General features: G+C 36.1%; 2 protein-coding genes and 2 long non-coding RNA genes across 5 annotated transcripts; 2 read left to right on the plus strand and 2 right to left on the minus strand.

The window, feature by feature from the left end:
• Nucleotides 1–7,118: 7,118 nt before the first annotated feature.
• LOC109151224 lies at nucleotides 7,119–17,885 on the minus strand. The gene is made up of 3 exons (XR_002049268.1): nucleotides 17,875–17,885; nucleotides 17,071–17,073; nucleotides 7,119–7,223 (listed from the first exon to the last, which is right to left on the minus strand). It is a non-coding gene; the product is annotated as an uncharacterized LOC109151224 (long non-coding RNA).
• A 3,607-nt stretch (nucleotides 17,886–21,492) lies between these two features.
• LOC109151206 (basic leucine zipper 23-like) lies at nucleotides 21,493–22,637 on the plus strand. 2 transcript variants are annotated; one of them, XM_019299139.1, is made up of 3 exons: nucleotides 21,493–21,563; nucleotides 21,914–22,419; nucleotides 22,459–22,637. In XM_019299139.1, exons 2-3 carry the CDS (start codon nucleotides 21,924–21,926, stop codon nucleotides 22,533–22,535), a joined length of 573 nt encoding a protein of 190 aa, XP_019154684.1. In that variant the 5' UTR covers nucleotides 21,493–21,563; nucleotides 21,914–21,923; the 3' UTR covers nucleotides 22,536–22,637. The 2 variants fall into 2 exon arrangements, with proteins under 2 accessions (XP_019154684.1, XP_019154676.1); XM_019299131.1 differs by lacking the exon at nucleotides 21,493–21,563 and having other exon boundaries at nucleotides 21,752–22,419.
• A 4,729-nt stretch (nucleotides 22,638–27,366) lies between these two features.
• On the minus strand, nucleotides 27,367–29,741 carry LOC109151199 (cytokinin dehydrogenase 6-like). Its single transcript, XM_019299119.1, has 5 exons — nucleotides 29,061–29,741; nucleotides 28,655–28,782; nucleotides 28,319–28,579; nucleotides 27,956–28,218; nucleotides 27,367–27,864 (listed from the first exon to the last, which is right to left on the minus strand). The coding sequence occupies exons 1-5, from the start codon at nucleotides 29,671–29,673 to the stop codon at nucleotides 27,543–27,545; spliced, it is 1,587 nt and encodes a 528-aa protein (XP_019154664.1). The 5' UTR covers nucleotides 29,674–29,741; the 3' UTR covers nucleotides 27,367–27,542.
• Nucleotides 29,742–30,180: 439 nt separating this feature from the next.
• LOC109151220 lies at nucleotides 30,181–30,908 on the plus strand. Its single transcript, XR_002049267.1, has 2 exons — nucleotides 30,181–30,548; nucleotides 30,665–30,908. It is a non-coding gene; the product is annotated as an uncharacterized LOC109151220 (long non-coding RNA).
• The last annotated feature ends 33,007 nt before the right edge of the window (nucleotides 30,909–63,915 follow it).

Consider the following 63,915-nt stretch of genomic DNA (forward strand, 5'->3'; position numbering starts at 1 on the left):
AATATCTCCAAACTTTTAAAGTTCATAAAAGTCTTTAAAACTCTATGAAAGTCATGATTGAATACACCCCCTTATTTCGTTCTTAAACTCGGATATTTCGAAATTCATTTAGGCATAATGGGTTTTAATGGTTTGATTGTTTGAATAAGTGTTTTAGGCATATGAATTGTTAAAACACGGAACTAGCTCTGGACACTAGATGAGTAGTTTAATTAATGAAAGAATAAACATTTAATTGGTTGGTATTTTAGACTTGAAATGCAGAATTAGTAATGAATGAAAGAATAAACTTTTAATTGGTTGGTAATATTTGACTTGAAATGCACAATTAGTAATGGTTTCTGATTATGTTTCTAGATTATAATTTGATTGTTAATTTGATATTTTCATTTTTGTTAATTTTTCTATTTACTTTTCTTGAGTTTTGATTTAATTATTTTGCATTTAAGTTGATCTTTATTAGCATTCAAAAAAAAAAGTTGATCTTTATTATTGTTATTTGTTTTTAGCATTTTAAATTGTTAATTTAATTGTTTTAATCAAGTTTGTAAATTGCATTATATCAATTCCATGTGTGTTCGACTATTGCTTTTGCACACTATTACTACAGTGATTCGTGCACTTGCGAGGATAATTAAATTGTCCATCATTTTTTGCAAGTGCACGAGTCAATTGTAGTTTCGAACCTACAGGGAATTGATACAATGCAATTTAGGATTTGAAATTAAAACAATTAACTTAACAATTTAAAGTGCTAGAAACAAATATCAATGCAAAATAATTGAATCAAAATTCAGGAAAGTAAACAGAGAAATTATCAAGAACTAGAATATCAAATTAACAATTAAATTGTAAAAGCCTAGGAACATAAATTAATTCTGTAGATTATTTTAACTTGCCAACCAAATTAAGGGTTCATTCTTACTGTTATATGACTACTCTATAAGGCATTCAGAGCAAGTCACATGTTTTAAGACATTTAACGATTAAAACTCATTAAAAAATTTAGAAGAACTTAGGGAATATTCGAGTTTAAGAATCAAATAAAAAATATAATAAGATAATCAAATTATCACTCATTTATTTTTTATTCAGAGCCATGAAATTAATAAGCATGATTTATTCTCTAAAAAATTTCTCAAATTAGTTTAATTATGTTAAAGTTGGCCACCTATCAACAAAATCAAACTAAATGATAAAAATAAATAATAAATATTAACTCGAATGATAACATAAAACATAAATTAATAGGAAATTTTCACGGTAAATTCATCATATTTCCATAATACAATATTTAGCCGAACATAGAGAGATAAGTAGCAATTAATTTAGAAGGTGCATTCAATCATGACTTTCATAGAGTTTTAATGACTTTATAAACTTTAAAAGTTTAGAGGTATTCAATTCAAACTTTTAGAGAATAGTCAGGCGATATTCAATCAAGATTTTTAAAGAGTTTTTAAAAGTCGTGTGGTATTCGATCAATATTTTTAAAGACTTTTTAAAAGTCATGGGGTATTCATTACTTTTCCTTCTCAAATATAAATGGTTGAAATCCTACCATCAACTCTAAGGAGGATGTATTCAATCATGACTTTTGTAGAGTTCTAAAAACTTTTAAAATAATAGATTTTAATAAACTTTGATTGACTTTCATAGAGTCGTTCAAAACTTTTTAAAATTTTATAAGTCTATATAAAAAACATTACTTTTATCAACTTTTTATTTTAAAAAGTCTACAAAAGTCATTGAAATTCTAAATTGAATACATCCTTACAAGCTTTCAATGATTTTGATTCTTATCATTTATAATTTCCTTACAAAACATTTATAATATATCATAAAATTCTTCTTATTATATAGTTCTTCCCCCACATCAATATTCTCAACATTATTATTTTTATCCATAGTATGTTGAGACTTATATGAGAAAATTTCAATTTTGGTCCACTGACTATTGAAGTTGTGTTAATTGCAACACTTGACTTTCAAAAATGTTAATTTAGTACTTTGACTATGTAATTTCTATCAATTTTGGTCACACCGGCCAAATTGCCGGTCAAACCTCATCAGAAAATTTTAATAGGTAAAATTATGAGGATAATTTAGTCATTTTATCTTTCTTCCTTTTCTTCTCCGACGAGCTACCATTTTCTGGCCAAATCTTTTCATTTCCTTCATCTAAATCTCAAGCAGAGCAGTGAATTGGGATTAAAATTGCTATGGCGTATTACATCATCAACTACTTTAAGCTCCATATCTGGGAGGTATGACTAACCATCAAAGACATAAATTGGGATTAAAATTTGATTTTTGAATGCAATTTGTGGAGTATAGCAAGATGATATACTTGGATGGGGATATCCAGGTGTTTGACAACATTGAACTTTTGAAAACCCTTCACCCATCCCACTCCTTTTGCCGAGCAAGTCTGTATCTCTGTCCCCATAAAGATCAACCTCTCCCATTCGAAATCGGCGTCGTGGATGCGGCAACTTAACCCAGCTCGTAATCCCCAAATTTGGGCATCGGAAAGTATGTGCGCCGCGAACCAAAGCTTTCACATCGGGCTGCAATTATAGGTACTCGAGAGAAGAAATCGTGCCGGAAATGGAGAGATCATCGGAGAAGAAAGAACAGATGAGTAAAATGACTAAAATATCCTCATTATTTGACCTATTAAATTTTTTTGGTGAGATTTGGCCGGCGTGACCAAAATTGAAAGAAATTGCAATAGTCAAAGTACTAAATTAACATTTTTTAAAGTCAAGTGTTATAATTAACACAACCTCAATAGTCAGTGGACTAAAATTGAAATGTTCTCTTACTTATATATATTATTAATAAACATCAACAAAAAAAAAAAATCATTTCGTTAGAAATTCATAACAATATTGAACAATAAAATTTATAATAAAAGAATTGATTAAATAAAATATTTAAAAATATAATTACAAGTTGCATAAAAAATAATAAAAATATAATATTAATAATATATATATATATATATATATATATATATATATATATATATATATATATATATATAATTATACTTGATATATTGCTAGGCATCACGCAAAGAATTATTATTTGCAATAGCAATTTGAGACTGCGAACAACAACAAGGTGCTACTGTTTACAACTCTAAATTGTTGTATACAAACAGTAGTTCGCCATTCGTAGTAACCTATTGTTAAAAAAAAAAGGAAAAATATATATTACGAATATAAACATAAAAAGAATAAAAATTTGCTTTGTTCATGTATTTAGGGAGAACTAAAGAAAGTTAGCTATAAAAAATTCATAGAAAAAATAAAAATCAATATAAACAAGCAATAATGAAGTAAAAATAATATTATTTTGAATTTTTATAGGAAGATTGTAACGTTTAGGAGAGAGAGAAAAATTGGTAGACGGGTAGGTATGAGGAAAATATAGAATAATAATATTTTTTTTATTAAATTTAGATAGGTTTATAAAGTTTAAATAGGGAGAAAAAAATAGAGTTTAAATAGAGAGATAAAATATTCAAAGTTTTTAGAAATAAAATTTTGAAATCTTAGGATTGATGGTTGGATTTCAACTATTTATATTTGACAAGGAAAAGTCTACAAAAGTTCTAAAATTAAAAAGTTTACAAAAATTCATAACTTTTTGAATACCACATGACGTTTAAAGACTATTTAAAAGTCTTACCACACAACTTTTAAAGACTCTTTAAAAATCTTGATTGAATACCGCTTGACTTTTAAAGACTATCTAAAAGTTTGAATTGAATACGTGCAAACTTTTAAAATTCATAAAAGTCTAAAACTCTATCAAAGTCATGATTGAATACACCCCCCTAAAATTTCAAAATTTTCTTTTTAACCACTTTGAATATTTTCTCTCTCTATTTAAACTATATTTTTTTCTCAATTTAAACTTTATAAACCTATCTAAATTCAATAAAATTATTTTTTTCTTCATTGTCCTATATTTTTCTCATACCTAAACTCTACCAATTTTTCTCTCTCTCCTAAACTTTATAATCTTCATCTAAAAATTTGAAATAATATTATTTTTACTTTATTGTGTGTTTATATCGTCAAATTTTAGTATATGTTTTATAATATTCATATAAATACTTATATATTTTGATTTTTATTCTTTTTATGTTTATAATCGTAATATATATATATATATATATATATATATATATATATATATATATATATATATATATATATATATATATATATATATATATATATTACCCCCAAAAAATCAAACTCTGCCTTACGTAAAGTTGTCAGAGTACGATTAACCTCTGGATTTGAAATCACTGCTTATATACCCGGCATCAGCCATAATTTACAAGAACATTCTGTAGTCTTAGTAAGAGGGGGAAGGGTTAAGGATTTATCCGGTGTGAGATATCACATTGTTCGAGGAACCCTAGATGCTTTCGGAGTAAAGGATTGTCAACAAGGGCGTTCTAGTGCGTTGTAGATTCTTATCCAAGACTTGTATCATTTGATGATGCCATGTGAATCGCTAGAAACATGTGAAGTGTATGGCTAACCCAATAACGAAAGTTTCGTAAGGGGACTAGAGCAGGCTACCATGACACAATATATATATATATAACCAAATGAAGAAATTACCCCATCGAATTTGATGTACCATTGACGGGAGGTTTGTTTTAAACCGTATATGGATTTCTTAAGCTTACATACTAAATGCTCACCACCCCTAGAAGAGAAACCTTCAGGTTGTTTCATATAAACCTCCTCTTCTAGATCACCATTTAGGAAAGCGGTTTTCACATCCATTTGTTGCAACTCAAGATTAAAATGTGCAACTAATGCCAGAATGATCCAAAGTGAATCTTTCTTTGATACAGGAGAAAATGTCTCCTTGTAATCGATTCCTTCTTTTTGAGTATATATATATATATATATATATATATATATATATATATATATATATATATATATATATATATATATATATATATATATATATATATATATATATATATATATAAAGTAATTAGCATATAAGTCGCAACATACTATAGATAAAAGTAATATTGTTGAGAATGTTGATGTGAGTGAAGAACTATATAATAAGAAGAATTTTATGATATATTATAAATGTTTTGTAAGAAAATTATAAATGATAAGAATCAAAATCATTGAAAGTTTGTAAGGATGTATTCAATTTAGAATTTCAATGACTTTTGTAGACTTTTATTTATGATAAAAGTCTATGAATATTTTTTATATAGACTTTATAATTATAGAGTCTTCTAAAGTTTTAAAAAGTCTTGAACGACTCTATTAATCCCCTTAGGCAACATCATCCTCCAAATATTAATCACAAAATAATTAGCATTCATATTAATTAAAGCATTTTCTTCAAAGCTCACACCAAATAACGTGGACATTAACATTAACAAGAGGGAAGGAAAAGCCACTGCCGAACTGTTCTTCCAGTTATGCTCAAGACCGTGGTCGGGGAGAACTTAGTCTGGGAGTACGGTAAGTGGGCCTTCATGACTGAGAAACGGAAGAAGTACACCGAGGTCAAAGCTAGAGGCAATTCATCAAACGTTGAGTGTCGTTAACATCTCATATTTGTCTTTTTTCAAAGGTGAACCATGGTTGATCAATCCCTTGAGTCTAGATTAGGTAATCACTTTTTAATTGAAACTAAATAATGTTGATCAACATCATCCAAGTAGAGACTAGAGATTATAACGGTCCAATTCAAACTGAAGAATGCACTGTTGGAACCGAAATTGTATGGACGGTTCCAACTCCGATTCCATAATATTTGGAATCGAAAAAAAATAAAAATAAACAAATAAATTTTAATTATTATTATTTAATTAAAGTTTAACAATTATTTGATTAAAGTTTAAATTTTAAATAACATTTTAAAGTTTAACTATAACAATTATTATTTTTTATATAGGTCAACTTTGAAGTTTAAATATTTCATATAATTATTTTTAAAATATTTTAGAATGGAAAATTTCCAATATTTCATATAACCGTCAGTTCCGAAATCGTATGTGGAATATTTATACAAGGTTCTAGTTTTAGTTCTGGTTCTGGTTCAGCCAATTCTAAAATCGGGAACTGTCGATTCTGAACTGAAACCGAACTATAGGTATGACTACATCCAAGTCAAGTCTCATCTCTCCTATTCAACCAATTCAAGTCTCATCTCCATACACCTAATCTACATTCATATCTCCCTTCAAAGATGACTATTCAAACATGGTCATGATAGAAATAACAATAAATTCAAGATCTAAAGAAGCAATCCATAACAAACACAAGATAATAATTCAAAGTAAACCATCACAAAGGTAAGATTGCAATAAAGGAAATTGGAATTGACTTATCTATTGAAATGGATGGTAAAATATTGAAAACCAATAGTAGACCTTCAATACAAGCTTCAATTATGTTAAAGAACCTAAATCTACACCTAATTAATCTAACCCTAAAATATGAAAGGAAAGAGTAGAAAATAGCTAGGGCTTGTCTAGGGGTTAAAACTGAGTAGAAATGACTAAAAACGAGCTTAAATGATGAACATGTGATAGCCCCACAGACTAATCCATGCCCGTGCGGCAAACAATAAAAAAATCACTTCGGATAGTAGTGGTACACGGGCTACTCCACGCCCTTGGAAGACTAACTTCCTTGTCGTTTTTTTATTTGACAATTTTAACGTCAGAATTAGGATTGATGGTCTTCACAAAAGTTGTAGCCCTTTGATTTTTCTTTGCAATGAAACAAGAATCACTTGATTGGAATACCTTGATCTTTTGCTCCACTTTTACCTTGATTTGCCCAAATGATCAAAACCATTGATCTGAAAGCATCATTCTTTGGCTCTCTTAGAAATATTTTATCCATTTTCTTAGCTTCATATTAGCTCCCATCATCTTTGTCCACTTTGCATACAAATTTGCCATTGGATTGCTCTTTTTTTTTTTTTTTTTTTTTTTTTTTCATACAAAGCTTTCCAACTCCTTACTTCTTGTGGACGAGTGTTCCTAAGATAAAAATAACAAAAAATAGTCATTATCCACATGAAGTTTAATTTGGAATGATTCACGAATAAAATAATTTAAATAAGAGGTGAAAATGTGGACAATAAAACACTTATCCCCCTCTCCACAACTGTTGCGCCACCCATAAGCTGATTATTGGCCAATTCTTGGACCAATGGGTGGACACTAGGCATAGCTCTCATAGGGTTAGGGTTAATTCTAATTGTGCGACATTTACTCCGAAAACTTATGTGTCAGTTGGATCTCTCATTTATCCCAATCGAGAAACTGACCCGAGAATAGGACTATGATGAAAAATTTTAAATTATTCATGTAAGTGCACGAATTAATTGTAATATAGCATGCGACAAGTAAGGGTGAAGTCACAAGGAATTAATGCAATGAAATAAATAAATTTGAAAATAATTAATTCAATAATTTAAAGTGTTGAAAACCAAATATCAATCCAAATGAATTTAAACAAAAGAAATTGCAGGAAGAAAACAAAGGTATAGTAGGAGGTTAATAAATTCACCATGAAACAAGACAACAACGTAACTAACAATGGAATAAAGAATACGAACATGAATTTAATAATAAAAACAAAGCATTCCGATATATTTCGTAAGTGAACTAAAATAACAAGGGCATGAAGTTGGCCGGTTGGGTTGATTATAGGAACACATACTTTTCGTTGCAATTTCCACAAAATGACGCCAATGATGATTTTTAATAAATTGATCCCACCATAAAACTAGGTTGATATTAGGAACTTGGGTTGAAAAATAATACTTCATCAGTCACATTTTACCTATTCTATTACTATTTATTGATCATTGGTCAAACCAATTCTTTCTTCATTGCTTATTTTCTTTAATAATTTTAATTATTTTTAATTTTTAAAATTTATTTTTGTATTTAATAATAATTTTAATGTAGTTTTTTATTATATAAATTTTATACACTAATACTGAACTAAATATTGTGAAAAATTAAACTAAAAAATTTTAGTCAAACCTCGTTAATTGAACCAGTTGGAAGTGACCACCCCCCCTCCCCTCGCCACCATCTTTTATACTATTAGAGCATTCCCAAAAGGAGATTGTTCTTGGATTTTCAAACAGTAAAAAAACTAGGTGAAGAGGTTCTTAACAAATGTGGAGGAGAGATTTTGGAGAGTTTCTTCCTCCTGCAAGAATGGAGGTTTTGTCAAAAAAAAGTTAATAATAAAATTGTGAGACGCGTGTTTCACTGTCTGGGAGGTTGGGACGATCAATTGAAATTCATTTTATTATTCTTTTTTCTTTTTGCTTTTAAAAGCTGGCCAACGGCCAGTTTTTTTTTTTTTTTTTTTTTAAATTATTTATTTAGTTTTTCATGTTGAATTTTATTATTAAATTTCCATGTGATAAAATTATAATTTAAAAAAAATTCTAAATATTTATAATTTTAAATTTATTTTAATTTTGATATGTATAATTTAAATATAATAAAAATATTAATTTTTATAATGATAATAAATAAAAAAATAATTAAAATATAGTAGTGGTAAAATGATGGGTCCACAAAATGTTGAGAAAAAACTTAAAATTAATGGGAAGAAGAGTTTTTGTGATTGAGTGAGATAGTGGATGATGAGGTGAATGTTGAGCCCCATCAAAATCTGAGAAAAAATCTCTAACTACTGAGGATGTTCTTATGGAGAGCCGTGATCACGGGAGACCAATAGACCATGGTAGTCAACAAACCACAACCACACACATACCCCATCAATCGTCAATTTCACTGCCAACCTGCCATGTAGCTTAGGAATCCAAAAATCCACCCCTCCCCCGTTCTGGTTTGATCGAGACTCAAGAGGTCCGAGGGACCAAGACAGACCAATCGAATGACTGAAGGGGGCGAGATCCAAATGACGCTAAGTCGTTGTGACCAAAACTAGTTGCTAGCGGTCTGCCACCCCTGGTCGCACTAGCAATTGAGGTCATGGGTGCATGCCAGATATCAAACCACCCCCCTCCTCTTTGTGTTTTTTTTTTTCCCTCTTATGTTGCATTTTTGCAGGGCTAATAACGCCCTTTCCAGTTTTTACACTTTGATATCCTATAGTTCTATACTTTATGCTCTTCTTCACTTTAGACTCCATCTCTTCAATATTTACATTCTAACCCCTCTCAACTCTATTTCTTAATCCAATTTAGACCCAAAAAAATGACAAATTATTGTGTGGACCACGAATATCATGTACATTTTTAATATATTAAAAGTACGCAAATTATATCATGCACCAAGGTGCACAATGCATTGTGCGCCTTAAAATTTATGTATATTATGTTAAAAGTTTATGTGTATTATGTTAAGAGTTTATATATATTATGTTAAGAGTTCATGTGTATTATGTATATATGTTAGATTATATGTATTATGTTAGGAGATTACGTATATTTTACTATACATTTATGTACATACGAAACGTGGGGATTTTAGGGCTGGTAGGGAATATCCCGACCGACATAGCTTCACCACGACCGAGGAGCCTTTTGTCCTTTTCTCTGTCTTTGCAGGTAACAGGTCGGGCTCCTTGAGAAGAACCTGGTCGGGAACCGACCGGGAGTCGCCCGAGCAATGGTGTCAACCCCGAGCGGTAGTCCTTCGGCGAGAGAGCTGACTAAAGACACGTGGCGGCTCTCTACGACGACAGACAGGGCACCCGGGAGGAGGACACGTGGAGGCTACGTGGAGAGCATGCCGAACGGCTGGAATCTTGTCTCCGGCACAGCGGCTATAAATACCCACAGTAGCTACAGTGTAGGGGACTTTTGGACGATCGATAGGTTGTAACTAGAGATTCCCGACCGCAGTCAGTCGGTACTCAGAGCAACCAAGTAGATTGTACTTAGGGCCTCTACCTTGATCAATAAAGACTTACTTGCTTTACTTGGTCTTGTGTTCTTTATATTGCTTACGTAGAATTAGCAGTATCATTTTGGCGCCGTCTGTGGGGAACCCGTGCAAGAAAGCTACGTTTCGACGAGCACCCGGTCTCTTCACCAATCATGTATCCGTGGGCACGCAACAACTTTGCTGATGACCAGGCGGATGCGGCGAGCTCATCCGATCACCATGCTACCCAACAGCAAGGTCAAACGGTCGACCTCAACCTCAACCTCTCGCCACCGCATCCATCGAATGCATACCCGGCTGCCCACCAGCCGGTGCAGTACATCCAACCAGGGTACCAGCAGCCCGGTCAGCAATATCAGCAACCGATGCCTCAGATGGTCTACCCCGGTCAGTATCCATACCCGGTCCCACCCCAACCATACGGGTATTGGCCAGGCCAGCCGGTATATTACACACCACCGGTCGGTTACGCGCCGTACACACCTGCGTACACGGCTCCAGCCGCCGCCCCTCCAGTATACCCGGCCGCTCAGGTAGAGCCGCAGCATCAGCCCACTTCCCGGGCTCGACGCTCGGCTCGTTCGCGGTTGGGGTCGGGGGGTGCTGTTGCGATGGAGGCGTCGCAGGTCCAGCAAGAAGAGGAAGCTCCTGCCCGAGCGGAGGATCCTGAGGAAGTTGCCCGAGCGGTAGCTTTTGACCGTCTTCGACCGGAGATGCGGCAGAGACTGGGACCCCAAGATCCAGATCGCCGGTTAGAAGACGCGCAGATGCAGGAAGCCAGCCAGGAGGCTTCGTCTGGGCACAGCGGGTCGAGATCTCACCGACGGCGACGCGCTCGGGATACAGCCCAAGCCGCCCAAGCCGCCGAGCTCAACGAAACCCGAGGACTGCTCTACAACCTCCAGGCTGAAGTTGCGCAGCTCAGGAGTGCGTATCCTACAGCACCCCCGGCCGACCGATCGACCCTACACCAGACGCCTTTCACAGCAGCGGTAATGGCCCAGCCTTACCCGCTCGACTTAAAGGTCTCGGGAGAGAAGAGTTACGACGGTCGGACAGATCCTGAGGCTCACGTGAATGATTTTTTCAGCAATATGATGCTGAAGGGCGTTTCAGACGCCGTGATGTGCAGGGCCTTCTACTCAACCCTCACCGGTCGGGCGGCAGAATGGTTCCGAACCCTGCCCCCGGGGTCGATCGACAAATTTGAGACCCTGGCGATCAAGTTTGTACGGAAGTTCATTACTTCCAAAGTGGTGAGGAAGTCTTATATGTACCTCGAAAAGGCCAAGCAGCTCGAAGGGGAAAGCTTGTCCGACTTCCTCATCAAGTGGAAGGCAGCGGTCGGGGAGGTTGAGCCCATGGATGATGCGACCGCCACTCACATGCTTCACATCTCCCTCCGGGCGGGGTATCTGTACCAGGATTTCATCCTCCACCCCCCGACCACGTATGAGGAGGCCCTCCGAAGGGTCACTGATTATGCTAACGCAGGCGAGGCGAATGCCGTCAAGCGTTCGCAGGAGGACGGTTCTTCCTCCCGTAAACCGGCCGGCCGGGCGGAACGTCGATCGGGAGATGACAATCCCCGACCCCGCACCAGGCATGGCGAGTTTACGGCCTTGAACCGATCCGCAGCGGAGGCCATGCAATATGCCCAGTCCTGCAACCTCATCAAACTCCCCCATCCCGATCGAGACGGCCCTGATAAGAGTAAGCACTGTGCTTACCATCGATGCGCCGGGCATGATACCGAGGAGTGTACCCACTTGCGCCAATTGTTGGAAGATTTGCTCAATCTGGGAAAATTGGACAAGTGCGTAGGGAAGAGAGAGGATAGCAAGAGAAGTACCGATCGGAGGGATCACAGGCGATCCCACCACCGCTCTGATCGGTCGGGTCAGGACCGAAGAGACGATCGAAGGGACGATCGTCACGATGACCGACGGGACCTTGACCCCCCATCTGGCAGCCGACCATCCGGCAAGCCCACCATCCACGTCATATTTGGCGGGCTAGAAGATGCATCTCGATCGAGGACGAACTGCCCGGTCGCGATCGTAGATTCTCGGGAGACCGGGAAAAGACAGAGGATGGAACCCATAACCTTCACCCTTGAGGACCAACCTAGCAGCAACGACCACGGCATGGAGGCGCTGGTGGTCACGATCGATGTCAAGGGGACGGATGTCCAAAGGGTTATGGTGGACACGGGCAGCAGTGTGAACGTCCTTTACTTGGACGTCTTCGAGAAGCTGGGCTTCGACAGGAAGGAGCTGACTCCGGTCGGTGTACCACTGTCGGGATTTACCGGGGCCTTGATCTACCCCGAGGGAAAGATAACGCTCCCCGTAGAGATCGGCACGCCTCCAAAGTCGATCAAGACGGAGCTGGAGTTTGTTGTGGTCAACCTCCATTGTGTCCACAACATAATCTTGGGCCGACCCGCCATTATGAAGATCGGTGGGATAATTTCTATGCCCCACCTGTGCATGAAATTCCCCACCCCCAATGGGGTCGGTGTGGTCCGTGGCGATGTCCAGTCCGCCCGGAAGTGCTACACCCGAGCGGTCAACAGACGCGATTCCGGTCCGTCTTCCCGGGTGAATACTATAGCCAAAGAGGAGGCTAAAGAACGGAAGGAGCAACCCGAACCTTCCGAAGAGATAGAAGAAGTTCCCCTATCCGAGGACCGCCCGGATAGGAAGATTAAAATTGGCCGGGCCCTCACCCCTAGGCTCCGAGCAGAGGTTCTGGGCATACTCCGGGAGTATGCTGATATTTTTGCATGGGGACCCGAGGACATGCCCGGGATCGATCGATCGGTCATTTGCCACAAGCTAGCCGTCGATCCCGCAGCCAAGCCGGTCGTGCAGAAGACACGACACTTATCTTCCGATCGCCGCGAGTTTGTCAGAGAAGAGGTCAAGAAAATGGCGGCGATCGAGCACATCCGTCCGGTCATTTACCCCGAGTGGGTGGCCAATATCGTTCTTGTTCCAAAGCCCCCAGCTTGGAGGATGTGCATAGATTTCACGGACCTCAACAAGGCCTGTCCGCTCGACCCGTATCCACTACCGAGCATTCACCAGATGGTCGACGAGACGGCCGGGGCCGAGTTGATGAGCTTTATGGATGCCTTCAAGGGATATCACCAAATAATGATGCACCATGAAGACGAGAGCAAGACAGCCTTCGTAACCCCGGACGGGCTGTATTGCTATCGAGTGATGCCGTTCGGCCTCCGGAATGCAGGAGCGACCTACCAAAGGATGGTCAATATGCTCTTCGCCGATCTATTGGGCCGGACGATGGAGGCTTATATTGATGATATGCTGGTCAAGAGTCGGGACCGATCCGACCACACTCGAGACCTCCGGGAGTGCTTCCAAATCATGAGGAAGTACCAGTTGCGGCTGAACCCGACCAAGTGCACATTCGCGGTTCAGACCGGCAAGTTCCTCGGCTACATGATGACCAAGAGAGGAATTGAGCCCAACCCGGCCAAAGTTAAAGCGATTCTGGACATGCAACCACCTTCTACCGTTCGGGAGGTCCAACAATTGACCGGTCGGTTGGCAGCCCTTAGCCGGTTCCTCTCCAAGTTAGCCGAGCGCGCTTTACCCTTCTTCAAGGTATTGCGAAAAGTTAATGGATTCATCTGGGACGAAGAATGCCGAGTGGCTTTTGACGAGCTGAAGGAGTACCTCATGTCACCGATTGTGCTCTCAAAGCCCGAGTTCGGAGAAGAGCTAGACGTGTACCTCGCCGTCTCCGATCGTGCAGTAAGCGCAGTATTGTGCCGAACCGATCCGGAAGGGGTCCAGCGACCGGTGTACTATGTAAGCCACGCGCTACATGGTCCCGAGCTCCGGTACTCCCGGCTAGAGAAGGTCGTCTATGCCTTGTATATAGCCGCGAAGAAGCTAGCTCCCTATTTCCAAGGTCGAGCGATCCGCGTTTTGACCGATCAGCCGATCGGACCAGTCCTCCGAACCGCTTCATCGTCAGGTCGCCTAGTTAAGTGGGCGTTAATGCTGACCCAGTACGCGATCGAATACCGACCGAGACCAGCAATCAAAGGTCAGGCTCTGGCAGATTTCTTGGTCGAGTGCACCGCCCGGGATACCCGACCCCCGAGGTTGAGGATCCCGAGGCCGAGTGGTGGACGCTAGCTACTGACGGGTCAAGTAGCAAAAAAGGAGCAGGAGGAGGAGTAGTAGTCACGAGCCCAGAAGGATTCAAAGTCTATTTTGCTCTCATGTACCAGTTCCACCCGACCAACAACGAAGCCGAATATGAGGCGTTCGTAAATGGCTTGCAATGCGCTCGGGACTTGGGGGCTGAATACATCCGAGCCCAGACAGATTCTGCGCTCGTGGTCGGGCAAGTTCTCGGAGATTATGAAGTCAATGGTGAGCGTTTGTAGTTGTACCGAGACCTCGCCATGGAGAAGCTTGCACAGTTCCGGGGGTACACCGTCCGACATATACCCCGATTGGATAACGCCGATGCGGATATCTTGTCCAAATTAGCCCAAGATGCCCCGGAACACATGTCGAAGATAGCTCGAATCTTGGTGATCCCCAAACACAGTATCCATCGCCTGCCGGTCAATCCGATCCAACCGGTGGAAGATAGTTGGATCACCGATCTGAAGGAATACCTCGAGCACGGTCGACTCCCAGACGACCCGCAACGTGCTCGAAAAGCCAAGCTGAGAGCCCCGAGGTTCCAAGTCGTGAGCGGTCGTCTCTATCGGCGATCGTATGGGGGCCCCCTTATGCGTTGCTTGACCGCATTCGAGGCCGAGTTAGTCATGAAGGAGCTGCACTCGGGAATCTGCTCCTCACATCAAGGAGGTCGATCCCTGGCCCGTCGTATCATGCTGATCGGGTACTATTGGCCGTCCCTCCAGCTAGACTGTGAAAAGTTAGCTCGGGAATGTGAGACGTGCCAACTGTACGCCCGGATGCCTGGGCGACCGGCAACCTTCTACCAGCCAGTCACGACCGCAGTCCCTTTCGCTAGGTGGGGGGTAGATATCTTGGGCCCCTTTCCTCAACTGTCCGGTCGGAGAAGGTTCGTGATCGTCGCCGTTGATTACTTCTCTAAGTGGATAGAAGCCGAGCCCTTAGCCACGATCACATCTCAGCAGTGTGCTCGGTTCCTTTGGCGCAATGTCGTTTCCCGTTTTGGCGTACCCGTACATCTCATCAGCGATAACGGTCGCCAATTCGTAAGCCGGTACTTTCAGAATTTCTTGGCCACGATCGGGACGACTCATGTCCGGTCGTCGGTCGCTTACCCGCAGGGAAATGGACAAGTGGAGAATGCTAACCGGACGATATTGGAAGGTCTGAAAAAGAAGTTACGCTCGGCCGGTCGTAGTTGGGCCGATGAGTTGCCATATGTCTTATGGACTTATCGGACGACCCCGAGGGAGGCTACTTTGGAGACCCCTTTCGCCCTGGTTTACGGAGCTGAAGCCCGACTGCCGATCGAGGCTTGGATCCCGACCGATCGAGAGAGAACCTACAACGCGGAGGACAATGAACACGCCATGGCTGTGGATCTCGACGCGGTCGAAGAAAAAAGAGAGCTAGCCGCTCGGCGTATGGCCGAGTACCAGAAGCGCGTCAAGAGCTCGAAGGACGTTCGGGTTAACCCTCGTTATTTCCAAGTCGGAGATTATGTCTTACGACGAAGGGAGGCCAGTCAACCTTTAGAAGGGGGAAAGCTAGCTCAGAACTGGGAAGGGCCGTACATCATCAACGCTGTCATCCGGCCGGGAACATACCGACTAGAGACAACGACGGGTCGGCTAATAAAGGGGACTTGGAATTCCGAGCACCTCGTTCTTTTTAGGCATTAGCCTATTTTTTGTATTTTTAGACGAAGTGGGGGCTGGACCTGCGAGTTAGTCCCGGTCGTCATGTTTATGTAAATTCTATGGTTGTAAAATTAGTTCAACCGCCTGCGAGCGGGAAAGTTTAATGTATATACGATCGATGATTGCTCGACCGTTTGTATGCGGCGGCACAATCGGTTATTTTCTCTCACCTTCGTCATAAGCAGATCAGTTCAACATTCAATCGACCGGATGAAGACTGTCGACCGGTCAAAACGCGCTCCACATAGGCGGACACTCAAGTCACGCCACCGATCGGGGAAGCCAGGAGCTCTCAGTATCATTCCCCGATCCGTCCAACTTCTGTCCACTATCGCACCCACTCGTGCCTCGAGCGCACAATAGTGTGGGGGCTGGGATAAGGAAGTAAGGTATAAGGCCCGTCGCTCGGTTACATTCCGACCGTAGAGGCTTGAAAATTTTTCGTCAAGGCCTAAGAACCGGGTAATCCCGCTCAGGTTGGCCAATTTGACGGCGAGTACTTACGGGCCCGTCGCTCGGTTATACTCCGACCGTAGGGGCTTACGCATCTTCACCATTCTCGGCAAAGGCCTCGAGATCGGGTAAACCCGGTCGTATGGCCAAGGTGACGTCGAAATCTCAAAGCTCCGATCGGGCCGTTGGGCCATAGGATCGGGTCTCGAACAAGTCGAGCTATGCAAGACCGGGCCGTAAGGCCGCAAGGTCGAGCATTAAGGATCGACATTTCTACGTTATTTAAAAGGAAAAGTACGAAAGGGAAGACGAGCGGCGTAACTTAAGCAAAGTAACTTTTCATTCATAAAAAAGATGCCCGGTACAACTCGGGACCGGGCTCCCGACTAAGGTCTCTTACAAAAAGAAGAAAAGAAGCCTAAATCTACTTCTTCGCCTCCTGAGCGCTGGTGGTCGCCTCTTTCCCGCTCGAGGCAGCCGCCGACGAAGCCCCAGGCTCGGTTGCCTTGGCTTTCGGGGTCGGGGTAAAGGGTGAGGGACCGGGATCTGCCACGTCCGGGGGTAAGGCCGACAAGACCAGTTGGAGATCATCGGCGTCGAGGGCCTCCTCCAACCGCTTGCGGGTGCGTTCAAGCATTTTCTGCTTCCCGGCCGTAAAGGCCCATTTCCCGAACGAGACGATCAACTCGTTCCCGACCTCGTCTCCTCGGGCTGCTGTTAGGAAGGCCGTGCCCAGCTCCTTGTCCTTGAAGGCTGCCCGCACCAGCTCGCTCGGGTTCTCGAGCTGCGCCTTCAGCTCCCTGGCCTCCTCAATCGCCCGGCTGGCGACCTTCTCGGCCAGCACCCGCTCCTCGTCACCCTTCTTCAGGGCCTTCTGCGTCTTCTCCAGCTCGGCCTGGAGTTCCTTGATCTCCTTCAGACGACGAGCGGCCGTCTTCTTGTGGTGATCAGCCTCCTCGGCCAGCATAGCTTGACCCTGAAGAAGTTGGGTCGCCAGGGAGATCTGCAACACAAAGAGGGGTATTCAAAATTAGCCCGATCAAAGATACTAGGGCAATAAAAAATTAACAGTTGGGACTTACCTCAGCAAGATCGTAGCCGATCCGCTCAGCAACCTGGGTCGGGGTCATCTTCCCCAGGTCCGCTCGGGCTGGCGCGGCATTGCCGATCCGTGCCAGAACGGATGCAGGCTCCCTTTCCCGCCCGGCCGAAGGGGTCGGGCTGTGCTGTTCACGGCGGCGCTTCAGGCTGCCCACCTCGGTCGCGCCCTGGTCGGCGACCTTCTCCTTGCCCCGGGCGACCTCCACCCGAGTGATCAGAACGTCGGAGGGCTCGACGATGAAGCCCTCGCCCGTCGTCACGGTCGAGGCGCTCAGTGGTCGGCCGGAGGGGATCTCCTTCTCCCCGGATGGTTTGGTCTTCGCCTTCTTCTTGCCGCCAAGAGAGATCTTGGCGGGCGGGGGAAGGGGGGCATCCTCATCACCGAACTCGGCCATTGCTGCAAACAAACAAAGAAGAAAACCCAAGTTAGTGCGATCGTAATATAAGAGTTTAGCTCGGGATAAACGGCTCGGGTTAGACCTTTCTTCCTTCGCCTCGAGGGCTTGGCGACCGTTACGCCCATCGGCACGGGCAGGTACTTCTCCCTTAGCTCGTAGGTCGGGGGCGGGAGCTGGGCTGCTTCCAGACTCTCGGCCGTCCGGAAGATGGTGTATTCGTGCACCTCGCTCGAAATCCGGCCGACCGTGTCCCTCAGCGCTTGCGTCTCGACCGGCACCACTTGCTTTCTGAAGTGGCTGCTCCAAGTGCGGTCGACCGGGAGGATCCAGGGGTCGTATTTGATGGAGAAAATTCTGTTCTTCCACCCCTTGTTGTTCCCGGGCAGGCCTTTGATGGAGCACATATCCGCTCGGGACTGCAGCATCAGGAACCCACCCCCGTAGCGGCCCGGGAGAACCTTGATCTGGTAGATGAAGTTGAACAACTCCATCGTGCACTCGGCCTCGTGTCGAGCACATATCTGCGGGAAGCAGGCAAGGATCCGGTGGGAGTTCGGGCAGATCTGTGCCGGGACAACCCGGTAGTATGCCAGGAAGGCGTTCAGGAGCGGGGTAAAGGGAATGGCGATCGGGGCCATCAGGGAGTCGTAGTGCATCCCGATCCACTTGCCCCGATGTCGGTCGATAACATTCCCCAACCGCCGGCTCGTGTCGAATTCTGCCCGACCCCGGAGTATTTCAGCAATCCGGGCCGCTTCGCCCTTGGTCAGCAGGCTCGTTTCTTGCTCGACACTCTCGCTGTTCAAGAACTCGAGCTCGACGGCTGGTGTGGCCGGCCCGGCCGGGTCTTCTTCGGTCTGCTCGGGGGTATTTTCTCGATCACCCCCTCGAGGAGCAGCCTCCGGGTGGTCCCCAACCACCCGGGTAGGCGTTTCCCTAACGCCCTCGGTTGGAGGACCCCGCCCGCTTGACGTGGTCCTCTCTTCTTCTTCTTCGCTGGAGCTCCCCGATCCGCTCGAACTTGAGCTTGACGATCCAGAGGAGCTTGATGCATTGTCTCGCTCGGCGGCTTGCTCGGGGGCTGGCGTCGCTCGGGGACTGGCGTCCGGGGTGTAGGACATAATGTCCACCTCCTCGTCGCTGATGTGCTCGACCTCCTCGTCGTAATCAGCAATCGAGGCGTTTTGACTGTCTGAGTCCGTCATATCGATCTACCTAAAGGTCGGTCGGAGTTAGTAGGGACTTGAGACGTCCGGGACAGTTAGTTGACCTAGCAGTTCTACCTATAAATGAGAGCCTAAAGTAAAGAGGAGGGTTAGGAGCTTACCGATTGGAGGAAGATTGAAGTTTGAAGCTTGAAAGTTGAAGTTTGCTTGTTCGACTGCCTTGCTAAGCTGCTCTGCTCGGGACTCTCTGAGGGTACCGACTGATGCGAAAGAGTGAGGAAAGTTCAAATGAGGGCCTCAAGGGCCTATTTATAGGGGGGCCTTTAGGCGGGAAATGGGTCAACTTGCCTGACGCGACCCGCGCTGAATCCGAGGCGACGGATGGGATCGCCGAGGCCGGCAGGGGCCGACACGTGGCGTAGAAGGGAATGACAGCTGGCAGGTCGGCTTGGTGGCTGACGGTTGGGCTTCTTCATCCCGTCCCGTTTTTTCCCGACTGATCAAAAAGGCCCGGGCTGGGGGGCTCTTGGTAGGGAATATCCCGACCGACATAGCTTCACCACGACCGAGGAGCCTTTTGTCCTTTTCTCTGTCTTTGCAGGTAACAGGTCGGGCTCCTTGAGAAGAACCCGGTCGGGAACCGACCGGGAGTCGCCCGAGCAATGGTGTCAACCCCGAGCGGTAGTCCTTCGGCGAGAGAGCTGACTAAAGACACGTGGCGGCTCTCTACGACGACAGACAGGGCACCCGGGAGGAGGACACGTGGAGGCTACGTGGAGAGCATGCCGAACGGCTGGAATCTTGTCTCCGGCACAGCGGCTATAAATACCCACAGTAGCTACAGTGTAGGGGACTTTTGGACGATCGATAGGTTGTAACTAGAGATTCCCGACCGCAGTCAGTCGGTACTCAGAGCAACCAAGTAGATTGTACTTAGGGCCTCTACCTTGATCAATAAAGACTTACTTGCTTTACTTGGTCTTGTGTTCTTTATATTGCTTACGTAGAATTAGCAGTATCAAGGGCGAACAAATGCATTGTGCGCCCTGGTGCACCATATAACAATTGTTAAAAGTAAAGTATTTGTGTACCGAATGTACATTATTTGATATATAAAATAATATATTTTCAGTATTCAAATAATGTACTTTTAAAAAATGTACTTTACGTATACAAATAATGAACTTTAGTATATTAAAAAGAGTTCTACTACATATACTCTCAATTCTACTCCTTCACATTTCATGACAGGCAAATAAAGATTGATTATTTTCATCATGTGGGTTCCAAAGAATGTGTCTACATCAAGAATTTGTGAGAGGAAATAAAAGTTAAGAGTAAGAAATGAGGGTGGATGTAGTATTTTTCTTATTAAAAATGTACATTTTATTTATGGTTCATACAATTTTGTGGACCATGGTCCATATGATAATGATTGGCATAAAATATCCATGAGCTCCTTTTATTGCCTAAACCCAATTCACTCTCGTATTTCTACTCTTTGACCCCAATTGTCATTGGTATCAAGCCCATAGCTCCATTAAAATTCTTGTTTATGTACAACCTCAGACCGGAATTTAAGTTAAAAAAAAAAAAAAATGATGGCAGCTGTTTGCAGAAGAGAGAAAAGAAACACTACAAAATGGGAATGAAGTAGGCAATGTTTTTGAGATTTCCATTCCGATGCTGTAATTCTAAAAATCAGGAAAAAAAAAAAAAGAAGCATTGTAATGGAAGTCATTCTCATATGCAGCAAACCAAACGCCCCCTAGTTGTTCCTGAGTCAGAAATTTACAAGGTTACTATTTCCATAGTCCAATTGGAGTTGATATATATATATATATATATATATATATATATATATATATATATATATATATATATATATATATATATATATATAGACTCAGGTTCCCGTGCGGGTGAATGCTTCTCGTGCGGTTGTGCAGTTATTAATGTGCGTGAGATTTGTACTCAATGTGCGTGAGTGTTGTATCTAATGTGCCTGAGATTTGTACTTAATGTGCGTGTAAAATGCAGCAGAAAAGTGGAAACCTACAGGATAGTTTCTTCGCTAGCTTTGTTCTCGGATGGGTTATCACAAATGGTGCTGGTATTGCTTCTTACCCAATGATGATGACATCTGGTGAAGCCGTCAAGTACAAGAGCTCTCTCGATGCTTTTGCTCAGATTCTTAAGAATGAAGGTGTGAAAAGGGTGCTGGTGCAAACATTTTATCATGACTATATGGGTGCTTCTCTTTTCAGTAGCATAGCTCAGATTCTTAAAAATGAAGGTGCGAAAAGGGTGCTGGTGCAAACATATATTTTATCATGACTATATGGGTAGCATAGTTATATGGTGATTTTCTGTTCTGCTTCTTTCTGAGTTCGTAATTCTGAACTATTCACGCACATTAAGCACAAATCTCACGCATATTAAGCACAACACTCAGTTGGTCTATATATATATATATATATATATATATATATATATATATATATTCTGCAATTGGTCATTATTAGCTGATTAGTTAGCAGAGACAGCGGAGAGATTTGTGGCCAGTCATGCAAAGCAAAAGATCAGATCAGGTAAACCCCCTCAGTTGCTTTCATCTGCAGATCAGAAGAATCCCTTCTATGAATGACAAAAACAAAGAGAAGGAAACAAGAGAAAGATCGAGCAAGCGTTTTCTTGTTTTCCCACTTTAATTTTGATTCTCTCCCCCACTTCAGTAAGGTTTATAAGCACCAAATATTCCCCCCTTGGGACTTTGTTCAAAAAGTTGCTACCTTTTAGCTTTTCTTGATTGAATAGAGTGATTTTGTGTTGTAAAGTTTAGTGGGATTGGGAATCAATATAAATTATTTACCCACTGTGAAAATATTCCCTTCTTTTCATTAAAAGGAAACTTGCTGATTCTTTGAACTCCGGTTAGCAGGTTTTGTGAAATGGAGGTCTCAGATCATTTTCTGGTTCTGAATTCATCTGATTCATCTAGTAATAATGTTAAAGTTCAGCCATCACTATCTGTTGGTTCAGTTCTTGATGGGATGTTGAGAAATAATGCCCAAACTTATACTCACACCCACACCCATATCTATCCTAATTCCCAGAGTGATGGTGAGCCAAGAAGAAGGGCTTCTGGGAATCGAGAAGCGGTTAGGAAGTATCGAGAGAAGAAGAAGGCTCACACGGCTTACTTAGAGGAGGAAGTGAGGAAATTGAGAGCTGTGAATGAGCAGATGGTTAAGAAAGTAGAGAGGCAGGTGGTTCTTGAGGCAGAGGTCATGAGGCTTAGAGCTCTATTGCTGAAACTTAGAGACAAGATTGATAGCGAGTCGGGGGCGGGGCATAGTGGTTTTCCCTTCCAAAAACACTGCGATCCCGCCACTCCTTTCGAGCAAGGGGATTGCGCGGTCCAATCTAGTGGCAAGGGGCCGGGCAATGCGGTTGCACTGCGAGAATGACTTGCAAGCCACTAAGCTGGCTTGATGATGGTTAAGAAAGTAGAGAGGTTTAGAGGTCTATTGGTGAAACTTAGAGACAAGATTGATAGCTAGTTTATGTATTGGCACCAAGAATATGGATATATATATGTAGGGTACTTGTACATATTTGTGGAAGGAAATCACATGTTGTAGCTAGATCAGATATATACATTATACTTCTGGCAACTACTCAGAGCAAATGCCTGTCATGTTTATTGTGTAATAGCACAGTGTTTTCTTTGATGCAACTCTTTTCATGTGTATTCATCAAGCTTTGTAAATTAGTACTTACAAGTGAATATATATAAACCCAGAGAATGTACTTATTGTGTTACATATCAGTCAGATGATCCCTGTCTTTTTGTTTGAATATAAATATTAGAGTTGTCAGGACAACCCCAACGAAGCTCATCAAGTTGTTGGCTTAGTAACTACAAGGCTCCAAATTCGACTCTTGTTGGGAGTAGCGCCTAGTGGCTTTCTTCGTTAAAATTGCCTGATATTGGAAGAACATCATTTAAGATAGTCATGATTGTCTATCCAAAATTAAAAAATTTAAATTTTTTTGATAGTCATGACTGTCATTTAGGACAATCGTGGTTGTCGTCGTACAGCCATAACTGCTCGTGAAAGAAGACAACTATCACTGTCAGACAACTATCACTGTCTCACCAGACATTATTCATGGTTGTCTAAAAAAATTTGAATTTTTTTAGACAACTATGATCGTCATTTAGGACATACGTGGTTGTCGTCAAACAACCGCATGTTGTCTATGTATTAAAAATTTAGAAAAAAACAAAAACAATAAGTAAAAAAATATTTTAAAAAAATAAAAATTGAGACATGTGTCAGCTCGAGAAGAACCAAAAGTAAATAAATATTTTTTTCTGAAGAGGTTCAATTGCATTATTCATTGACTGAAAGAGCTAATTTGACATTTTTTTTCCCATGTGATGCAAGTACCTATTTGAATACTGTGGCAAAACGTAAAAAATAATTGTGATGTTACATGAAAAATTTAATTTTTTTTAAAAAATTAATAATTGTTATATGCTATTGAAATTATTGATCTATAATTTTTTTTTAAAAAAATTTACAAGATTAGTTATAATTATTTGAGTATTAGTTAGATATTTATACACACACACAAAAAAAAATTGAAATTATATTTTATATTTATTTTCTTAACACGGTGGATATATGTTCAAATATTATAATTATTTATGAATACCGAGAAATAAAAGAGATATCTAATTACAAATAATTTTATAATTGATGGAATTAATTGACTCGAGTATATAATTATGTATGGATCAACTAGCTCGTGTAAAATATAAAGAATAAAAAGCAAACAATTGCATGGTATTGTGTTGGTACTAGATGGAATAGAGTCAGAGTATTACAAGTAGATTGTAAGAATGAGACATGATATGTGTTGTAGGGAAATTGAACATGTTTGTCTAACTTAGATATAAGCTATTTATACAAAGTAAATAACAACCAATTAGTGCTAAATTCGTGGAGGACCACGAGACTAAGTCCAAGACCATGTGGTGAGCCATGAAACTAAGTCAAGGCCCAAAGACGGGCTTCGATTCTTCTTATATTGTTCGGGTTATGCACTCCAGACCCCGAGTCTCTATTATTGGGTCGTTTCTAATATCTCCATCAATAATATATTTAGTGATTTTTTATTTGTATTTTAGGTATAAAATCGATATTCCTTTCCTTTCTTCTTTTTCATTAAAAAGTCAGGTAAAAGACACAAGGAAATTTTTGGGTAAAAGATGGGATGAGAAGTGTAAACGTGAAAACTTGAATTGTATATATATATTCAAAGTATATCAATTATAATGAAGTAAGTGGTACAATCCCTGGATAAGAAAAGTCATATGATTCTCTACTATAAGTATGTTGAATCGTCCTAGTTCGTTGATGAAGGGCCTCCGGAGTTAAGTAGCATGGTCTTGGATGAATGAGCTCATATGTAGCTTGATCTTCAAAAAAGGGTTTCCGATGATCTTTAATTTCAAAGAAGGGCTTCCGGTACACATATGACGTAATTTCAAAGAAGGGCTTCCGGTACTCATATGACGTGTTCCTGACAAGATCTGGCAGAGTTTTGATATGCAGATCTTCAGAGCTCATTTTCCTCCAAAATGAAACCACTATTTATAGTGGTGAGGGTAGGAAAACTCTAACAACCTTTATCCTTTTGGATAATTCTCAAATTTAATTTAATTATTTGGATTAAATATGAGAAATGTATCGGGACACCATCACGTCCAGGTTCATGATTCCAACCAATTTCAAATAATATTCAATTATCCAAAATTCTTCCAAATTATATTCCACATATAATTTTGATGGGCCAAACCAAGTCAAAACCCGTCAATTAAGCAGCCCAATTAATCCAAATAGCATGATCCAACTCCATTAAATATTCCTTCAATTTAAGATAGCAATCCAATAGACAATTACCCTTAATTAAATAATTAAACCAATTAATTATTTATTGGACCATTTAATTAACTCAAATAAATAAATATTTTCTAATTAATCCAATTAAAATAATTAATTTAATAACCAATTATCCATTAAGATTTAATAATACACAAATTAACTCATTTAAATTTTCAATGCTTACAAGAAAGAACAAATAATTTTATCCAGATGAAATATTTTTTATATAGAAAAATCTCATTATAGAAAATACATCGTAAATTTTATAAGAAATTACTACCGAGTCACATATACTTTTTACAAAAAGTGTGCCAAAATTACTTGTTAGGGGATTGTGTGATTTCTTATGTACACCGTGCTCAAAGCGCACTATAAATTGTTAAGCTTTTGTAGTTATATCACAAAATCGACAAACATCAGTGGTCGTTAGTATGCATTCTTATAAAGTTTTGTTCTTCTAAACGTAATTTTTAACAAATTCAGCTTTAGAATTGAAAAAACAAAAGCGGTACTTCCTTTTAGAAACAAAAATCTTTCTTCTTCTTCTTTGCAAATTGCAATTGTTCTTCATAATCTGCTCAAGAATGATCTTTTTCCCTCTTTTAAACACTCGAAAGAAGAACTGGATGTTTTTAGGATTCACAATATAGTTTATGTAATATGTCTCAAAAACAATCACAATTGACATTTTGTAAAAAATTGTATATGTAGCCTTTCGAATTGCCCAATAGTTGTGCTGATTTTGTCTAACGTTTGGATAGGGTTAAGGCTGTAAAGAGAGAGCTTCTTTGCATATATTTGTTTTTGAAGGAATATCAAAAACAGTCTTGAAGGATAGGGTTAAGAAAATTCAAATACTTTCTTGAGTAATTATTCAGCATATGCATTTTCTTCTCTCAAAATGTTGAATCCCTAACTCCAAGGCCTTCCACACCCCGATTCGATAGAGTATTTGAGAGAATGTAAATTGGAGTGACTCAATGGCTCAACAGATAGGGTCAAATGTCGGTGTGCACAAGAGATCTGTTCATTTTAAGCAAATGTCGGTGCGTACAAGAGATCTGTCCATTTTAGGCATAATTCCTATACTACCCTCCACACCCCGATCCAATAGAGTATTTTAGAGAATGTAAATTAGAGTGACTCAATAACTCAGCAGATATGGTCAAATGTCGGTGTGCACGAGAGATCTGCCCATTTTAGGCATAATTCTTATATTACCACCCCCAGGTTCAAACCTTGGTCTCTTCTCTCAAATACAGTTTAATGAACTATTGAGCTAAACTCGTGAGGGCTCATCAGATGCATTGGTGATTAGCCAGCCATTACAGATTTGCTCTGTGGCTGCTCATATTTCATTGACTTAAAAACTATTCTCTACTAGGGTTCTGTTTGATATTTGTTAAACCTACTTTATGAAGCTTCTTTTCATGAATAGTCATGTTACTAATAACCTATTATGTATTCATGCTAGCCAACCATCTTATTGTGGGAATGGATTTTTGTGAAGAAAGCCATGGTTTTCAACGTTGTGCTTGTTTTGGAATCTTCAACAGGTGCAACTTTTACATGTCCTTTGGCCATGCTCTTTAGCTGCTCATATTTCATTGACTACTGTATTGTTCTTGATTAGGGCCTTCTTTTTATATGGAGTACTAGTTAAAGTTACTTTCCTTTTTGAAACTTTGGTTCATGAATTGTCATGTTAATGCGTTACCTATTTTGTATTCATGCTAGCCACCTAGTACTGAAGAAAAATATCTCTCTTTTTTTCAATGAATGTGTGGAAGTTTGTGTGTTTTGTGACCATGTTTTTGGAAGAATCACTTATGTTTAGAAGAAAGGTTCTGGAGTGAATATAGAGGTGCTCACTTGGATCTTCCTTTATTTGAGCAAATGTTTAACTTTGGCATAGCTTAACTTGCTTCTGTTATTTTAAATATCTCATCGTCATATATAAATGTTTCTTTCGGTTTTCTAATATTCCATTATTCTCATTAGTAGTCCTTGTTTGGTCTCTATTTTTACCATTTTTGTGTTCAAAAGTGGGCTACTCGTGGTCCCTCAATTATGTGACGTTAAGCACTGTTATTGACATCATTGCTTTCTTGATGGTGGCTAACTTTGCATATTTGAGTGGCTAACAGCGGAGGATAAAGTTAGCCACAACTTTTCTTTCAATTTGTTTCGTACTTAGTTATCGACCAATAGTTCCTTTGTCACGGATACCATCCAAATTTAATGGCACTATTAACAAAAGAATTAAAAGTGGTTAACTTTGTATTGTTGGGGGATTATAGATAGCTACTTTTACAATTAAGAGGTTGAAGTTTTGAAGTGGATAAAAAGATATGGACCATAAGAGGAATATGTGCATTATCATAGGCTAGTCATAAAAGATAGGGAATATGGTACCCTCTAGTTATCACAAAGCATCAGTCAAGAACTTAAAATATGTAATTTACTTTTCACTTGGATATTTGGTATATATTTTCTTTTTGGGGATACTATTTTCCAGTATCTTCTGCAAAATGACATCTAATAATTTTCTTCTGATGAGCTAAGGAACTGCAAGGTCATTTGTGTTCGGTAATTACTTAAAGGCAGCATGTGTCATAAAACTGATATTGCTTTTCGAAAAATTCCTTGACCAGGAGCAAGTATAGCTAATGGATCGTAAGTTGATTTTCTCTGCACAAAGACTTCCCAGCGTGGACCAAAGTGGGCCCGCCACTGCTCCTGTGTCTTGTAATGAGGGAGATATTGCTTTACCCCAAGATGCGCATCCTCGCAGAAATCAAGAATCCTTTGGTTTTGAGTTAATATATGAGCTAAGCTGTCGGTTCCTGTGGATGTGGGATTTGCTTGTGATAGGAAGGCCACCAGGTAAAAGATATCTTCTTCTGGAGGAACAAATGAAGTCCTGTTATCCCACCTAAAAAAAAAAGATGAAAAAAAATGTACTGTGAACGATGTTACAGGGTTGTTAAATCTTGAGTAAAGGATATATTTTGTAAGATTATTACTTTGACTTGTTTACTGGATAGACGAGAACAGGGCCATTGCTCGTATCTCGTAGAATATTGCCAAAGACTTCTGAAGCAAAAGATTGTATCTTGCTTCTAGGAACTAGAAGGTTGAGCCACGGGTGAGGGAGATCCCACAATCCGTTTTCTCTCAGTTTTTTCTCTGATGCATGAACTCGGTCCAAGAATTCGACATAAGAAACTTCTGACATAAACAGAGTTGATGGTACGTAGCTCAATTGGGATAATAAGCTCTCGATTTCCTGGAAATGTCAATTTAAGAATCAGTTTAGAGTATATCCCTGAAACCTGGAGTAAATAAGAATAATACTCTCTTACAAGATGCGATGTGCTTTGCCTTACCTTGCTTACTGACTCTGCATTATTGGGATCGAAATTTTTTGTCAATTCGAGACAAAATAGTGTTCTTCCGTCTGATACAAATTGTTTTGCTTGAACTGGGTCTTTCGGGTCGAAGGATGCTCTCCAGTTATTCAGCAGTCCTGACCTGTTTTTAATCACCAACCCTTCTATGTAATCAAATGTGTTTTCTGCAGATATTAGGCGCTCCTGATCTCTGGAAAATGTGAAGAAATCTGAGTAGAGTACTCTTATCCATTTCACCTGTTAACAATCGAAGATAATCTTAGAAATCTGTTACAGGGCTCGAGTTCGTTTATTATGTATATGCTCGTTTACCATCTTTGGCGCTGGCTCCAGAGAGATTCTTGCTCTAGTTATTATCCCAAACTGCCCGAGTCCTCCCAGCACTCCATGGAAGAGGTCAGCATTCTGTTCTTCTGAACACGTTACAACTTCTCCTTTCCCTGCAATCAGTTTAGGCCGTGTTACAGATATTTGGTTGTTGCCCATTGATTGGCACTACTGAAAATTATGGAATTTCCGACCACCTGAAAGTGATCTTAAATCAAGTCGAAAGCCTTGTTCCGATCACTTTTGGTATCCGAAAAAACCTTTATTGCTATTTCCGACCACTTTTTGCTTTCGTCTTGATTTAAGATCACTTTCAAGTGGTCGGAAATTCCATAATTTCCAGCAGTGTGGTGTCTCTGTTATGCAGTGTATATTAGCGTCTTATACATACCTGTAACGACCTCGAGCTGATGGACGTTACTGATTTGGGGGCCATGTCGAAATGCCTGCCCGCTGATCCCTGCATTGGACAAAGTCCCGCCAACTGTAAGATGTAGGTAATCCGTCCAAGATTTCGGAGCTAATCCATATTTCAGGGTCTCATGCAACACGTTTATCCACAATTCCCCAGCCGGGACATCCACGTAGGGGAAGCGTCCTTCGTGAACACGCATGTTGTCACCTCCACGGAGCGACTCCATGTTGATTATGATTCCTTGGTGTGCTTGCGCCTGACCTTGGAGCGAGTGGCCATGGCCCCTAGCTGCAACTGTTAGTTCTGAACCTGGCCCCGTTTGCCAAACGTGCTTTATGGTTGTGGAAATATCAGCGACGGACTTGGGGTGTAAAACTGCCAAAGGGAGGAGACGATATCGGTTGCCGAAATCTCTGGCGGCAAATTCGTTGTTCTCGAAGCTGAAATGGCCGTGGAGCTGAAGCGCCTTCAGCGAAGACGGGACACTGGAGAAACAGAGGTCGAGTTTTATAGTTATGCAGCTTAGTAACAAGATTGTTACGAAGAGAGTGTTCTTTTGTTTGGTAAGACAGATTGGAAGGTATCTCATTGTGTTTTTCTGTTTTTGTTTTTTTTTTTTTTTTTTTTTTTTGCTTTTCCCCGTTAAATTCTTCCAGAGAGTTTTTGGCAAGGCAAAGGCGGAAACTTTCTGTTGTTTTTCAGGCTCAAAGTAAAAGAAAAAGTAGAGGCGAGAACGGGGAAGGGTGAAGAGTCGAGGAGGAAATTTAAAGGGAGATTTGGGTGGGAGAGTCAACCGATCTTCAACCTTCAATCTTCAATGGTAAGCATTCCGTATGAAGACTTGCTACTTTTGGTGGGATAGTCTGAGAAATATTTTTAGTTCCCTTTTTTCTGCTTCTTTAATTTATAGGAACACAACATCACATATGCCAAGTTGAAGGCCCCAAAAAAAAAAAAAAAAGTCACAACAAAGATTTCCCAAATCTTTTCACTTTCACTTACAGTTGATTCCATATTTTCACCTTTTTTAAAATATTTTTTCCATTAAAAACAAAACCATCGTAATCTTTACTCAATTACTATGTTGAGGATTAGCTTTGCCATTATAGGAAAGGTAACAGTTGTGCATGGCTCGGTGGTTTCTTTAGTTTGTTACTTTGAGGATATGAGTTTGGTAAGTTTTGATTCAAAACATATCGTATCTAAATTCAGATCTATGAAAGCGACGGGTGGACCGGGGGGTGCAGGCATGGTATTTGGGGGTCCATATGACACGTGAAATTGGAATAAATGTGTTGTTATTGAGGGAAGATCTATAGACTATAGCTGTTGGTTGGGACCTGCATAATAGCTAGGGCCGAAAGTCGGAGAAAACAATGAAAGAAAGAGTCTTTTGTTTTGCCAGTATGCTGCCATTGCCAGAGTCAGTCTTCATGACCTAGCACCCAACAAATCGACAACCAGGTCGGAATCATGGTTTTGTTTTGTTTTTCAAACACTCCCCCCCCCCCCCCCCCCCCGCCTTAGCTTCAACGTTGTACTATGATGTTTTTGTTTTTGTTTTTGTTTTTGTTTTACAGATAGATAATCGAGTGTTGTGTGGCTGCTTTATATCTTGAGATTGGCCATGGAATCCAAACCGGGCAATATAATAAGAATTTGTGTGCCTGCTTTTATGCAGACATGTTTGCTTTTCTGAACTTGGATGAGTAAGGGGGGGTTAGATTCATAGATATTCTCAGACTCTTTTGATGTGGGTGATCATCTTGTCTTTGAAAGATGGATGGAATAATGTTTATTGTCTTTATCATCATATTTTATCTTGAACATTAAAGCTAGAGAGAGAGAGAGAGAGTCCAGTCATCTATGGAGAATGGAGATCATTCTAATCTCATCTCATTTCTTTCTTCATCATCCACCAATTCACTCTCTCTTCATCTTTTTTATCTCTGGTAAAATATGTCCTTTTCATTTGGGCAAATAGTATGTGTGTAAAAGATCACCACTTTCTTGATTATTTAATGTAGTCAAAACTATTGTTTTTCACCAGATGTGGAGCTCTTCTAACACGTATTGTTTTATGCTTTTATTGACAATTATGTATCCCAACAATAATACTAACGTTAGTGCCATATGGCGCAGTGGCAAAGGGCGAACCTGATCGCGCTGCCCCTGTGAGGTTATGAGTTTGATTCCCTTGAGCTGATGGTTGCGCTTATAATGGGGCGTTACCCAAAATAATACGGAGTACTAACGTTAGTATCTACGAGGATCATCCTTGAACACAATTTTGAATATATATTCAATTGTAAATGGATAATAAGTACCATCTAGCTAGTATACTATTTTTTTTAAGAGTAAATATCTAAAATGGTCCCTCGACTATAGCTAAATTCACAAATTGGTTCCTGACTTTCAATTTTAACCAATTAAGTCATTAATTTTGTAATTTTAACACGATTTGGTTCTCCGTCTATTTGACCTTTTGTTGACTGTGATTTTTGAGGATATATATGTAATTTCATGGTCCATCGTCAATTTTTTAAGGTTCCGATTGCATTTTCAGACTGCATTGTTACATTTGAATCCGCCGCCGAAAGCAATCTACCAAATCCTGTCGTCTTTCTTCATCCTCCCTTTTGATTCAATGTAGTTGAGTTCGTACCAGAGTGAAGAAGACAACGTGTTTTCGAACCGGTGCAGCGTCATCCTGGAGACCTCTATGTGCTCCGGTGAAGTGCTCTGGTGAGAGCTGCGGGTTCTTCTGGAGATCGTCGATGACGGCGCGGGCGCCGGCGTTAATGCAGAAGTGTTCGAAGGACCAAATCGTGTTAAAGTTGCAAAGTTAAGGACTTAATTGGTTAAAATTGAAAGTCGAGAACCAATTTGTGAATTTAGCTATAGTTGAGGGACCATTTTGGGTATTTACTCTTTTTTTAATTGTTGTTCTCAAAAGGTTGAATCCCCAATCCAAGGGCCCTACGCCCTGACTTGACAGAGTATCTGCGAGGATGTAAATCATGGTAATTCAGTTGAACACAAAGGCTAAAACTTTGCTTACTGCACACAAAGAGTCCCTCTTACTTTGAGAGATTGCTCCCACACTGTCGCTAGTGACAATTCTGGGTCTCAAATTTTACTCTTTTGACCAACTGAGCTGCCCATGCGAGCATTATTTTTTAATTGTACTCAGTACTTATGATTCCGGTGTCAATCAATCCTTTAGAAAAACTCTATTTAATATTATCTCATAACAACATGAGCTCATCAAAATCTATAAAATCTTATTCACCAATGTAGCTAATTTCCCATTCCTACAAGGGGTGAAGGTGAGATCTCCGGCCCTAACCAGCCTTCATTTTTTCAGACCAAATGTTGTGTTGGGACCACAAAAGTTTTATTTTGAATATAATAATAGTGAAATGAATAAATGAAAAGAAAGGAAAAAGAGGAAGAACAACACCCAAGTGATTCTACTATACAAAAAGTGTGATAACATAAAATGAGACCCCATTATTGTCTCAATCCGGCTTCCAGTTATGCATTTTCAGATTAAAAAATTATGGACTGCAATTATATTGAATAGATTTGCACTCAAATCCTCAGATCTTGGACTCAAGTGTGAAATGAAGAATTTAATAAGGATAATTCCACTTGCAATATATATATATATATATATATATATATATATATATATATATATATATATTGATACTATGTTTACCTTGTGACATTATCTATAAGACTAGTTGCACATTTAAGAACAATTTGATTCAAAGAATATGTGGGATGGAATAATATTCTCGTAAGTAGGCTTATTTAAGAATGAGTTATTTTCTCGGGGAATAACTATTTTGATAGGAGAAGGGGGAGGAGATATGAGAAAGAGAGTTAGTATTAGCATATTCCTGAGTTCTTTGAAATAAATTATTATTATTATTATTATTATTATTATTATTATTATTATTATTATTATATGTTTTTGTGTTTAGGTAGTGTAGCCTTTGTATTTGAGCATGCATTCTGGGTGGTACGATTGTGCATTCGCATGTGTTGGTTGTGCAACCCATTGTTAAGAATTGTGCACCTTGCTGTTGTCGGTTGTGCAATGTGTTTCTGGGATTAGTTATTGGGCTCCTCGTTTACTGATTTACCCTTAATTAGTTATTAAGCTATGCATGCACCCTAGATTTCCAGGATTCAGCCATAAATTTGGGAGCCACATTTGACCATTGATCTTGTAAAATTTATGGTGTTACTGTTAGTCCATAGTTCTCACATAGGGGTTGGTTCTCATAGGAGCCAACCCATATATATATATATATATATATATATATATATATATATATAAGGTTGTAATATCGTCCTAGGCGCTAGGCACCCCTAACTCAAGGAAATTTCAACCTTAGGCGACTTTTTGTCTACTGACTAGGCGCCCTAGGCACTGAGTTGGGCGCCTAACTCTGTTGAGTTATCACTCAACTCAGCCGTATCGGTGGTCAACTCGGTCGATTGATTTTTATTTTCTTAAAATAACATGTAAAATTTCTCTCTCGCTTCCTTCGCGAGTTTTGTCTTCTCCGAGTGTGAGTATCTTCTGGTTTTCGTATCGGCTTCTGCTTGTTTGTTTTGAGTATGGCTTCAACGACTATTGCGCATCTCACTCTGACTGATCTTGATGAGGAAGATGTTGTTCAGCAGATCGTGAATGTATCAATGAGTTACATTTTTAAAACTTATAAATTTATATTTTGCATTTAATATTATTACATTTTCAAAACTTATTGTTCGATAATTATTTAATTATAAATTTTAAAAAATAAAATAAAATAACTCCCTTTTTTCTAGATGAAAATATAAATACTTTCCTATTTCATTTCTTCAAAAGAAATGGTCAAGTGAATGAGACATAATTTTAGTACCATAATGTCACGGGTTCAATTACATGCTCTTACTATCTTCTATGTAGTTTGTGAATTATAGAATTTAAAAAGTAATTGTAAAACATCTCTAATTCTGTGGGTAAATAAAACCTAATCTATGCACAAGCTTCTAGAATATATCGACCGACCATTAATAAAGAAATGAAAAGGAATTAAGGTGGCCAACAAAAAGATATATTGGAAATCAAAGTTGTAATTATCCAAGAATTTGTGCCATATAAATAACGACATAACGTACGTGTACTCACACTACTAAATTTGATAGTAATTTCATCTTGAATTAGTCCAAAATTTATGTAAATGTCAAATAACAAAGAAATACAAAAATGCACTATTGTCTCATTTTGAGTCTAGTTAGTTCAATTAACAAAATTTGATTCGGATCATTTAAAATTAATTTTAATATTTAACGTAGTATTAGTGAATAAAATTTATATACATTGTATTTAGAAACAATATTTAAAATATTATTAACGATGAATTTAAAATTTATAAAAAGAAATTACCAAATGAAGAAAAAAATAAATAATTTGAGTAATGAATTATTAAAAAAATAAAAGACAGATAAAATGAAAAAGATCGAATCATACTAGCTCGTATATAGATGTACTTGCAATTATTGTTCTTTTTCTTCTTTTATTTATTTATTTATTTTGTGTCGATAGTGTTAGAAAAATCAGCATAAATGGGATGGGCATAATATTTTAAATGGTCGTTATGAGTTATTAATTTGAGCGGTGACCACTTTCAATTTAGGTAAAGTCAAAGTGATTTTAGATTTTCTTAATTGAGATGAAGAATTTGTTATATTATTATATGTTTAAAATAGATAATGAATTATTAAAAAATTGATTCTAAGTGTACACATTTAATTGGGAAAAAAAGAGAATTTGAGAAGTTAGAAAACTTTTAAAAATTATTTTCTAAATAGAAAACAAAATCATTTATAATCTATTTGGTTGTATGTCACTATAACCACATTCCCACCATTATCTACTTACATATTTATTTATTACTATAATTACATTCATTATCATCTTCTTTTACTTATCACCATCGTTTATCTTTTCTACTTGCATTACTTATTTAAACATAACTTATTTACTTACGCTTAAAGTTTAGACATTATTCACATTATCAAAATTAAAAATTCAACTCTATATAAAGTTTAAGATTTTGATTGAACTCAATTGATTATTGATTCAGATATTTTTAGTTATATTATATCATAATACAAGTTTAGTCCGGATATCGGATGATACGGTTAATTCCCGGCTGTACGTGTATATATGAACTGTAATATATGTACGGACAATATAGAGAATAGACAAGAGAAAGTAGCTCCAAATATCTTTTTTATTCATTGATGTTCTTGTGTGTTACATGGCACATTGCCTATTCTAGTGAGAGGGGAGAACTCTATATCTTGGAGAGAGAGAGAGAGAGAGAGAGAGAGAGAGAGAGAGAGAGAGAGAGAGAGAGAGAGAGAGAGAGAGAGAGAGAGAGAGAGAGAGAGAGAGAGAGAGAGAGAGAGAGAGAGAGAGAGAGTGTGTGTGTGTGTGTGTGTGTGTGTGTGTGTGTGTGAGAGAGTTAGAGAGAGAGAGAGAGAGAGAGGAAGAGAGAGGGAGAGAGAGAGAGAGAGAGAGAGAGAGTGTGTGTGTGTGTGTGTGTGAGAGTTAGAGCGGAGAGAAGAGGGCAAATTATGTTGTGCATCCGTATGCACAAAAACGACGTCGTTTTATTAAAAATGCGCGTCTCCCCTTAAAAAAAAAAATCAGGTTCGATTCCCAACAACAACATATGAACTAAAATTCCAGAATCGATGAACTATAATTTCAGAATCGATGAACTAAAATTCCAGAATCTAATCTATGAACTAAAAATTCCAGAATGAATGAACTAAAATTTCAAAATCGATGAACTACAATTTCAGAATCGATGAATTATAATTCCAGAATCAATGAACTAAAATTCCATAATCTATGAACTAAAATTCTAGAATGAATGAACAACATAATGTTGTTGATGGGAATCGAACCTGATTTTTTTTTTTAAGAGGAGACGCACGTTTTTAATAAATCGACGTCGTTTTTGCATCCGTATGCACCATGCATGGTGCATACGGATGCACAACATAACTACTCGAGAGAAGAGGAGCAGAAGCCCGTTAAGTGAAAGGTTGAGGCCCTTTATATAGGCCCAAGGGTGATGGGTTTGACGTTGACCCGTTGACCCGAATCGCTTGACCCCGACCCAACTACAAAGCGAGAGCGTGAGCGTATAGGGGTGGGGGTGGGGGGTGGGGGGGGGGGGTCGTAACGGGGAATATTCCCCATCATCGGATTTAAAATTTTACATATATTAGAGTTCAAAGTAAAAATTATATATTTATGTACATGCCATTCAAATGAATATATCCAAACATATTTTAAATATTAGCTAAAATTATATTAATATTATCTAAACTAAATTTTAGGTGAACTTAATAGGTTATTCGTTCGAATATATTTTTAGTAATGTTATATACAGATATAAATTTGGTTCGGATATCAAATGCAAACTTTTATATATATATTAGACTTAAAAGTAAAAATTATATTTGTTCAATTTAAACCAAACATATCTTCAAATATTTTAAATATAAGGTCTAAAAATCACTCGAAATTAAACTTGTGTTAATTTTATAACGTTAATCTAAAAGAATAATAAATTTTAAAAAAATAAGTATTAGTAAACAAGTTTTCTAAATAGAAAACAATTTCCCGTTAGTAAAAAGGGCCCTAGGTTTTTAAGTAGCACCCTTTGTCCTAAATTGAAAACGATTGTGACTTTAGTTTACACTAATATAAATACAATTCAACGCTTTAAGCAGTTTGAGTTGTGTAGCATAAAGACTCTCACTTACAACAAGGTGGAAATCAAATGAACACATGTGCACTATTTTTTTATTTTTTTTTTTCGAAAGGACTTTTGTATTTCCTATTAAGTGATTGCTATCAATGTTAAGAGACTCATCCCTTCCTCATAATAAATAAATAAATAAATAAATAAAAGAGACTCATTTTGTGTCCTTTTTTTTTTTCTTTGTTTAACAAATTATAAATTTAAAAAAGAGTTAATACCCAAAATCGTCCTCGACTATAGTGGTTTTTCTCAATTTCGTCCTAAACGACTTTGGTGACCTAATATCATCTCAGACTTTTGTGTTTCGCTCAATTTAGTCCTCCATTTGTTATTCCGTCAAATTAGTGTTAAATAAATGGACAATTCAGTAATGTCAATATTGATCTCTCTTTACTTTCAACTTGTGAAGTGTGAAATTCCACTTTCTTGTACGAATTACACCCAGAATTACTCCCGGACCTGCAAATCAAATTTTATATTCGCAGTTTTAAGAGTAATTCGTAAAAAAAAAAAAGAGATTTCGCAATTCACATGTCTATGAGTAAAGAGATGCCAATATTAAAATTACTGAATTGTCTATTTATTTAACACCAAATGGACTGAATAACAAATGAGGGACTAAATTGAGCAAAAACACAAAAGTCTGGGACTAAATTGAGCGAAACACAAAAGTTTGAGACGATATTAGGTCACCAAAGTCGTTTAGGACGAAATTGAGAAAAACCACTATAGTCGAGGACGATTTTGAGTATTAACTCATTTAAAAAATGAGAATAGGGTAAAAGTTGTGGAATATTTTTCAAAGGGAATAAAGAGAGTAAATAAATTTTCCCAAAAAGAAAAAGAGTAAATAAATGGTGAGTAACACGTACTAGCCACCATCATGCATGGGGGTATTGGGACCCCTTCCTTGTTGGGAACCCCAAAAACCCTTTTGAATATAATTTTGGGTAGACAAGTGCAAGTCATCTGCCTTGCCTTCTTTTAAATCACCCCAAAAAGAAAGAAAGAAAAAAAAAAATGCCACGAGGGGGCATAGGCCATGTCAGCATAATGATAAGCCAGATAATTGGTGGACAAGAGAATCAAGGATTGTCGAATGATAACGCGACACGTAGGAGAACCGGGCACCACGGCGCCGGCCATGACGGCTCTGACCGCCACGTTAGGGGGCGGATGACTTAATTAGATCCCCTAATTGTATAGTAGACCGAGCCATTATGTAATTAAAGCAGCAAGCATAAGAGGATTGAAATACTTTAAAGATATATGGAATATTCCTTTAAAAAAAAAAGATATATGGAATAAAGATAAATGTGGGGGGTGGGGGGTGGGGGGGTGGGGGGTGTTGTCTATGGGTCAGCATGCAGGACAAGAGGCCTAGGTAGCTCTGCAGATTGACTACTACTCCATCTCCAAACCTAAGATCCATGAGATAATTAGCAGTAATCAATCTATGTTTTCTTATCTTGTCTTGTCTCCCTATCCCACTTTCATTTCCTCATTTAATCAATCATCTTTCTTTTGTCTTTTGCTTCCTCTTTATCCTCCCCACCCCTCTCCTTTCTTCTTCTTTTTTTTTTTTAATAATTATTTTTACAATAACACCGGTAATGAAGTGTTTGGTATGATGAAATTGTAATTCAGACAGTTAATTATATTACAAATAGCAATCTAGCAACCCGTTGTCAAGAAAAAAAAAGAAAAAAGTTATATTATAAATATAAATATAAAAGAAATAAAAATAAAAATATACACGTATTTATGAATATTATGAAACCTATAGTAAAATTTGACGGTGCAGTGAAAGGTGAAAAATTTGCTTTGTTCAAGTATCTAGGGAGAAAAAATTTGTTGAGGAAGTTTAAAAGTTTGTGATATGAGGGATGCATTTCAACAATTTATATTAGAGAAGAAAAAGTCTACAAAAATCGTAGTTTCTCAGGTCTGTAAAGTCAATAACTTTTTGAATACCAATAAACTTTAAATTAAAAGGCTTTCTAAAAGTCTAAATCGAATACCTATGAATTTTAACGACTTTTTTAAAACTATAAATTGAATACTAATATACTTTTAAAGACTCTTTACAAATTTAAATCGAATACCACAAAACTTTTAAAATCTTTAAAAAAAAAATTAAAGTCCATACACATGCATCCAGATTGAATACATCCCCTAAGGTGAGTATGAGAATGCAAGAATTAAACTTAAAATTTTGTGATTAACAAGCCAACTGCTTGACCAACTTGGCTAGGGATTGTCTCCCTTAAAATACTACTCTTGTATCATATAGGGTTTAGCTGATAACATGCTCCAATATATGTAAAAAGTGATGATTGAATTGGTTTGATCTATCCATTTGGATAGATCAACAATTGAAGGTTACTTTAAAATAAGGGATAAAAGGGTGAGGTTACTTTTATAAATATTACAAACTTGAAAGTTTGTAATTATAAAATTGACATGATATTTTTTTTTTATACTAAAACCTAACCCTCAACTATTGATGAACCTTGATAGAATAGATGATTATATATATATATATATATATATATATATATATATATATATATATATATATATATATATATATATATATATATATGAGATGGATCATGTGAGAACCACATGCCTAGAAGAGGTTTGAGAACCAATCGCAATTGTTCACATGTCCATATCTAGTGGATCAAAAACACTATTTTTTAAAAAAAAATACGGTGGCATTTTAAAAAATAATTGAACATTGAAGTGCAAGTAAATTGTGTTAAAAGTGTAAGTAACAGTTTCATATAGTGCACCTAAGTGCAAGTAAAAAGTATTAAAAGAGCAACAATAATGTACACTGAGCATCAATATTAAGTGCACCTAACGTTACCATTAATTGCACCAAACGTTATCATTAAGTGCACCAATATGAACGACGTTATCATTAGGTGCACCAATATTAAAAAGGTAAATTACTTGCACTATTAAGTGGAAAATGATTGCACTTTTAAGTGATTTTACTTGCACACTTGCATCAATTACTTCACTTTTAGGGGGCGCTTGGTTCACGAAATCTTGGATTACCCCAGGTAATAGGATTACCTCCTGGGTAATGTGAGATTTTGGGAATGTAAGATTACATTGTGTGTTTGGTTTGGATAGTGTAATATAATATTATCTTGTTTGGTTCAGGGTTATATTTTAGGTTATATGGATCAATTTACAATAATGCCCTCAATATATATATATATATATATATATATATATATATATATATATATATATATATATATATATATATATATATATATATATTATGTGTGTTTTTTTTTATTTATATCTATGAATGTATATCAAAACTTAAATATTAAAAAAACTTAAATATTAAAAAAAAACTAAATATATAAATATACACATATGTATATTTAATTATATAAACATATATTAATTTCATCATCATTATTATTATTATTATTATTATATAAAGATTAGTTAACAAGGGCAAAGTTGGAATAATTCAAGATAATCTAAGATTACCTAAAAAAAAAAAAAATGGGGGTAATCACATTACCGCCACATCAGCTTTCAAGTAATATAACATTACCTGGTAATCTCATAACTTGAACCAAACAAGGTAATATAACATTACCAGACTCAGATGACCTAGGTAATCTAAGATGACCTGAACCAAACGCGCCCTTAACACATGTTACTTGCATCAAAATTTGAGTTATTTATGAAAATATCACCGCGTCTTTTTTTTTTTGTTTTGTTTTTTTTTTAATTACATCTTATTCATTAAATTTGGACACATGGACGTCTACAATTGGTTCTCAATTCTTTCATGGGCATTCGTTCTCACCAGCGAACCAACATAAATACACAGACGTATCTATATAAAGCACACAAACTATTTCAAGGGTATATTGTTTGTGTTGTGCACTCAAGTATGAGATTTTGTGCATTTCTGTAGACGTTTTTGTGCATTTATGTACAAGTCCGCATGTTCTCATTACAACATCACCTATATATAGACATGCAAACACATACATACATAATCTGAGCTACATTCAAATGTTTAATCAATAATATAGATTAATCTCAATAATATAAAAATTATATACTTCCAAAAATGTTTTTTATATAAATTTAACTTGGTATAAATTAAAGAGCAAGACTGATTTAGATTAGGTCAAACATAATTTCTTTTTATCTTAGATTCATACCACCTACGTGATACGTAGCGGTAATGAATCAAGTAAGATACCCAATGGTGCAACATTAATTCCTCTACAATATACAACAAACTAGCTAGCTCATCACTTTGCATGTATTCATCAAGCTTATTTTAAAAAATAATCTCTTTTAAAATATGCCATTGATTCCTCTTCTTTGGATTAGAGTTGTTATCTAGAATCTCCTCAGATATGTTGATGTTTTCTTCCAATATTCAAACTTGATTATTATATTAAAGATAAGATGGAAAATTTGAGGAGATCGAGTGACCCCGCCTATTTGGCATGGATGTAGCAAGACCAATCATCAATCTTAAGCATGCTCATCTTGTTCAGATCTAAGGAAACATTATATCTTATGGTAGGACACAACTTATATATATAGAGAGCAATTTGAGTGATTGTTGTAACATTATTTGTTTCATATTTTTGTGCACAATCTATCTCACGTATTATATATATATATATATATATATATATATATATATATATATATATATATATCCATTACTACATATTTTAGTTAATTTATAAGTATATGTGTTAATAGAGTAATTTGTGCAGAAGTAGAATTAGTGTGTGATGAGCAAAATATTTTTATATTTTTAGAAATTTAGGAGTTGTGGATATATATATACACTAGCTAGACTTTTAGGTAACAAGCTAAACTAGCATAAACAAACGTTGGATATATCATTGGTTACAACTTGGTGTGTGTGTGTTAGACTTTTTGGTAACAGGCTAAACTAGCACAAACAAACGTTGGATATATCATTGGTTATAACATGGTGTATGTCCGCGCGCGAAGGAACTCTATAAAAAATAGAGTGTGTGTGTCAAATGCGAATGAACTCTCAGATAAAAAATAGAGTTATATCTCAACCATTGATATAATCCAGATGAATCGTTTAGATTGAATAATTTTGGGAAAAGGGTCAAATAGGCCCTTGAACTTTAGCTTAAAAGTCAATTAGGCCCCTAAACTTTTTAAAGATTCAATTACATCCATCAACAATTCATTTAGGTGCAATGAAGCCCAAAAACAAGTTAATGACCTGCTATCACAGGTCATTAGGTTCAGGCTACCTTCCGGCGAATTTTCTGACAAAAAAAAGGTGACCAGCAACTGAACCAGATTTGCCGAAAATTTCGCCGGTCACTTTTTTTTTTTTTTGGTCGGAAAATTCACCGGAAGGTGGCCTTAACCCTAATGACCTGTGATAGCAGGTTATTAATTTATTTTTGGGCTTCATTGCACTTAAATGAATTGTTGATGAGTGTAATTGCACCTTTAAAAAGTTTAAGGGCCTAATTGACTTTTAAGCTAAAGTTCGAGGGCCTATTTGACCCTTTTCTCAATAATTTTTTTTAAATACGGTGGCATTATGGTAATTTTGTGTAAGTAATAAGTTCATATCTTTTTTGTCTTTGTGTGCATTATTTTCTTCTTCGAGTGATAATTTTGTCTATTCCAGTGCATATTTAATTTATTAATTAGTTTCTCAAAAGATGGGTGCATTATATTATTATTATTTTTGAAAAAGAAAGCTTAATGCATGCATTAAATCACGAATAAGACTGTTCTCAAGAAGAGCAGGTGGTGTGTCATACCACTCCCCACAACCTAACTCGGAACAGGCCTCCCTAGCAAGAATATTATTTTTCTTCTTCGAGTGTATATTTTTCTTTCTTCGAGTGCATATTTATTTTATTAGCTTCTCAAAAGATGAGTACATTATTTTCCTTATTCAAGTGCATATTTTTGTCTATTCGATCGAGTGCATAGTTTTTCTTCGAGTGTACATATTCTTTATTAGCTTCTCAAAAGAATATTTATGGTGCATAACTTTAAACTTTGGGGTGTATAAACTTTGAACCTACGAGTGCATAACTTTAAACTTTCAGGTGCATAACTTTAAACCTTATGGTGCATAACTTTGGTTGACTGTTTATAGTGTTAATTCCAATTAGTTGACTAAAGCTTGATTAAGGTTTTTGGTTGTCAACTCAGTGTGCGAATTATTTCATTAAGTATTAGTAATTGTTGAATTTGATTGCAGAAGTGTTCCTCACCTTAATTGTTCGATTGAAAAAGTGTTCCTCACCTTCAGGCTTGCGATTTGAAGAATACAACTTCCGGGAAGTTAAGCATTTTTTAAAAAAAAATTCTTTTATTATGAGCGGTTGATCTGGATTAGATCAACGGCTTAGATCTCACCTCAATTTTTACCTAGGAGTTTTTTTCGCACCTAAGATAATATATGGGCTTGTATTCAAATGAGAACACTTCCTTAGTAAGAACGTACAAACAAGCATGAGTGCACAAAATCTACTACAGAGTTTCCACGGTCATCCAGGCATGTCAGGTAGTAAATGGTGTCCACTCATGCTTATCAAACGTTCTCACCTAAGGAAGTGTAGTTAAGTCTCTTATGATCATGGATATATATATATATATATATATATATATATATATATATATATATATTCATGAATATATATAAAAAGGTTTATGCTCAGGTGAGGACCTACTTTATTGTGTGAACCTGAGAACATGTGCACACCCTTGATGTTGCGTCATCCAACGGCTCAGAACATGGTGCATGGAAAAAGTCAACCCAGGACGTAGTGCACAACGTGTGTGCATTGTATTTACAGTGCACTACGTGTGTGCATTGTGCTTGCAGTGCACTACATGTGTGCATTGTGTTATAGAAGACATGCACCATCCACTAATCTAGATAAATGGCCCATATTGGTTCTCAGGTTCGCATGTTAATATAGGTTCTTATATGAACATATATATGTGTGTGTGTATATATATATATATATATATATATATATATATATATATATATATATATATATATATATATATATATATATAATGTTGAGTTCAAATGAGGACAACTATATTATAGAGGACTATGAGGACAGATGCATGTAGTCGTGTGCCATTAGTTGTGCATGACCGAATGTAGTCATGTGTCATAGTTTGTATGTCTTGTGCATAAGTTTATTAATTAATAGAGCATGTGTTCGGAACCTGATGTTTACATGTATGTATAGTGTGTCCTTGTGTATTAAATTGTGTGCCTAGTACTAATTTGTCATTTGCCCATTATTTGTCTGCACAATCCTCTATATATATATTACTGTCCTCATGTGAGCTCAATCCTATATATCTTAACTATAATAAAGCTATATGGTTTGGGAAGTAATTAATGTTACAATTAATTACCAACATTATTATTATTACTAGCTATAAATATAAAATAGCCACAATATCTTTTACTATTAAAAAAAAAAAAACACAACATTTAAAAAATAAAATAGCTATTTTTTTCTCGCCCATAACAAAGGATTACATTTATTGAATTAATGGAGTTATTAAATGTTATGATATTAGGATTAAGGATTTCGATTCCCGATTAATAGAAAATATGAATCGATGCAATATTAATTAAATCTCTGGCTTTACAATGAAAGTCTATTTGATATGCTTTTGTTATTTATGGTGCTTCTTGGGATTACAATATTAATTAAATTTAATGAAAGCCTATTCGATATCTAAAACAGTGCAATTAATGCAAGCCTCTACATATAATTTTTCTCCCTCTCAAATGCTTCAAAGAAATGGCAGAAGCGGGAAGGGATGAAGAAAGCAAATGCTGCGGGCCGTGGGTCAATTTTTGGACTTCAGAAAAAAAAATCATTTCAGCCATAAATAAAAATTTAATTATATATAAATGTATATATCGTATGGGTCTTTAATGTTTTTCTGACTTAGGACTTTTAAAAGAAAAAAAAAATACATTCGAATTATCTCCACAAAAAGTGGTCTTGGACTTATAGAATGACATTTGGGTTTATGTAATGACATGTGCATAAAGAATATATTATATAATCATATAAAAAAATGTGTTCAATTAGAGTTTAAATTTACTCATACAAAATTTGAAATTTGTTTTCTAAATGTAATTATCTTAGTTATTATTCATATTGTGAAAATTATAATATAGATGAAATACAATTAAGAATAAATCAATGTAATTATGTAAATTCAATCTATAAATTTATTTGAATATGTACATAATTAGAAATTATATTAACCATACAAAATTTTAATTGTAATTTTGTATTCTATAAAAATAATAAATACTTGACCAATGGAAGCTCAAAAATATTATTATATTAAACAATTTAAAATATTTTTATTTTTTCTATTTTTTATAATAACATAATTTTTTTCTCTGTGCATCGCGCGGGTGAATTACTAGTGTGTGTGTGTGTGTGTGTATATATATATATATATATATATATATATATATATATATATATATATATATATGTTTATTGAATTTAGTTTTTGGATCTTTGCAATAATTAATGATACAACTTCACATGCATGGTTATTTGGTTATGAATAGAAAGATGGGAGGAATAGAGCTAGCTAGGAGTAGGAGTAGGGAAACAAAGTTCATATCAAATATCTTATCCTTGCTGATCCTCCACCTTTGATTGTTTCATGTGACAATTTGGTCCTAGCTAATTAACGCATGACATTTATATGCATTTATCTTATAAAACTAAAGGTTTTTACTAAATCATATTGATTTTGACTAATGATGTTATTGATTTTCAACCATGTCAACCAATTAATTGAGGTGGTAAAAACTATTCATTTTATTACAAATGAACAGCTGGCAATATATTGGCAATCCAATGTAAATCCTCTTCCACTGACTTCAATCTTTAACCTTAGTTTACACAGCCTGTTTACCAACTACCCAACATGTTGGGTTAATGTAAATCTTTTTTAAAGGTTTCAATATATTCCAACTCGATCACACTAATTATATAGTGTACTTTATTATAACTTATAAGATATTGTTGGGTGGGGACTTAGAAGGTCAAGTCTAACATCATACTATTAAAATTGATAAAAAAAATTTGTGTATCTATGAAATGGGTCGGGTCAAAATAAAATGTAATACTTATACGAAAAAATGCAATACTAATTTAATAAGGAATAAAATATTTATTACTTATATGAAAAAATATAATACTTTTGAAGAAAAATGTAATACTTTTACATTTTGATTTTAAAATAGTATATTTTTCCTCAAAATTACTACATTTTCCCTTATAAGTAACAAACACATGCCAACATTATTTATAAGGGAAATGTAATACTTTTGATGAAAAATGTAAAAGTATTACATTTTCCCTTATTAGTAATAAATAATTTATTATTAATTAGTATTACATTTTTATATTGATCCGACCTGACCGGACCTGTCTCACGGATAAGGAACCGTGATATGATCTCACACATGTGTGACTACCCATTAAAATGTGGTGTTGATTGCTAAAAAAAAATAAATAAAAAAATAACTATAAGGAAATAATTAAAAACAACACATTTTCTATTAGTTATAACTTTTGACATAGTGAAAAGCGTTTAATCCTAATAATTGATATCCGAATAATTGCTAGCACAGACTTAGCTCAATGGTTCAGTAGGCAGTATTTGGGAGAAGAGACCAATGTCCGAACCTTGGCAGTGACAATGTGGGATTATGTCCAAAGTGTGCACACTAGCATTTGGCCCGTGGGGTTGGGATTCAACATTTTAGAATGGGAGAAAATATCCGAATAGTTCTTTTATTACTAGTTATAATTTTGGTGTAATAGTAAATACCCGAGCACATCAAATATCTATAAGTTAATTTTTTTTTTTTTTATGATTTAAAAAAACATATTTTGTTATGAATTCACCCAGGGTAATTTTTTTTTTTTTTGTTTTTTTTTTTTTTTTTTGAGAAGCACCCAGGATAATTATGTACCTGCATTATTAAGCTTTCCCTCACTTTTGGAATTCATTGGACGTGTTTTCATCAATTTTCAGTCCTTTTTACTATTATTTTACACTTTATCCACAATATCATTTCATTGGTTATTTTTAATCCACGCCACAATTTTTTAACATCTGAATAGATTGAAGATTAAATTTATAATCTCAGTTTAATATCACTGGACCGTCAAAACTTTATCTTTTTCACATGACATGCATGATCATATATTTTCCCCTTGTAAATTTCAATATGTGACATATAGTTGCCCCAATTAAATAGTGAGTAGGGTGGGAGGATATTGCTGCATTGTGCATTTGATTAAGTGGAAAATTTATTACGCCAATAAGTCCATAAGTAGACAAAATCTAAATTTTACAAAAATTATATACACCGAAATTCTAGAGAAAAGATCAAATAAGTCTCTAAACTTTACCCCAAAGGTCAATTAGGCCCCTAAACTTTTAAAAAATACAATTAAACCCTTAAACATGTCAAATTGGATCAATGAAGCCCAAAACCGGTAAATGATCTGTTATTACAAGTCATTTCAATTTCGGTGTCCGGCGACCGGCGAAAAAATTCGGCCACCGTCGTTAGATTCCAGCCGTCCGGTCGTCTTCCACTGGAGAAGACGACCGGACGACCACCTTCTCCATTAGAGAATACGACCAGACGGCCGCCTTCTCCAATGGAGAAGACGACCAGATTTGGTCGTCTTCTCCAAATGAAGGTCTTCCAGATTTGGAGAAGACGATCAGTCGTCTTCCCCACTAGAGAAGGCGGCCGTCTGGTTGTCTTCTCCAATGGAGAAGGCGGCCGAATTTTGTCGTCGGTGGCCGGAATTCGTCGCCGGTTGTCAGAATCTGTCGCCGAAATTGAAATGACCTGTTATTACAGGTCATTTGTCAGTTTTTGGGCTTCATTGAATTAATTTGATATGTTTGAAGGTTTAATTGTACTTTTTTAAAGTTTAGGGGCCTAATTAACTTTTGAGGTAAATTTTAGGGACGTATTTGACCATTTTCTCGAAATTTTAAGGCGTCTCTAATCTCGTACTCGGCATAAATTTAATTTAAAGATTTTTTTCAAAATTTTTTAACTTAAAGTTGGTATAAAAAACACGGGTATCGATGAGTACCAGAGATTTTGTTGCATAAATATTTCATGTGTTTTAATGGGAGTAAATACCAGCGGAGGTCCTCTGACTTTGGTGGCACTGCCACTTTTAGTCCTCAACTTTTAAATCAACCACTTTTAGTCCTCTTACTTTTTGTTTCTAGCCATCTATGGTCCTTTCGTTAAACTTGACCCTCTAATGCCGTTTTCTAAAAGATAATTAAGTCCTTTCATAATTAATTTATTAATTATTGTGTTTAATTTCCTCATCAGAATAGTCAAACAATGGTTTCCCAGCTATGAACGTGTACAAAACCAGCTCGTGAATCAAAATGGCGTACAAAAGCTGGTACGAAGGTTGTGTGCCAAAACGACGTTGGAATATCTCGGTATGACTCGGCAAACATAATAATTAATAAATTAATTATGAAAGGACTGAATTATCCTTGAGAAAACGGCATTAGATGGTCAAGTTTAACGGAAGGACCATAGATGGCTAGAAACAAAAGGTAAGAGGACTAAGAGTGGTTGATTTAAAAGTTGAGGACTAAAAGTGGCAGTGCCACCAAAGTCAGAGGACCTCCGTTGGTATTTACTCGTTTTAATGGTGTTAAATGCAATAATTGGTGCCCAAGGACTTTGTGGTCCAATGACACCAAGTTGCTCTCTTATAGTGGAGGTTGTGGGTTTGAGCCTCCACGATATTAGCTCTTTGTGCTTAATTTGGTTGAGAAAATAGTTATGAACAGATATTACATTGTAATAGAGTCATTAGTATTCAAAAAAAAAAAAAATACAATAATTGGTAGGAGCTGTTTGGTACATAGTGGGTCTGTTTGGTACGCACATGGGAATTGGAATGGGAATCAAATACCTGGTAATGGGTTGGGTTTTGGTGAAAGTATTTTGCATGTTTGGTAGTATGGTGGAATTGAATCAAATACTTGGCAATGGTAATAGGTTGGGTTTTGGTGAAAGTATTTTGTTGGTAGTAGGGTGGAATTCGAATGATTAATTACCATTTACCAATATTGTTGTTTGGTTATGTATGATCCTATAATGGGAATAAATGCTTTAAAAATACAAGAACAAAAAATTAAGACAATTTATTCTAATATAAAGACATCCAAAATACCAATATGAACAATAAAAATAAAAACAAAAAACTAAAAGCATTAATTCAAACTTAAAAATCAAATTACGAATTAGGAGGGATGATAATGGAATGAAACTCTTATTTTATTAGGGAATGAATTTTCTAATTAATGAGATAATCAAATCCTATAATAGTATTCTGAAAACCTATCAACCAAACAATAACAATGGCTTTGATTCGCATTCGTGATAGTTAAAATCATGAAACAACACACCATGTGTATTTGGAGGGACAAATTAAAGTAAAGAAGCTTCCAATTGACTAGAAGTCGTCGCAGAGCAGCAAAAGGCCGTAGTGCATGCATGGCTTCTCCTAGTGTTGACCTCTCGGTCAACTAGTCAACCATCAAATTAATAATAATGAGTATATCACTTTTACAAAAAACACTTTTTTTTATTTTTTTATTTAGTAATATAAAGTTGACTAGTCAATTAACAATTGACTTCACTATTTTCTAGTTCGTTATTGATGAGTCATTCTTGAAGAATTATGCAATTAAAATATATAGCTAGCTAGTGAGAATGAATCTTGTTATAAACAACATTATATGGACCGTATAATCGAATATACATAAAATCATAAGTTAATACTGCTTGGTCATAAAATCTTGGACAATTAGGTAATAATGTGTATTTGTATACTGCTTTACAAGTTACAACCAATTGATCAAGGATTTACAACAAAATTATAAATTGGCTAGCTTCTAACTATTAAAGAATTTATTATTATTATTTTTTAAAAAAAAATTGTAAAAAGAATCATTTTGAAAAAAATGTATAGTCATTATGGATTCAGGTTAACATGATAATTGTTATTTTAAGGCAAAATCTCCTATGAGACCATTTCACAAATACCCTTATATATTATTTTGTGAGACGAATAAGATTCTTGTATAAATATTACACTTTTTCTTATAATAAGTATTATTATAATTTCATTCTCAGAAAAAAAAAAAAAGTATTATAATTTTTTCCATAACTCTTAAACTCCTAATATTACATTGTGATTTAAAAGTATTACATTTTTCTCAAAAGAGTATCACTTTTTCTCTCAAAGTATATGACACATTCTCTCATAAGTAACGTAACAATCAATCAATTTATCCATAAGTAACTCTTCAACCCTTTAATATTACATCTTGATTTAAAAGTATCACGTTTTTTCATAAAATTAAATTAAGTATTACATTTTAAATAATTTATTTAATTCATGATTAGTATTACATTTTCTAGAATAAGTATTAATGTATTATATCTTTTATCTTGATTCAACTGGTCTCACGGATCCATAAAATAGTCTCGACTTACCCTTTATTTTAATGATGGAGTAGCTAATTTAGTTGAGGGACATGGGTTGTTAGCTAGACAAAACAAGAATCTTAGGAAGATTAATTGTTGACCTTTGACTTGATTGAGGTGTAAAAATTGAAAAAAAAAGTTTTTCTCTCTTGAGTTGCCTTCTTGTCCTTGACCCATAATATATATATATATATATATATATATATATATATATATATATATATAAAATCCCAAGCAAACGGCAACTATCATTAAAAAGGAATTAAGAGATTAAAATTACATGCAATATAAGAGGTGGAGATCAGCATGGCTATTTAGTCAATAACGGAGGCTAGGAAATTAGCGACAGCGCGTGGCTTTGCTTCTCAATCTCTTGTTGCTTATTAAGTCAACAATGAAGGTTGGTGGGCACGTGCTCATTCACATACGTGTATGTGTGTATATAGGACACATTTACACCCACTATCTTATTAAAAAATCAAATGCTAGGATCTTATCATTACTAAATTTACAAATTTATAATTATTATATTATAAAATGAACAGTACTCTTAAAAATTTTTAATAATTATAAAATTGACTCTGTATGTTTTTTTTTTATTACTAAAACTCTCAATCATTAATGATCTCTAATAGACGGATGAGATCAATCTTCACTTTTTACAAAGGAGTATCATGTTCTCATTTGATCCTCCTGTAATATATATAGATATTAGATCGATCATATGAGAATAAGTTCTTAGAAGATCATATTTTAAAATTTAAAAAAAAAAAAAAAAAAAAAAAAAAACGCCCCGCGATAACATTTTCGTAATTATCACCAACTTTACTATTGAAATTTGAACACTAAAATCTGCACTTCTCAAAATTTTCTAGGTTTGCACATTTAGTATTAACATATTGCACATTTATTACTACATGCACTCGCAAAAATGCGAAAGTGCATTGCTTAGGGTTTAGATTTTAGAGTTTATTACTAAGTTTTTGGATTTATTTGGTTCAGGAAATCACTTTTTACTGCTTATGGTCTAACATTTACGGTTTAGATTTCAAATTTAGCTTTATTCATTGTTTTAAAAAATTTATCAAGGTTTGCATATTGAGTTGTTACAAATTGCATTTTCTTTTGTTAGACCACGAGGTGCATGTCTTGAGCAGACCTTAACTATAGGAGACACCTTTAAGCCCGTACCATTCTCAGACGAATCCTCGTTCAAATCGGGCAGGAGAATATAATATTTTTTAAAAAATGCGATGACATTATAGTAATTTTGTGTAAGTAAGTTAAGATATTCTTTGCATTTGAGTGCATTATTTTCCTTTTTAAGTGCACATTATTATTTCTTCGAGTGTATATGTTTGTCTCTACGAGTGCATATTTTTCACTACAATAAATTACAACAATTTGAGCTAAACGACACCAATGATATGATCTTACAAATTAAAGAGAGACGACTACCTTAAAGTTTTACAACATATATTAAGGTTGAAAGCAGATATAAAGTGTATAAAGTTTTACAAATTAAAGGTAGACTTGTGAGACCCACCAAATTCTCTGATTTTCTCTTCCTGGTCGCGTGAAGAGCAACCAAGCACCCAGTTGGGCGTGTGCAATGCACAGGCCCGCTGAGCACGTTAATGGCTGCTTTAAATCAAACGATGAACCAACTATGCTAAACCTGGGAGGCTCCATTAAATCTTTATATATATATGGCCCTGTTTGGTAAAATAGTTGGCCTATAGGTCAATTTTGACTTAGTTGATCACTATTAGTTTTTTGACTTTGTTTAAAAATCAATATAAGTGTTTGGTTAATTAGTTTTTTGTACTCCAAAATGCTAAAATTCAAAAATCTACTCAAAACAACTTTTTCAATTAGCTTTTTGAGAAAAGAAATTATACCAAACAACTATCAGCTAACAGCTAATTTACCAAACACCTTTCTACAATCAGCTAATAATGTTATCAACTAGTTATACCCTCTAATTAACCCAATCAGCTAACAGCTAACCGCTATCAGCCAACAACCATTTACCAAACAGGGTCATGGTCTAATTAACCGTTTAGATTTTTAATTAAGATGAACAATTATTATACCATGGACTAGAGTCTATCTTGCATTATGGATTCTGGTCTAAAAATTATGTGTCTGCATTTAAGATATTATGTGTCTTTAGTTAATAAATTATGTGGCTATAAATACATTAAAAATGCATAATATGTTAAACGGTAAATTTTACTGTGGACCATGATACAAAACGGTGTCATTTCTTTTAATGAAAAGAAACGACACCCGTTACATCCAACTAATCCTGTTTTTATGACGTATTCAATTTCATTTTATTTACACTGTATTTTCATTATAAGACAACAAAAGTATAATTCTAATTATTAAGGACCTTGTGGTGCAATGGCACCAAGTTGCTCCTCATAGGGGAAGTTGTGGGTTCCAAGCCTCAGTGGAGTCGATATTGACTCAAATATGTGAGACATATTATTTAGTTTCATTTTATACACACTGAAATTTCATTACAGTTCCACCAAAGTATCATTCTAATTCAACTACAGTTTCATTTTATACACACTATAGTTTTATTATAGCACAACTAAAGTATAATTCTAATTCAACTACAGTTTCATTTGACAATATACACACAATATGTGAGACCACTAGTCAATTTCATTTTAGATATACTGTAGTTTCATATTATTCTGAGCACATCATAAGCGTAACAGACGCCATTTCTTTTCATTAAAATAAACCGCAACGTGTTGGACCATGGTCGATTAACTGCAAGCACATAATATCAACTATAGAGTATAAACACATAAACTGACTGTTATTTTGGACCAGAATCCACATTGCAAGCAGACCTTGGTCAATGATATAATTTGCCCGAGATAAAACAGATCCTCCAATTCATCAATCTTCATTAGATCTAACAAACTATCAATCCAATATATATATATATATTACGCCAATACATATATAAATCTATCACATGCTATAGTTTTGAAGTTGTAAAACTTGCTCAAGAATCAAAACACTGTGGAAGTAAAGAAAAGAATGATGCATGATGCGGGCATGGCTGCAGGGTGCAATAAATAAAAGAATGGGCCATGTACTTTTATGAACAACAACAACAACAACAATGCATAATGCAGTGGCCTTCAATTCTCTCTCTCTCTCTCTCTCTGTCTGTGTGTGCCCATCATATATAAAATGCTGAAACATTGCAGATAAGCATTGCACTACACATGCAAATATACTTGAATTAAGGGCAGGAAGGTAGTAATTCAGGCAGGGATGTGATCTGATATGATGTTATCTTCTTCCCGTACGTACAAATTACAATGAGGTGTTGAATTGCATGTGCCCTACCCAGGATTCCCAATCTTTCTTCATTGCTGACACTGAGATACGTCCTTCCATTCGAATCTATCTGTAGCTGTGCCTCAGCCCTCAGCCCTCAGCCCTCAGATCAGATTATTAATGTCGTCTATCATCTTCTCTCATTACTCAGATCACCATCACCCTTCTGCCCATTCTCAGATCACCAGCCCACCTTTGAATATTCAATTCAATTCCTCATAGGAATTACAATCCACTTAATTTCTCAATTATACCTATTGGTCCCCAAGTTTTTACTATTGTTAAGATGACAGAAATAATGCAGGTTTTGGTTATTAAATGTTCAAATAATCCAAACTTCTAATGTTGCTTTTTGTAAATTTATTTGCAGCATTCTTTTCTCTAATACAATGGATTTTATGTTGGGTTGTGGTTTAATTTGGAGGGTTGAGAATAACATCATGTTATCTAAATGTGATGACACTAACTAGCTATTATGCAAATATTAAAAAATAAAGTTACGTTGTTCATTCGTTATTAACTATATGTATAACTTTTTGTGTAATAGTTAAGTGTTTGATTTTAATAATTGATATCAATGCAGATCATGAGTTCGAATATATTCTATTGAAAGCATGTTGTGCGCTATACAACTTAGAGAGTTTAGATAAGTGAATACACTTAACAGGGTGTTTGGTTGGGAGGAAGGATTAGGAAGGAAATGAATTGTAATTCGGTGGGAAAAGAATAAGGTAGGAATAATGTAGGAATTCATATTACATTGTTTGGTATAGAAGAATAGAATTATTAGGGATGAGAAGGAAAAAGTGGTATAAAGACTAAAATGTCATTGTGTAATAATAATAATAACAATCAACAAGGGTATTTTTATCATTTACACTTTTTCCTTTCCCAAAAGCATTGAATTGCAATTGCAATTCAACAAAATGAGAGAATTGCAATTCCCTCCATACCAAACACTGTAATTGAAGCCTTCATTGAATTACAATTTAATTACAACTAAATTACATCCAACCAAACAGATGAGCCAATGCATATTAACTTTGACAGTCAAACGTTGAAATCCTAATATTTTTAAAGTTAATTATTTTTGTAAAGAGAAAATTGCACTTTTCTTTCTAAGTTATAAGATAATTGTAGGATTCGTCCCTACTTGTTAGTCGTGCTCACTTCTCATTCCTAAGTCATAACTGATGTTGCAAATTTCTTCATTTTTTCCAACAAGTCGTGGTCACTTCTCGTCCCTAAGATATAACTGACAACGTTGCAAATTTTGTTTAGAAAAAAGGACGAAATTTGCAACATTAGTTATAGCTCAATTGCAAGGGCGAGAAGTGAGCACGACCAACAAGTACGAACAAATCTTACAATTACTCAATAACTAAGGGACGAAGAATGTAACTTTCTCTTTTGTAAATTACCAAAATTCTCACTAATGCAACTAATTTTGTAGGTTAGAAGATGGAAATCATTTAATGCCAATAAGAGAATCCAATGCGCGGCACTATAGATTTGAATGAATGCATATTCGATTGGATTCTGTATTCTTAGCTCACACGTTGGATTCTGTATATCTTAGTACGTTTTTGCATGTTAGACAGTGCTACTGAATTATATTGCATTGAATGATGGCCAAGTTTCGCACTATATATATATTACATATTACACAAATAAATAAATATAAGCTAAGTGCATTGTATTTGGTCTTGTTGGAGCTAGTACTGCATATTCCATTGGATTTTTTGGTGTTAAGTTGGTCCATATATATGTTAAGAGGTGAAGGTGAGCCCCCCACTGATTGAAACTTTAAAGAATGTTATCGCTGGACAATATTTAGGATGGTGAAGTATATATCTATCATGCGCATGCATACTATTAACTTCAAGGATGCCAATTCAATTATATTCATTAATTAGTAGATGTACGTAGATATGATCGAGGTTGGAGTGTTGGGTTATGAGAGCATATATGCAAGTGTTATTCTTCACATGTATAGCAGCTCTAGCCTATGGATGATTGGCAAGTTCAAATGACAACAATGCCCAATGTAAAAAAATGTAAATTAACTTCATTCATCAATCTATGTTGATCAAATGTTAAAAAATAATGAAAAACAAGGGATAACTTTCATAAATATTATAAACTTTACTTTGAAATTGACTCTATCTTTAAAAAAAAAATAGCCACACACACACACACACACACATATATATATATATATATATATATATATATATATATGGTAACCTATATTAATATTTGAACCAATTTGGACCGGCCCTTTAATTTATCTATATTAGTGGATGGTTATGTCATTAATAACACAATGCACACACGTTGTGCACCGCGTCTTGGGTTGACTTTTTTCATGTACCAAGTTTTCGGCCGTTGGATGATGCAACATTAAGGATGTGTATAGGTTCTCAGGTTCACACCATAAAGGGGCGCGCTCAGGTGAGAATGGCTGTCCATGAGAGAAATAAGAACCACTCATAGCCGTCCATGTATCCAGATCAACGAATCAGATGTAATTTTTTAAAAATGATGCGGTGGCATTTTTGTAAATAATGTAATTTTTAAAAAATGACGCGGTGGCATTTTTGTAAATAACTCAAACTTTTGTGCAAGTACATGTGTTATAAGTGTAAATAGCTGGTGTAAAAAGTGCAAGTAAAATCACTTACAAGTGCACCTATTGTCACTTACAAGTGCAAGTAATTTACCTTGTTTACATTCGTACACCTTAGGTACAACTAATTATAACGTTAGGTGCACCTAGTTATAACGTTAAGTACACTTAGTATTGATACTCAGTGTAAATTTTAATTGCACATGTAATACATTTTACATGCACTTGTGATACATTTAATTTGCATTGAGGTACACTATATGAAACTGCTATTTGCACTTGTAATACATTTTATTTGCACTGAGGTACACTATATGAAACTGCTACTTGCACTAGTAATACATTTTACTTGCACTTCGTTGTTCAATTATTTACAAAAATGCCACCACAATTTTTTTAAAAATCAGTGTTTCCTATCCGTTAGATCTGGACACGTGGACGGATGGCATGTGTTCTCATTTCTTTCCTGGGCGGGCAGTTCGCACCTGAACGCCACTACTGGAAATTCTGGAATTTCTGACCACCTGAAAGTGATCTTAAATCAAGTCGAAAGCCTTGTTCCGACCACTTTTGGTATCCGGAAAAACCTTTGTTGCTATTTCCGACCACTTTTTGGTATTAATTTGATTCAAGATCACTTTCAGGTGGTCGGAAATTCTATAATTTCCAGTAGTGCGCGACTATATATATATATATATATATATATATATATATATATATATATATATATATAGTTTTAATTGTATGTTGTTTTATGTTATAATTAGTAATAAAGTTGAAAATAAAAGCACACATTTCAACTTACTCATAGTATTAACGAGAAAAAAATTCACACAACTAAAATATATGTTTTGACCGAGTATATTAAGGAAAATCAACACAATTTATGATTGTAATTTGTTCAATTTACACTCTCGGATAATGAGTACGACGAGTTTTCTCGTCACTCAAAATAACAACAACAACAACAATAATAATAATAATAATAATAATAATAATAATATATAATAATAATAATAATAATAATAATAATAATAATAATAATAATAATAATAATAATAATAATAATAATAATAATAATAATAATAATAATAATAATAATAATAATAATAATAATAATAATAACCAACTCATGATATAGCTTAGTGTATATAGACTATAGAGGTTGTAAAAAACAAAAGGAGAACAAATCTGTAACATGTTCCATATGAATATGAAACAGATAAGGAAACAAACACTGCTGGTATGAACAAAGTGAAAATCCATTGGTAGATGCATCATATCATGATATTATATCGTCCTTGCATGCATGCATATTAAATAATGTGACGAAGACATATCGCCCAAATACTGTCGCATTATATGAGTGGGAAGCTAGGGCTAGACAACAAAATCTCATAAATCACGCAGAACGTGATGACTGCTGAGTCCAGATGACTTCATCCTTGAATTGGTTATTTTCAATTTACTAACTCGGCCCACTGAATTAAGTGTGGTTTGTAATACCATGGACCGAGTTCATATTGCATTGTAAATCTTAGTTCAAAAATTATATCTCTAGTTAACACATTTTTGTTCATACAATTTGAGTCTTCTACATCTACGTCCAAGCAATTTTGGACGCGTATTGTACATTTGCTTGGACCCGTATGGTTGTTTCTGTACTAGTGCCTACATGTAGTTAAACAAACTGAATGCACATAACATGGTAATTACTGATACATAACATGATAACTACAATATATAAATTGTTAATTGCTGGTACAAAATATGTTAACTGTAAACACAAAATGTTAGTTAACATGCATGGTATGTGTCTGCAGTTAACGAATTATGTACTTGCAATTAACATTTTATGTGTCTGTAGTTGTCATATTATGTGTCTGTAATTACGATGTGATGTGCCTTCAATTTGTTTATAGGTACACTTAACTACAGGTACAAAATGTGTCAATTGCAGGTATAGAATCTGAAACTTATTTTTGGACCAGGATCCACAATGCAAGGTAGACCTTGAAAATGTTGTTTGAAAAATGATTTAGTTTTTGGAAGATATTTTCATTTTTAATATTAATTAAAAGTCAAGAAACAATATTTTTTGTTTAGATAAAAATAAGAACATTGTGTTTTTTTTTTGTCAATTATTTTTAAAAATATGAACATTAATATATTATGATTTTATTTCTTACTAAATATTAATTATTTTCATGATGATAATAATTATTAGTTATATTAAAATTATAAATTAAAATTATAATAGTTCTAAAGGATGATAATAATAATTATAATAAAAAATTGTGAATAAATAATTTTTAACTTATAACTTTTTATAATAAAACTAAATACAATAAATTGATGAATATAATAATTCTAAACTAAAGAAATTGAAGAAAATAATTTAGTTTTTTTTATGTGAGTTAGACAAAGATTTTTATTATTTAGCTCGGCCTTGCCTGATTCATATTTAGTAAAACATTGATAAATGTAATAACTCTCAACTAAATAAATAGAAGCTATTTATAAAAATTTAAAAAAAAAATCAGTTGTGGACCAGCCCAATATTTTTATTGTTTAGTTTGGCCTAGACCAATTCATATTTTGATCAACCTTTGATAAATGTAATAAGTCTAATCTAAATAAATTAAAGAAAAAAAATAATAGGGTGTTTAGTTCAAACATTGGAATCAAAATCGTAATTGGAATTAAATACTTGGTAATAGTAATAAGCAGGCTGGGCTGACCCTATCATTTTATAGATTCGGGACAAAATAAAAACAAATTGAGAAAGTAAGTTGAGAAAGTATGTATGAACAAACCAAGATGACCAACAATAGGTCACTCCACCCAACTAATTTAGCTGGAGGCTAGTTGTCCATCATTATATTTATATTGATCTATTTTAGTTATGAATAAAAGTTCAATTAGCCTCTTTTTAAATAACAACAATAATAATAATAATCCCAAACAACAACAACAACAATAACAACAACAACAACAATAATAATAATTGGTCAAGACTGACCCATTGTGGCTTTGTCACTGACTAATTAGGAAGAGCATACATCAATAATAGCTGCACTACCTATATTTTCATTTTACTTTCTTTTTCATTCTCCAAATGTACTATAAAAATATTACCTGTACTTTTTAAAATATATACTTCCATCACACAATCTATATTTATTGACCAAAAAGAAAATAATAAAGAAGACGAAAAAGCCACTTACTACAATCAATAATTAATTAACACGTTAAAAATACTAAGTCCTGTTTGGTAATATAATTAGCTTATCAGCCAATTTTAACTTATTTGACCATTATTAGCTGTTTGACTTTATTAAACAATTCATGTGAGTGTTTGATTAATTAGCTTTTTGTAACAGATTATTGCTCCAAAATGCTAAAATTCAAAATGCGTTCAAAGTAGTTTTTTCGATCAGCTTTTTGAAAAAAGTCATTTTGAATGTAATCAGCTATCAACTAACAGCTAATTTACCAAACACTTTTCTAAAATCAGCTAATGCTATCAACTAGTTAAACTCACCAGGGCCAGTTTTTAGATTTTTGTGGCCCTGTTCGGGTAAATAAATGAGGCCCTACCAAAATCAAAATCTTTAAAACTAATACCGTAATTTTTTCTAATAATAATAATAATAATAATAATAATAATAATAATAATAATAATAATAATAATAATAACAATAATAATAATAATAAGAGTAAATACTCAAAATGGTCCCTCAACTATAGCTAAATTCACAAATTGGTCCTCGACTTTCAATTTTAACCAATTAAGTCCTTAACTTTGTAATTTTAACACGATTTGGTCCTTCGAACACTTCTGCATTAACGCTCGCGCCCGCACCGTCATCGACCATCTCCAGAAGAACCTGTAGCTCTCATCGGAGCACATGGAGGCCTCCAAGATGACGCTACACCAGTTCGGAAACATGTTGTCTTCTTCACTCTGGTACGAACTCAACTACATTGAATCCAAAGGGAGGATGAAGAAAGGCGACATGATTTGACAGATTGCTTTCGGCGATAGATCCAAATGTAACAGTGCGGTCTGAAAATACAACTGGAACCTTAAAAAATCGACGGTGGACCATGAAATTACATATATATCCTCAAAAATCACAGTCAACAAACGGTCAAATAGACGGGGGACCAAATCGTGTTAAAATTGCAAAATTAAGGACTTAATTGGTTAAAATTGAAAGTCAAGGACCAATTTGTGAATTTAGCTATAGTCGATGGGCCATTTTAGGTATTTACTCTAATAATAATGTGGTAAAATGTTACTGTGCGCAAAGAAACAGCCAGAAGACATATTATGGAATAATAATAATAATAATAATAATAATAATAATAATAATATTTATGGAATAAATTACAATTATAACATTAATAATAGTGTGCGCAAACTCGCAATGCAAAAGGATTAAAAAAAATAAAGAGATGTCCAAAGTTAGAGCAATATGTAAGTTTCAAACCTTGGACCTCCAAGTTGAAATACAATAAACACATGTTCCTGTCATTTCTTTATGGAGCCTTATAAATTTAATTGAAATCTTTTAGTTTTTATTTCTAAACTACCTATGGAAAAATGAAATATTAGACCTCTAAAATTTGGGGCCATGTATGGTGTCCCAGCTTGCACGGTCCAAAATTCAGTCCTAAAATTCATTAACCCAATCAACTAATAGCTATTTACCTAACACTCCCTCTGTAAAATAAAAAATACACGTGATATCAATATCAAGAGTAAATAATGATGGTGTTTGGTAGGTGGAGTAGTGGTCCAAGAGTGGGACATATATATGTATATATATGGAAATGGGCAAATAGTATTACTGTTAGAAAGCTATAGCTCGAAAAGGAAATTAAATCACCATTACATGTATATATAATTTCCTTTTCATGGTAAAACTATTCATCCAATCAAATTAGTCAAAAAAAGTAAAGGGTCGAATCCAAAACCTCGAAATAGATTTTGCACATTTACAACTCTTTCAATGTTTCATTCCTCAAAGAAAAAGATGTGTCTACCACCATAGCTAGCTAATGTCTGTTACTTTCAAGATGTGTGTGTATATATGTATATTATTAATTAATATGCTTATCAAGTTAGATATATATACACCATTGATAACTACACAATTCAATCACGCAATGACACACAAAATCGTCATAATATATCGTTATTATTTTTTTTTTAAGACTAACTTATTGTGTCTAGGATCATCATCAGGAGGGTTTAAAGCTGATTATTTTATCTGATATCATTGGTGTCATTTGACCTAGGTTTATTTAATTAATTTTTAGTTTTTTTTTTAACTATACTGAAAAAATAACAAAAAAGAAAGAGAGAACTTATGATTTGTAAATTTTATCTTAAGTCTTTTTTTATACTAATAAAAATATATGTACACGATATTATGATAATTGCTTGAGATCATATTATTACTTGATCCGAAAGAATTGAAACGTGCCATATGAACTTCGCGTTATTATTATTACTTACTTCTTATTAAAAAAATTAAAAAAATAAATAAATCACTCTCTCAAACGTGAAGAGTTTAATGGCCCGTTTGGTTCACGGAATAGGCCGGGAATGACATAGCATTCCCACAGACGTTATGCCATGGAACCGTGTTCACCATTCATGGTGAACACGGTTCTAACGGTGTTAGTACACCGTTATCTTTTTTTTTTTTTTTTTTTTAATTAATTGCGTGACTTTTCTTCTTTATTTTCACATTTTGCGGTTTCACTTTAATTTGAGGTGAACAAAGATTTCGGACATTCATAAATTATGAATTCATGCCTGCACATTCACTTTGGAACCATGCCTACACATTCCCGTCCGAAATCACGGACATTCATAAATTATGAATCCATGGCTGCACATTCACTTTGGAACCATGCCTACACATTCACTTTGGAACCATGAGATTATGAATTTTCTGTTATAAGATTATGAATTTTCTGTTATGAGATTATGAATTTTCAGTTATGAGATTATGAATTTTCTGTTATGCGATTATGAATTTGCTGTTATGAGATTATGAATTTTCATTACATTCATAATTTCGGACATTCATAAATTATGAATTCATGCCTGCACATTCACTTTGGAACCATGCCTACATATTCCCGTCCGAAATCACGGACATTCATAAATTATGAATCCATGGCTGCACATTCACTTTGGAACCATGCCTACACATTCACTTTGGAACCATGAGATTATGAATTTTCTGTTATAAGATTATGAATTTTCTGTTATGAGATTATGAATTTTCAGTTGTGAGATTATGAATTTTCTGTTATGCGATTATGAATTTTCTGTTATGAGATTATGAACTTTCATAAAATTCATAATCTCATAACAGAAAATTCATAATTTGATCAAACGCGCGCCGTTAACTCCACATCCGCGGAATTTTTTTTTTTTGGCCTAAAAACGACGTCGTTTTGCCTTGTGTTCACCATTCTCGGTGAACACGATTCCATGGCATAATTTGCGGCATTCCCAGTAATAGGCCTATTCCGTTGTTTGGTAACCATTTCTATTACCAGGAATAATATTCCTGGTAATAGCCTATTACCTCAAATAAGGTAATAGCTATTACTAGGGCCCCCTGGTATTAGCCTATTACTGAACGCTCATGAATAGATTTTAGAATCTATTTCCTTTTTTACCCCTTTCTATAACCTAATTTTTTTATCCTATATATAAATTTATCTTATTTCACCACCGTAGTCGCCGTCGCCGCCGCCGCCACCACCACCATCGCCGCCGCCACCACCACCATCACCGCCACCGCCGCCACCACCACCACCACCATCACCGCCGCCGCCACCACCACCATCACCGCCGCTGCCGCCGCCACCACCACCACCACTATCGCCACAACCGTCGTCGCCGCCGCCCCCACCACTGCCACCGCCACCACCACCACTACCACCACCACCACCGCCACCACCACCATCACAGCCACCGCCACCACCATCGCCGCCGCCGCCACCACCACCATCACCGCCACCGCCACCGCCACCACCATCGCCGCCGCCGCCGCCACCGCCACCAGAACCACCACCCAGCAGCACCACCGCCACAACCGTCGCCGCCCCCACCACCACTGCCACAACTGTCACCGTCACCACCACCACTGCCACCGCCACCACCACTTACCACCCCAGCACCACTACCACCACCGCCACCACCACCGCCGCCACCACCACCGCCACCATCACATATTTTTATAAGGGTATTTATGTCTTTTAAAACATATTTCATTTCTATTCCTTAAATCAACCAAACACTGT

This window comes from Ipomoea nil, unplaced genomic scaffold (genome assembly GCF_001879475.1).
Source record: "Ipomoea nil cultivar Tokyo-kokei standard unplaced genomic scaffold, Asagao_1.1 scaffold0268, whole genome shotgun sequence".
Lineage (NCBI taxonomy): Eukaryota > Viridiplantae > Streptophyta > Magnoliopsida > Solanales > Convolvulaceae > Ipomoea > Ipomoea nil.

What these genes read in the sequence shown, in the direction of transcription:
- LOC109151206 (XM_019299139.1), top strand. Translation starts at nt 21,924, where the DNA reads ATGGAGGTCTCAGATCATTTTCTGGTTCTGAATTCATCTGATTCATCT. An exon ending in TAGTGGCAAGGGGCCGGGCA is followed by an intron (nt 22,420 to 22,458) that starts ATGCGGTTGCAC and finishes CAAGCCACTAAG; the next exon opens with CTGGCTTGATGATGGTTAAG.
- LOC109151199 (XM_019299119.1), bottom strand. Translation starts at nt 29,673, where the DNA reads ATGAGATACCTTCCAATCTGTCTTACCAAACAAAAGAACACTCTCTTC. An exon ending in TCAGCTCGAGGTCGTTACAG is followed by an intron (nt 28,783 to 29,060) that starts GTATGTATAAGA and finishes AACTGATTGCAG; the next exon opens with GGAAAGGAGAAGTTGTAACG. An exon ending in TATCCAGTAAACAAGTCAAA is followed by an intron (nt 27,865 to 27,955) that starts GTAATAATCTTA and finishes TTTTTTTTTTAG; the next exon opens with GTGGGATAACAGGACTTCAT.